Source organism: Malaclemys terrapin, unplaced genomic scaffold, assembly GCF_027887155.1.
Source record: "Malaclemys terrapin pileata isolate rMalTer1 unplaced genomic scaffold, rMalTer1.hap1 H_1, whole genome shotgun sequence".
Lineage (NCBI taxonomy): Eukaryota > Metazoa > Chordata > Testudines > Emydidae > Malaclemys > Malaclemys terrapin.
The window spans coordinates 985,258-1,047,500 of NW_026530195.1; the positions used below are offsets into that span (position 1 = coordinate 985,258).

The window sequence follows — 62,243 nt, forward strand, 5'->3', positions numbered from 1 at the left end:
CCATTCGCCTGCCCTCCGGCCCGGCGCTCCAAGCGGGGAAATGAGGTCGGGGTGCGGGGGCGCCCATCTTTCCTGGGCCCCCCAGTTGGTCCATTTCCCCATTGGCCCAGTGGCTAATCCGCTCTGGAGGGGCAGGTGCAGGTGCCACTGCCTCCAACCCTCAGCCCCACTGCCCTGCCCCCGGCCCCCATCCCACCCCCAGCCCTACTGAGCCTCCAGCCCTCAGCCCCATTACCCTGCCCTTATCCCAGCCATCAACCCCACTGAACCTCCAGCCCTCAGCCCCACTGCCCTGCCCCTCAGCCCCCTGACCCTGTCACCTCTCCACTCCATTTCCTAATGCCCTGCTCTGCCCCACAACAGCATCCCTGACCCCAGGCCATTTGCCTTGCCCTGGTTCCCATCCCATCTCCCTGAGATCTCCCATCCATGCCCCCTACACCTCCTGTTCCCCAAGGGCTCCTCAGCCCCAATGGAGCCGGGTCCCCTCTGTTCTTCTGGCAGCTCCATTCACCCCAGAACCTAACTGGGGGGCAGAGGGGAGATGCAGTGAGCGTGGACTCCCTGCACGGGGACGGGGAAGGGTGTCGCTGTGTCCCCTGCCCCACCCAGCAGCAGACACAGCAGGAACAGAGGGGCCTGGCCCCCGGCATCACCTGAGGTGTAAAGTCTCTGACAAGACAGACGTGTTTTCCCAGGGGTTTCTGCACAGCATTCACGTGGGCACAGCCAGGGTGCGCTGGCCCCGGCAGGAACGGTGGAGATGCACAGATGGGCAGACAGACGCGGACCCAAAATGAAAATCCTTCTCACTTCCCACCCGCTCCAAATCCCTCCACCAGGCACTCGGTCCCCGATGGCAGGGCCGGTGCAACCCATTAGGCAACCTAGGTGGTCGCCTAGGGCGCTACAATTTGGGGGGCGGCGACCATGGCAGTATTTCGGCAGCCCTTCCGCTGCCTCTGTTGGAGGGCGGGATTTCGGGGCAGGAAAAGCTGGCGGCGCTCCTGCCCAATGGTCACCCCTGAGCTCAGTCACCAGGGCTCCTGGCCCTTCCCTTTGGGAGGGAACTCCCTCCCTCCCTGGGCTCACAGCCCCCTCTCCCCGCCAGCCCTGGGGCTGCTGGCCCTTCCCCCACGGAGGGGATCCCCCCTGGCTTTCACCCCCCACCCCAGCCCTGGGGCTGCTGGTCCTTCCCCCATGGAGGGGATCCCCCCCTGGCTTTCACCCCCCCACCCCAGCCCTGGGGCTGCTGGCCCTTCCCCCACAGAGGGGATCCCCCTGGCTCAGAGCCTCCCCCCCCGCCAGCCCTGGGGCTGCTGGCCCTTCCCCCACAGAGGGGATCCCCCTGGCTCACAGCTCCCCCCCCCAGCCCTGGGGCTGCTAGCCCTTCCCCCATGGAGGGGATCCCCCTGGCTCACAGCCCCCCCAAGCCCATGGGCTGCCTGCCCTTCCCTCGGGTGGGTCGATCTAGATGGGTTGCTGGTTAGTGATTGTGGGCACAACTGGCTGGGTAGCTGGTGGGGGGCACATGGGATCTGGCCAGCGGGTGCAGCTGTGGACGGCCAGCACGTGAGCTCATCTGGCTGGGGGGTAGACAGAGGAATGGAGGACTGGACAGAGGGAAGGGGGTGAGGACGAGGAAATGTGAGTGAGACAAGCCCTGAGCCGCGTGTCCATTATGGCCAAGGGACAGAAATAACCCGCAAGGAGCCAAGAAGCAGGATGGGGGGTGGGGGAGGTTTCTTGCAAGGAGCTGGCAGACGTTGAGTGACATCTCGGTGTGCGGCCGCCTCAGCCACTTTCCTAAGTCACCTCTCGGTCTCCCTCCCGCTGCCTCAAGTCAGCAAAAATACCTCCCTGCGCAGAATGCCATATGTGTGCCGGTGCCTGCCGTGATGTCAGGGGAGCTGCCCAATGGGAGCACAGGGACGGGGCCCGGGAGTCTTCCCCGTGGGCTCCCTCATAAGGACCAGGGACAGCCCCAGTCCCCACTGAGGGTGTCTCTACCGGGACGGGTTGCGTGGGCTCCCCTGTCGGATACTGGGCGCCGAGGAGGGCCATGGTCTGCTGAGCGGCAGGGGACGCGAGGTGGGAGACGCTCAGAGACCAACTGACCAACCGGGTCTTGTGAGGGGCAGAGACAGGCCGAGCCCAGGGGGGACAGGGCTTACAGCGCTGGTGGAGCAGCCATGGAGAACTCCCACACAAAGACCGTGGAGGAGTGTCTGGCCTACTTTGGCGTGAGCGAGAACTCTGGCCTGACGCCCGAACACGTGAAGAAGAACCTGGACAAATACGGCCCCAACGGTAAGTGCTGGCAGCGCCCTGCATCTGCACACATCTGGCTGGACCGGCTACCGGGGCGGGGAGAGATGAGGCAGAGAGAGGTGGAGCGAGAAAGAGACCGAGAAAGGAAGAAGGATTGAGAATGAGGAACAGAGTTTGCTTGTGTCCAGGGAGGTGGGGGGGAGAGGGGAGGGAGAGAAATGTCTGGGGCTGGAGAGCGAGAAAGAAGGAGGCAAACAGGAGAGAATGGAACAGGTGGCTAAGGGTGCATGGGGTTGGCTGGACACAGAGAGGTAGGGATGGAGCGAGAGACAATGAGCGAGGCTGGCATCAGCCACTGGGCCCTGGGAGGTGTGTAGCAGCATGAGGGGAGCTGGGTGTCAGGGCAAGAATCAACAGGGCTCCCAGAGCCACGTATCGCAGCTCAGGGAGCCGCGTATCAGAGCCCGGGGAGCCACGTATCGGAGCCGGGGGGGGGGGGGGGCACGTATCAGAACCCCAGGAGCCACATATCGGAGCCTGGGGAGCCACATATCGGAGCCTGGGGGGGACCCCACGTATCAGAACCCCAGGAGCCACATATTGGAGCCCGGGGAGCCGCATATCGGAACCCCGGGAGACATGTATCGGAGCCCAGGGAGCTGCGTATCAGAGCCTGGGGAGCCGCGTATCGGACCCCGGGGGGGGCCACATATCAGAACCCCGGGCGCCTGCATATCAGAGCGCGGGGGTGGGAGGGCTACGTATCAGAGCCCAGGGAGCCGTGTATCACAGCCCAGGGAGCTGCGTATCAGAGCATTGGGGGGGCCACATATCAGAACCCCAGAAGCCACGTATCGGAGCCCGGGGAGCCGCATATCGGAACCCCGGGAGACACGTATTGGAGCCCAGGGGGCCGCGGATCGGAACCCCGGGAGCCACGTAAGAGAGCCTGGGGAGCCGTGTATCAGAATCTGGGTCAGAGCCTATCACAGAGAAGCCAAAGATGCAGACACAGGCAAGGCCCGGCTGTCCTGGGGACAAGGCAGCTGCTCCTTGGCTAAGAATAACCCGCTTGTAATTCCCTCTGGAATGGATCGGACACCAGAGATACTGCGTGGGGCGGAGGGCATCCTTCACTCTGCGCCTCCTGTCCTGGCACAGGGTTAAGGGGAGCCCCTAATGCTGGCGGGGCAGGAAAGTCCAGTGCTGGGCCAGCATGTGTGGAAGTGATGGGTGGCTCAGACTGCAACTGAGGATGGGCATGATCCCAACCGCACCGTGGTGCCCCTCCTAGCCCCATATCCTCCGGCTTCCTGCCACCCCCAGCCCCACTGGGCTTGGTGCAGGTCCCAGAGCAGCAGGCCAAGGAGCTCGGGTTCACTCAGCCCAGCTTGGGTCACTGCAGGAGAGTGTGTGAGTGAGTACTTGTGTGTGAACAACTGTTTGTCTGCATCTATGTGTGTGAGGGTGTGTGGGCGTGTATGGGTGTTCCTGTATGTATGAAGGTGAGTTCACTCACATGTGGGTGTGTTTACATGTGTGTGTGCAGATGTGTTCATGTGTGTGAGGGCATGTTTACATGTCGGAGGGCGTGTTTACACCAGTGGGCATGTGGGTACCCCATTCTCTGCATGTCTGTGCAGCCCCAGCTAGGGAAATATAGGGCCCTGGTATCTCATTTCAGCTGGACCCATCCCTCTCCCATTTCACCCCATTAATTTTTGGGGGCCCTGCCCCCCCCTTTCCGCCTCCTGTCAGACCAGCGTGTGTCTCAGTGTCTTGTGGGCACACACACACACACACACACACACACACACACTCTCCCCTTAGCCTGCTAAAGGTGCCAGGGCTCGAGGCCCCATGCCCTGTGCAACCCTGGGCTGGGATGTTGTGCTCTAGGCCAATGAATCCGTCTGCCCCTGTTTGTGTGCCATGTCCCCTCCTTTGGGGCTCGTTCCTGTCTCCCCCGTGTGCAGCATGCGCCCTGCCCCGGGGGTTCCCGCTCACGGTGCTAACCAGCCTCTCCTCTCTTCCTTCACTCCTGCGGCGGCGGCGGCTCCATGGGCAGAGCTCCCGGCAGAGGAAGGTGAGTCCCAGCCACTGGTGCCCCCAAAACCGCAAAGTGCCAGAGCCCACGGCAGCCACCGCCGGCCACATCCTCAGGCCAGCCCCAACCTCTCTCTAACCCAAACCCCGGGGCCAACGCCCCCCCCATAACTCCCCCCGGCCCCTCCATCACCCCATAACCTGACCCCTGTGGCCAGCCCTCTGTCCATAACCCATTGCTCCCAGGGCCCACGGCTCCTCTGATAGCCCAGTGCCTCCATTGCTCTATAACTTTACCCCTGTGGCCAGCGCCCTCAACCCACTGCCCCCAAGGCCCTCCCTTGCCCCACAACCTGACTCCCCAGCTCCGACCCCCATTCTCCATTCCGGCTCCAGCCCCTGGGACTCGCAGGGCTGCCCGTTTTGGTTGCACAGATTCCTGGAGCTTTCATCACCTGAGAGAATCTTTAATTCCTGGTGACTCCAGGACAGTCCTGGAGGGCTGGCACCCTAGTGACTTGGTGTCCCTGCCTCTGACCCCCTGTGCCCCCACACCCAAGGAAAATAGGGGTGGGATCCCTGGGGGGGGTGTATCCCTGCTGCTCCCTGACCCTGCCCCACTCCCCAGGCAAGTCCATCTGGGAGCTGGTGGTGGAGCAGTTTGAGGACCTGCTGGTGCGAATCCTGCTGCTGGCAGCCTGCATCTCCTTCGTGAGTGATGGGGGGGTGGGGGCTGGGGTCCCAGGGTGTGGGAGGGGCTGCATCTCTTTTGTGAGTGCCGGGGGGCTGGGGTCCCAGGGTGTGAGAGGGGCTGCATCTCCTTTGTGAGTGGGGGGGGGCTGGGGTCCCAGGGTGTGGGAGGGGCTGCATCTCCTTTGTGAGTGAGGGGGGGCTGGGGTCCCAGGGTGTGGGAGGGGCTGCATCTCCTTTGTGAGTGAGGGGGGGCTGGGGTCCCAGGGTGTGGGAGGGGCTGCATCTCCTTCATGAGTGGGGGGCACTGGGGGGGGTCCCAGAGAGCTGGGAAGTCCCAGGTGGCTGGGCAGAGGCTACATCATTGTCATGAGTAGTGGGGGGCACTGGGGGGGGTCCCAGAGCGCTGCAGCTCCATGAGTGACTGGGGGGTCCCAGAGGGCTGGGGGAGGGGCAGTGCTGGAAAGGGAGCTCTCTATGTATAACATGGGAACCGAGGAGTAAATTTTAGTGAGAGAGGCTGGTATGTCCTAGGAAACCCATGAGGGTAAAGATTGGGAGCCAGGACTCCTGGGTTCTATCCCTGGCTCTGGGAGGGGAGTGGGGTCTAGTGGTCAGAGCAGGGGGGGGGGGGGCTGGGAGTCAGGATTCCTGGATTCTATTCCTGACCCTGCCACAGGCTCTCTGTGCCTCAGTTTCCCCCTTTTGAATGGGGCGGGGTGAAGTCTGGATCACTCCTGTGTGCAAAGCACTGGGAGGTGCCGGGGGACACGTGTCCCTGGGGAAGGGCCAGGGGTACGGTCCCACCCCGCTCTGTCCAGACCCCACGCTGTGTCTCTGGCAGGGGCGCTGTGGGCCCAGGGCTCCTCAGGCCAGGAGGGGAGCAGGCATTGGGAGGCGTCTTGCATCGTCCTTCACCATGACCTTTCTGTGTGGAGACCTGGCCCAGGCCCGCCTGGAATTCAGTCTTGAAGGATTCAGTATCGGCTCCCGAAAAGGCAGCATCTCAAGTGTCGGCAGCTGGGCCAGGGCTGCGGGTGGAAGGAGGGAGCCAGGGCTAGGGGGTGGGAAGAGGGAAGAGGGAGGCCCAGGGCTGCGTCTAGCAGGTGTTAAAGGATGGGAGACCCTGCCTGGGTAGGCAGTGGAGGGAGGAGGAACCCCTCTCCTCACTGATTCTCCCCCCATGTGGCTCCATCAGCCCTCCTCCCATGTCCCCTTGATCTTGATATGTACTGGGCGAGGGGAGGGGGGGAACAGCGACAGCTGGGCCCCCCTGTCCCCTTGCGTGAGTGCAAGAGGCCTGTAAACTGATCTCAATCTCACTGGGCCTTGGATGAAACCTGAGTGGGCACAGTTGGGCCCAGCCTGGGCAAGGCTGCAGCATCCCTGTTGTATAACTGTGTGTGTGTGTGTGTGTCGGGGGGGAGCTGGTGTCTGTGCAAAAGTGGGAGACACTGGGGGGGGGGGTTCTGTGTGAGTGTGTGCACACACCCGTGGCTTCATTGCTGCGGGGGTGAGTCAGAGAGCTGGCCCCGGTGTCTGGGGAGGTGTGCATTGCGCTGCGCATGTATGCATGCCTGCGGGTGTGTCTCTGCAGGAGTGCTTTGCTCAGTAGCAGGGCAGGCTCCATGCACCAGCTTGCTAAGCAGGTCCTTGGGGTGGCCACTCCGGAGAGGGGCGGCACGTCCAGCTGTTCGGCGGCAATTCGGCGGACGGTCCCTCACTCCAGCTCGGCGCGAAGGACCTCCCACCGAATTGCCACCGCAGATCGCGCTCACAGCTTTTTTTTTTTTTTTTTTTTTCCGCTTGGGGCGGCAAAAACCCTGGAGCCGGCCCTGCTCAGTAGGGGTGGGGTGCATTGCTGTAGGTGCAGGGTGTGTCTGTGCACCTAGCTGTGCGGGGTGTGTGGTTGAAATCCAGTCATCCCCAGAGTCAGAGCAGCAGGAGGTGACACCCCAGCACCTCAAGAGCCCTGGGGCAGTAAACCTGCAGCTAACCAAGCTGATTGTGACCAGGTAGAGGGGATGGGCCAGAAATGGAAGCTATTTTGGGATAAGATAGATTGATGAGTGTGTATGGAGACAGATAGATAGATAGATAGATAGATAGATAGATAGATAGATAGATAGAGGGAGGGAGGGGTAACCACTCTGACTTTTTGCCTATCACTTATAATCACTTAAAATCCATCTTTTGTAATCAATAAACTTACTCTAATGTTTTTCCTTACCAGTGAGTTTGACTGAAGTGCTCAGTAAACCTGCCCAGGTCACAAAGGCTAGTGTATGCCCACTTTCCATCGAGGAAGTGGGGAAACAATTAATAAACTTGCATTGCTCAAGAAAAGGTCTTGAGCGGTGCAAGACGGTATATTCCAGTGGTACAAGGCTGGGAGTTGAGGGTTTTGGCTGGTGCCTTGCTCCGTGTGATTCGTGAATGGCTCTGGGAGCATCCATGCAATCTAGCTGGGTGTGGGGCTCCACATGTGGTTGTACTGAGTGGAAACAGCATTAGGAGGGGTTTGCTGCTTGTCACCAGTGAGGCATTGTGAGAGACAACCCAGCTTAGTGAGTTAAGGGGACCCAGCCATCCCACAGTGCCACGTTGCACCCCAGGGATCTCGTCATATACCCTATCTATCTATCTATCTATCTATCTATCTATCTATCTATCTATCTATCTATCTATCTATCTATCATATAAGAATGGCCATACTGGGTCAGACCAAAGGTCCATTTAGCCCGATATCCTGTCTTTCAACAGTGGCCAGTGCCAGGTGCCCCACAGGGAATGAACAGAACAGGCAATGATCAAGTGATCCATTCCCTGTTGCCCATTCCTAGCTTCTGGCAAAGAGAGGCTAGGGACACCATCCCTGCACCTCCTGGCTAATAGCCATTAATGGACCTATCCTCCATGAGTTTATGTAGTTCTTTTTTGAACCCTGTTATGGTCTTGGCCTTCACAACATCCTCTGGCAAAGAGTCCCACAGACTGACTGTGTGTTGCAGGGCGGCTGGACCCAGAGGCAAAGCAAAAAAAAAAAAAAAATAGGGCAGCCATGCCGCCCTAAGATTGGAGGGAAGCCACCCCTTAGAATCTGCCGCCCCAAGCACGAGCTTGCTCAGCTGGTGCCTGGAGCCGGCCCTGTGTGTTGCATGAAGAAATATTTTCTTTTGTTTGTTTTAAACCTGTTGCCTATTAATTTCATTGGGTGACCCCTAGTTCTTGTGTTATGAGAAGGAGTAAATAACACTTCCTTATCTACTTTCTCCACACCAGTCATGATTTTATAGACCTCAATCGTATCTCCCCTCAGTCATCTCTTTTCCAAGCTGAAAAGTCCCAATATTATTAATCTTTCTTCATATGGAAGCTGTTCCATGCCCCTCATAATTTTTGTTGCCCTTTTCTGAACCTTTTCCAATTCCAATATATCTTTTTTGAGATGGGGTGACCACATCTGCATGCAGTATTCAAGATCTGGGCGTACCATGGATTTATATAGAGGCAATATAATATTTTCTGTCTTATCATCTATCCCTTTCTTAATGATTCCCAACATTCTGTTCACTTTTTTGACTGCTGCTGCACATTGAGTGGATGTTTTCAGAGAACTATCCACTATGATTCCAAGATCTCTTTCTTGAGTGGTAACAGCTAATTTAGACCCCATCATTTTATATGTATAGTTGGGATTACATTTTCCAACGTGCATTACTTTGCATTTATCAACTCTGAATTTCATATGCCATTTTAAGTATCAGGGGGTAGCCATGTTAGTCTGTATCTACAAAAACAACAAGGAGTCTGGTGGCACCTTAAAGACTAACAGATTTATTTGGGCATAAGCTTTCGTGAGTAAAAACCTCACTTCTTCGGATGCATAGAGTGAAAGACTTTCACTCTATGCATCCGAAGAAGTGAGGTTTTTACTCACGAAAGCTTATGCCCAAATAAATCTGTTAGTCTTTAAGGTGCCACCAGACTCCTTGTTGTTTTTATATGCCATTTTGTTGCCCAGTCACCCAGTTTTGTGAGATCCTTTTGTAGCTCTTCGCAGTCTGCTTGGGACTTAACTATCTTGAGTAGTTTTATATCATCTGCAAATTTTGCCACCTCATTGTTTACCCCTTTTTCCAGATCATTTATTAATATGTTAAATAGGATTGGTCCCAGTACAGACCCCTGGGGGACACCACTATTTACCTCTCTCCATTCTGAGAACTGACCATTTATGCCTTCCCTTTGTTTCCTATCTTTTAACCAGTTACCAGTCCATGAGAGGACCTTCCCTCTTATCCCATGACAGCTCACTTTGCTTAAAAGCCTTTGGTTAGGGACCTTGTCAAAGGCTTTCTGAAAATCTAAGTACACGATATCCACTGGATCTCCCTTGTCCACATGCTTGTTGACCCCCTCAAAGAATTCTAGTAGATTGGTGAGGCATAATTTCCCTTTACAAAAACCATGTTGACTTTTCCCCAACAAATTATGTTCATCTATGTGTCTGACAATTTTGTTCTTTACTTCAGTTTCAACCAGTTTGCCCAGTACTGAAGACAGACTTACCGGCCTGTGATTGCTGGGGTTTCCTCTGGAGCCCTTTTTAAAAATTGGCGTCACATTAGCTATCCTCCAGTCATCTGATACAGAAGCTGATTTAAATCATAGGTTACAAACCACAGTTAGTAGTTCTGCAATTTCTCATTTGAGTTCCTTCAGAACTCTTGGGTGATACCATCTGCTCCTGGTGACTTATTACTGTTTAGTTTATCCATTTGTTCCAAAACCTCCTCTAATGACATCTCACTCTGGGACAGTTCCTCAGATCTGTCACCTAAAAAGAATGGCTCAGTTTTAGGAATCTCATTCAGATCCTCAATCGTGAAGACCGATGCAAAGAATTCATTTAGTTTCTCTGCAATGTCCTTATCGTCCTTGAGTGCTCCTTTAGCATCTCGATTGTCCCGTGGCCCCACTGGTTGTTTAGCAGGCTTCCTGCTTCTGATGTACTTAAAAATGTTTTTGCTTTTACTGTTTGAATCTTTGACTAGCTGTTCTTCAAATTCTTTTTTGGCCTTCCTAACTATATTTTTAACTTCACTTGCCAGAGTTTATGCTCCTTTCTATTTTCCTCACTAGGATTTAACTTCCACTTTTTAAAGGATGCCTTTTTGTCTCTCACTGCTTCTTTTACTTTGTTGTTTAGCTACGGTGGCTCTTTTTTGGGTTCTCTTGCTATGTTTTTTAATTTGGGGTATACATTTAAATTGAGCCTCTATTGTGGTGTCTTTAAAAAGTTTCCATGCAGCTTGCAGGGATTTCACTTTTGGCACTGGACCTTTTAATTTCTATTTAATTAACTTCCTCATTTTTGTGTAGTCCCCCTTTCTGAAATTAAATGCTACAGTGTTGGGCCACTGTGGTGTTTTCCCTGCCACCGGGATGTTAAATTTAATTATATGATGGTCACTATTACCAGGTGGTCCAGCTATATTCACCTCTTGGACCAGATCCTGTGCTCCACTTAGGACTAAATCAAGAATTGCCTCTCCTCCTGTGGGTTCCAGGACCAGCTGCTCTAAGAAGTAGTCATTTAAGGTGTCAAGAAGCTTTATCTCTGCATCCTGTCCTGAGGTGATATGTACCCAGTATGGGGGTAGTTGAAATCCTCCATTATTATTGAGGTTTTTATTTTTATAGCCTCTCTAATATCCCTGAGCATTTCAAAGTCACTATCACCATCCGGGTCAGGTAGTATATTCCTACTGCTATCTAGCTATATATCTATCCATCCATCCCCATACACTCCCGGATCCTGGGCAGGGTCTGTGTAGCACTTGGCTTAAGGAAGTGGTTCTCAAACTTTTGTACTGGTGACCCCTTTCACATCACAAGCCTCTGAGTGTGATCCCCCCTAATAAATTAAAAACCACTTTTTTATATATTTAACACCATTATAAATGCTGGAGGCAAAGCGGGGTTTGGGGTGGAAGCTGACAGCTCATGACCCCCCCATGTAATAACCTCGTGACCCCCTGAGGGGTCCCAACCCCCAGTTTGAAAACCCCTGGCTTAAGGGGGACTCCTGATCTCAGTTGAGGTCTGTGCAGCACCTGGGGCAAGATTCCATTGTAATAGAAATACCCAAGAGAGTAATGAGTTTTGGGAGCTAGGTAGCTACCTGAGGGAGTATGAGGCAGGGTGTTGTGCACTGTGTGTGCGAATGGGAAGGACTATAACGCTCCGAGTGCCAGGGCCGGCTCCAGGGTTTTGGCCGCCCCAAGCAGCCAAAAAAAAAAAAGCTGTGATCGCAATCTGCGGTGGCAATTCGGCAGGAGGTCCTTTGCTCTGAGCAGGAGTGAGGGACCGTCCGCCGAATTGCCGCTGAACAGTAGACGTGCCGCCCCTCTCTGAAGTGGCCGCCCCAAGCACCTGCTTGGTAAGCTGGTGCCTGGAGCCGGCCCTGCCGAGTGCATGGGCTGGGGTGTAGTGTTCATGGTGTGTGTGTGTGTGTGTGTGGAGTTCTGTGTGGGATGTATGTGAGAGAGAGACATGTAGTTCTGGGGGAGTGGAGGGGCTATAGTGCTCTGGCAGTGTGTCTAAGAAGCTGTAGCGCTCTGGGCATCTGTGGGAGGTGTGCGAGTGTGTAGCTAGGTGGGGGAAGGAGAGGGGTGTAGCACTATGTGTGTGTGGTGTGAGAGACAGAGAAGGTGTAGAACTGTGTGTGTGTCTGGGGGAGGTGTAAAGTTGTGGAGGGGTGTAGCACTTTTGCTATGTGGTGTGAAGGGTGTAGCACTCTGGCTGTGTGTCTAAGTGGGTGTAGCTCTCTGTGGGGGGAGGGCGTAGCTCTGTGGAGGAGAGGGGAGGGGTGCAGCACTGTGTGAGTGTGTAATTGTGTGTGTGCGTGTGGAAGAGTATAATGCAGGGGGGTGATGTATCTCTCTGGCCATGTGGGTGAGAAGGGTGTAGCTCTGTGGAGGTGGAGGGGAAGTAAGAAGTGTAGCTCTCTGGTCATGTGGGTGGGAGGGGTGTAGAACTCTGGGGGCGGGGGAGGGTGATGGTGAAGCTCTGGTGCTATGGCTGTGGGTGGAAGGGGTGTAGCATTCAAGGGTGTGTGGTGTGTGTGTGGGAGGGTGTAGCTCTGTGGAGGCGGGGAGGGGGAGGGCTGTAACTCCCTGGCCATGTAGGTCAGAGGGGTGTAGCACTCTGTATGTGGCTAGGATGGTGTAGTTCTGTGGAGGAGGGGAAGGGAGAGCTGTAACTCCCTGGCCATGTGGATGGGAAAGGTGTAGCACTCTGGGTTTGTGTAGCTCTGTGGAGGAGGGGAAGGAAGGGGTGTAGCTCTCCAGCCATGGGATGGGAAGGGTGACTTGTGCTGTGCTGTAGGTCACACAGGCATGACCCTGCTGTGGCTCTGCCCCTCATAGGTGCTGGCCTGGTTTGAGGAAGGCGAGGAGACAGTCACTGCATTCGTGGAGCCATTCGTCATTCTCCTGATCCTCATCGCCAATGCCATTGTAGGAGTCTGGCAGGTAACCAGGGGCCAGCGACCACCCCCTCTGTGTGCTAAGCAGGGTCAGGCCAGATCAGTACCTGGATGGGAGACTGCTGAAGTGACCCAGGAGATAGAGCAGGCGACTTAGAAGGGGTCACTGACATCAGTGTCTCATCCCAGAAGGGGGCTGCATCTTGGCACCGGCCATGGGCCCCTGTGTAAACAGCCCCAGTGCCCCACCCCAGAGGTGGCCGCACCTCAACACCAAGCGACGGATCGCTGTATAAACAGCCCCCTGCATCCCAACCCATATGTCAGTGCTGGTTGAGGGGGTCTCAGTACACCCAGATCCTGGGGGGTTGTGGGCAGGTGGGCATGACTGTTTGTGCTGCCCTGGCAGGAGAGGAACGCTGAAAATGCCATCGAGGCCCTGAAGGAGTATGAACCCGAGATGGGCAAGGTGTACCGTGCAGACAGGAAATCTGTGCAGAGAATCAAGGCCCGGGACATGGTCCCTGGCGACATTGCCGAGGTGGCTGGTGAGTGTGTCCATGAGCACATGGGGTTCACATGGGGTTCAAGGTGCCGAAGGCACCATGGGGTAAAGGGCAGGGGGCATCCTCAGGGCAACAGTTAAACACACCCTGTGCACTGAAGGTTGAAGGGTCAGGGGTGACGTCCGAATCATGCTGTTGCCATGATTACCCACAATGCCCTTGGAGGATCCCCAACGCTCCTCACCCTTCCCCTCTGCGAGGGTGTCAGGGGCTGTGGGGGCTGGCTAAGCAGGGCCTCCCAGCAGCTCTCAGCCTTGTTTACTGCCTGGCCCCGGCCTGCCCTGACCCCAGCTCATGGGGCAGACACAGCCTCATTCTCCCTGTGCTGGGAGGCGGGTGTTTGGGAACAGACAGTCCCTGGCCCCGGCTGAAAGCGGAGCCCCGTGGAATCCCCTTTGCACTGCACTTGTTCAGTGACAGGTGTTCCGGGGCCTGGGCTGCAGCCAACGCTCCTATCATGCCACTGCCCCCCCAGCCTGGGGGGAGAGACCCTGTATCCCCCGCACCAACCCCGTCTCCGCCCCTCCCTGCAGGCTGGGGGGGATGACCTTATATCCCCCTTCCTAGTGCCCCCCAGCTGTGCCAGCCAGCCAGCAGGGAGCTCTGACCTCGCCATCTCCTTGAGAGCCCCCTGGGCAAAGGGGGGGGGGGCTGAGGCGCCGGGCGCTCCTTCTATGGGCAGTGCCAAGCGGCCGGGGCGGCAGGAATGTGATGAGCCAGGTTTACGAGGACAGGGGCGGCAGGACATAGAGGGCACCGGGGAGGGGGAGGAGGGAGACACTTACTGAGCTGACAGGAAGGGTCCCAGCGCAGGGGGGCAGCTAGGGTTACACTGCCGGGGGGGCTGATCCCCGGCTGAAATAGAGGGGCTGGTGCCCCAGCTAGGGGTGGACAGGGAGAGAAGATCCAGCATTTCCTCTCCCTGTATAACCTCCTCCACACCCCTGGCTGTCTGGCTCCCTCCCGCTGTGCATTCTCCTGGTGTTGTGTGTTGCTGACACCCAGGGGCTGTGTCCCCCCGGCTGCTGCTCCAATACTCTCAACCCAAAGTCACACAACCCCCTCACCCTTTTGCCCTGAGCGTCCCCTGCAGCCCTGTTGAAAGGGGGTGGGGTGCAGGGTCTGCCCCCCAGACTCTGGTAGTGGGGACACCCCTTCCCCCTTGTCCATCCATCACAGTGTGTCCTGTGTCTCTCCCTGCAGTGGGTGACAAGGTGCCAGCTGACATCCGGCTCCTCTCCATCAAATCCACCACCCTGCGTGTGGACCAGTCCATCCTGACAGGTACAGGGCCTGGCGGGAGCAGGAGGGGGGGCAGAACCAGCCTGGAGAGCTGGGCTGAGGGGAAAAGAACTGGGGTGGGGGCTGGTCTAGAGTGGGAAAGACCTGGGCTGGGGGCCTAAGGGCGGCAAAACTGGGCTGGGAGGGATAGAACTGCGGGGCAGCCAAAAGAAATTCAAGCTTGTGATTGTGAGTCTGTAGCCCTGGGGTGTAACTGTAGTCACTGTAGCTGGTCTATGTGGGTCTGGGGGGGGTGTCTGGGAGGTGTTTGTGTATGTGTCACTGTGTGTGGGTAGGGGTGTCTTTCTGGGTGACTTTGCCTCTCTGACTGTGTCTGTGTGTCGGTCGGTGGGTGAGTGGGTCGTGCGGGGGTGGAGGGCATCTCTAAGTTCCTGTTCTGCTCCCTGTGTGGCCGTGTGTCTGGGCCTGTTTGCGTCTGTGGGTGCCCATCTGTCCATGTGGTGGGGATGTCTGGGTGTCTGTCTGGCAGGACTCCCGGTGCCCTCGTCCCATGTGCTCAGCCCTCTCTGCTCCTCCTGCAGGTGAGTCTGTCTCTGTTATCAAGCACACGGACCCTATCCCAGACCCTCGCGCTGTCAACCAGGACAAGAAGAACATGCTCTTCTCGGTGAGTGTTGCACAAGGGCCTGAATATCACTCCCCCCATGCTGAGGGCTGCCCCTCTGGCCTCCCAGCCAGAGAGTTGCCCCCCAGGTCACCTTCTGTCATGGACTCCCAGGCCCTGTGCTCTCTTGGCTCCATATGGTCCCTGGGAGGACCCCCCTTCAGTGTGACAGCCCTTCTCGGGGTCCCCTCTGTCTCAGGGGTTAAGCCCTGGGCTCCGACGCCTCCTGGAGCTGTACCTTTCTCAGCCTTCAGCACGACTGTCTCTGCCATGGACCCCCTCAGGGAGTCCCCTCGCTCTGGACCCCCGGGGCCTCCACTCCCAGAGGGAGCGATGCCCCCCACTCTGTAGCCTACAGCGACTCTCAGCCAGCGTCACACAGGAGGTTTATTGAGCGTCTGAACCTACCCCAGGCAGTTCTCAGGGCCCTCGGGCCTGGCCAGTCTCAGCCCCGGCCAGCTGGGTCTGTCCCCATCCAGGTGGACTCTGGCTGTTCTCTCTCCCCCAAGTCCAGCAGCCCCCTCCTTCCAGCTGAGCCTCCTAGATCACCTCCCCCCTCGGCCCCTCCTCATCCTTTGTGTTCGGTCCTGGGCAAACAGGTCACATGGGACCCCCTCTCTTCCATCCTTTGTTCCCCTCTGGCTGGAACCGGCTGGTCAGGTCACCGGGATCCTCTCTTCGCAGCCCATTGTCCTCCCAGTGGCCTGAACTGGCTGACTTCCAAGCTAGGGGGCCGGGAGGGTTCACGGTCACCAGTTGCTAGGGTACCCAAGCTCCAGGCCATTGTCTGGGGTCCAGGCCGCTAGGCGAGGTCACACCTGGTCTTCTGCAACAACAAACCCCCTCACCCACCCCCCTGTTACACACGCAGCATGCAGGGAAACTGAGGCACTCAGTGTTCATGAAAACCATTAAGAAAATCCCCTGCTTCGTGTTATCCCCACCCCACACCCCAGCTGGAGTCACCCCCACCCTGCACCCAGCCAGAGAGCTACCTCCCGGGTCACCCCCCCCCTGCACCCAGCCAGAGAGCTACCCCCCGGGTCACCCCCCCCCCTGCACCCAGCCAGAGAGCTACCCCCCGGGTTATCGCCACCCTGCACCCAGCCAGAGAGCTACCCCCCAGGTCATCCCCCCCCCCGCACCCAGCCAGAGAGCTACCCCCCGGGTTATCCCCACCCTGCACCCAGCCAGAGAGCTACCCCTGGGTTATCCCCACCCTGCACCCAGCCAGAGAGCTACCCCTGGGTTATCCCCACCCTGCACCCAGCCAGAGAGCTACCCCCAGGGTCACTCCCACCCTGCACCCCCACAACCAAAAGCTACAGCCCAGGGTCACCCCCAGACTAGAGACCTGCCCCTGGGGGGTCACCAGTGCCCCCAAGCCTGCAGGACAGACAGAGCCTTGCCCCGGTCCCCTGTCCTGGGCTCCACAGGGTCTCCATGCACACTCGTTGTTGGTGCCTCTGCTTCTCCTCCCCTGCCAAAACCCCTCGCTGCCTCCCCTGCAGGGCACCAACGTGGCAGCTGGCAAGGCTGTGGGCATTGTCATTGCCACGGGGGTGAGCACCGAGATCGGGAAGATCCGGGATCAGATGGCGGCCACGGAGCAGGAGAAGACGCCGCTGCAGCAGAAGCTGGATGAGTTCGGGGAGCAGCTCTCCAAGGTCATCTCGCTCATCTGCGTGGCCGTCTGGCTTATCAATATTGGCCACTTCAACGACCCAGTCCACGGCGGCTCCTGGATCCGCGGTGCCATCTACTACTTCAAGATCGCCGTGGCCCTGGCCGTGGCCGCCATTCCTGAAGGTCAGTCTGTGCGGCGGGCTGCGGGGCTGGTGTCTGCCTGCCCTTCGGAGCCATTCCAGGGGCCCTGTGTCCGAGCTCCTTCTGAGTCCCAGCAGCCCTTGCTGCAGCCCTCTGGAGGTGAACAGATTCCAGCTGTTCCCAGCCGTGCTCCTTCCCGGTCCAGAGCAGGCGCTGGCAGTCACTCCATGGTAACATGCTGGGCGTTAACCTCTGCTCCCCTCCCCTGCAGGTCTCCCCGCCGTCATCACCACCTGCCTGGCCCTGGGCACCCGCCGCATGGCCAAGAAGAACGCCATTGTCCGGAGCCTGCCGTCTGTGGAGACGCTGGGCTGCACCTCAGTCATCTGCTCTGACAAGACCGGCACCCTCACCACCAACCAAATGTCTGTGTGCAAGGTAAGGGGCGCCCCCCTCCCTGGACAGCCCCCCCCCATGTGTTCCCACCCCACAGCCCCTTGGACCGCCCGCCCTGACCTGTCTCTCTCTGTCTCTTGGCAGATGTTTGTCGTTGAGAAGGTGGAGGGAGATGTCTGTTCCCTGAATGAGTTCAGCATTACTGGTTCCACCTACGCCCCTGAGGGAGAAGTGTGAGTGACCCCCGATATCCTCCTGACATCCCACGTACCCTGACACTCCCAACCTCAGCATCCCTCATGGTCCCTGCCATCCCCAACATCTCCGGACCCCCAGCATTTCCCTGACCCCAACATTCACCATGGCCCTTGACATCCCCAACCCCAGCACCCTCTGTCCCCTGACATACCCCTAACCCCAGCATGCCCCGTGACCCCTATGTGACACACCCCAGGGTACAATCTGAACCACTAAACTGCTGTGTCCCCTTAACTCTCCAGCCCACGGTGCCTCTTACACGGCCTTGCCAATGACAAGCAGCCTCTCTAGGCTCTGCGCGCACACAGCCATGAGCATGTACAGTCACTCCCAGCAAAGTTACATGAAGGGGCTCCCAACCACTCCTGAACTATGACCTGCAAATTCTTAGCCCCAGCCTTGCACCCCAGAAATGTGCATCTTACACTGCTCAGAACTCCCACCCTGAACAGTGTACGCTCGTGAATAGTTCATCATTCCATCAAAGGGAATGATCGCGCACCAGCCTTTGTTAACCTGACTAGAGATTCCCCAAACACTTCAACTGGTTTAGATAAAACAATAAAACCAGTTTATTAACCAGAAAATGAGAGAGTTAAGTGATTATAAGTGTTAAGGCACAAAGGTCAGAATAGGTTACAGAAGAATTTTACCCAGGCTAATAGTTTTAAACCAAAAAGGTTTCTCTCACCCAAAACTTTCAGCAGTCCGTGCTAACTGGAAAGCCTCCCAACCAGGACCCCCCCCCCCCCCCGCCAGTTCTCCTATTGTCTTTCAAGCGATCTTACTGCCGTGAGTGGAGGTGGGGGAGGAGTGGTAATTTGTGTGTTCTCTATTCTTATACCCCAACCCCTTGTGCTGGAAAAATCCTTGCTGAGTCATGGGGTTAGGCAGTTCCATTGCATACGTAGTCTGCAAACTGTCCTTCATATGAATTGTAAATTCTTTTGCCTATACCTTCCCCCCTTCTTTTGAATGCCTGATTAAACAGGTAATGGCTCTCTAGCACTTGTGCTCATTCCTTTTGGTTTTTTTCTGGGGAGCTAGTCTATGAGTGTTCTCCAGAATTATATCATATTTTAGCCACACACATATAGTAAAATCTCATCATTTTACATGCAGTGCTTCTACATACATTTTAACGGGACAATGATGTTCAGTATATTATGAGTTTTTAAATTATACCTCACAAGATATACTTTGTACAAAATATATCATAACCATATAAAAGTGTTAAACGTGGGGGTACAGGTTGTCACACCCTGACACTCCCAGCCCCAGCATCCCCCATGACCCCGACATCCCTAACTCCAGCATCTCCCATGACCCTGACCCCCAGTATCCTCAGCCACCGTGCAACCCCCACACTCCCAGCATCCCCATGACTCCACTCTGCCTCTGACCACCCCTCTGTGAAAACTTGTCATCATCCTTCTGTTGCTGCCAGTTGGTGTCCCCTCTCTCCCTCATCTCTGTGCACCCCTCTCTCCCCATTTCTGTGTGTCCCTGCCTCCCCTCCCCATCTCTGTGCACCCCCCTTTCTTCCCCACATCTCATCTCCCCCTCACTCCCCTTCCCTGTGTCTCTGCAGACTGAAGAGTGACAAGCATGTGAAGGCTGGGCAGTACGATGGGCTGGTTGAACTGGCCACTATCTGTGCCCTCTGCAATGACTCCTCCCTGGATTACAATGAGGTGAACGCCCCGCATCCTACCTGGACCACCCTGCACCTCCCAGATCACCTTGCATCCTCCCATTCCCTGCCCTGCCTGAGTCACCCTGAACCCCCCAGGTCTCCCTGCACCCCCCCCATTTCCCACTGCACCTGGCTCACCCTGAACCCCCCATTCTCCACCCCACATGGGTCACCCTGCATCCCCCAGGTCATCCTGCACCCCCCCATTTCCCACTCCAACTGGGTTACCCTGCACCCCACATGCCCTGCCTGGGTCCCCCTGCACCCCCCATTCCTGACCTGCCTTGGTCCCCCTGCACCCCCCAGGTCCCCCTGCACGCCGCATACCCCACCCCGCTGAATCATCCTGCACCCCCCAGGTCATCCTGCACCCCAAATTCCCTATCCTGCCTGGATCACCTTGGATTCCCCTCTCCTGGGTCACCCTCACCCCCATCCTTCTCACTCCTACCTGGGCCCAGGGCTAGATTTAGGGATAGGCAGTCCAGGCGACACCCTGGGGTGTCAGGCTTGTGGGGCGCTGGGCTCAGAGTGCTGTTTTTGTCGTTAGTAACAAGAAATGATGGAAGTCCTATTACTAAGGAATTAGCGGATTTACCGGAAGATAAGCAATGGAAATGTGAGGAAAGTGGTGGACAGTCATCCAGTTTTCCTGGCAGCATAAAGGCGAGTGAAGATAAAGAAGAATGTGGTTTACATGAAAAGGAGAGAAACGATAAAGAAGAATCAGCCTCCCACGATGAAACAGCAGTGAGAAAAATTGCACACCACAACTCGATACATCGGATCTTGCTTTATGGCCAGCGATCCTAAACTTTGCCAATATGGATCATACAATTTTGAATGGGGCCAGGGAAAATTGAGGATATGATATTTCCAGTAAATGAGCAGAAACGACACTTCTCAAAGTCATGCTGCGATAGAGTGCTCGAGAATGGTGAGAAACTGAATCGGCGTTGGCTAGTTTAGAATCATAGAATCATAGAATATCAGAGTTGGAAGGGACCTCAAGAGGTCATCTAGTCCAACCCCCTGCTCAAAGCAGGACCAATTCCCAGCTAAATCATCCCAGCCAGGGCTTTGTCAAGCCGGGCCTTAAAAACCTCCAAGGAAGGAGACTCCACCACCTCCCTAGGTAACGCATTCCAGTGTTTCACCACCCTCCTAGTGAAATAGTTTTTCCTGATATCCAACCTGGACCTCCCCCACTGCAACTTGAGACCATTGCTCCTTGTTCTGTCATCTGCCACCACTGAGAACAGCCGAGCTCCATCCTCTTTGGAACCCCCCTTCAGGTAGTTGAAGGCTGCTATCAAATCCCCCCTCATTCTTCTCTTCTGGAGACTAAACAATCCCAGTTCTCTCAGCCTCTCCTCATAAGTCATGTGCTCCAGACCCCTAATCATTTTTGTTGCCCTCCGCTGGACTCTTTCCAATTTTTCCACATCCTTCTTGTAGTGTGGGGACCAAAACTGGACACAGTATTCCAGATGAGGCCTCACCAATGTCGAATAAAGGGGAACGATCACGTTCCTCGATCTGCTGGCAATGCCCCTACTTATACAGCCCAAAATGCCGTTAGCCTTCTTGGCAACAAGAGCACACTGTTGACTCATATCCAGCTTCTCGTCCACTGTGACCCCTAGGTCCTTTTCAGCAGAACTGCTACCTAGCCATTCGGTCCCTAGTCTGTAGCAGTGCATGGGATTCTTCCGTCCTAAGTGCAGGACTCTGCACTTGTCCTTGTTGAACCTCATCAGGTTTTTTTCTGCCCAATCCTCTAATTTGTCTAGGTCCCTCTGTATCCGATCCCTACCCTCTAGTGTATCTACCACGCCTCCTAGTTTAGTGTCATCTGCAAACTTGCTGAGAGTGCAGTCCACACCATCCTCCAGATCATTAATAAAGATATTAAACAAAACCGGCCCCAGGACCGACCCTTGGGGCACTCCACTTGAAACCGGCTGCCAACTAGACATGGAGCCATTGATCACTACCCGTTGAGCCCGACGATCTAGCCAGCTTTCTATCCACCTTACAGTCCATTCATCCAGCCCATACTTCTTTAACTTGGTGGCAAGAATACTGTGGGAGACAGTATCAAAAGCTTTGCTAAAGTCAAGAAATAACACATCCACTGCTTTCCCCTCATCCACAGAGCCAGTTATCTCATCATAGAAGGCAATTAGGTTAGTCAGGCACGACTTCCCCTTCGTGAATCCATGCTGACTGTTCCTGATCACTTTCCTCTCCTCTAAATGTTTCATAATTGATTCCTTGAGGACCTGCTCCATGATTTTTCCAGGGACTGAGGTGAGGCTGACTGGCCTGTAGTTCCCCGGATCCTCCTTCTTCCCTTTTTTAAAGATGGGCACTACATTAGCCTTTTTCCAGTCATCTGGGACCTCCCCCGATCGCCATGAGTTTTCAAAAATAATGGCTAATGGCTCTGCAATCTCACCCGCCAACTCCTTTAGCACCCTCGGATGCAGCGCATCCGGCCCCATGGACTTGTGCACGTCCAGTTTTTCTAAATAGTCCCGAACCACTTCTTTCTTCACAGAGGGTTGGCCACCTTCTCCCCATGCTGTACTGCCCAGTGCAGCAATCTGGGAGCTGACCTTGTGCGTGAAGACAGAGGCAAAAAAATCATTGAGTACATTAGCTTTTTCCACATCCTCGGTCAAAGCAACTGACAAAGTGTTCTGGTTTTGTTGCAAAACATTTGACAAGAATGCCAACTTGTTGCTTGCATTTTCTGGGTACAGTTACTGGCATAACTTAGCTGATGTTCTGAAGCAACACAACATGAAAAGTCTCTCAGCCATTTTACAGCCTACTCCAAATGGATGGAGGTCGAGTCCAGGCTCAAGCTAAATAACTGCACAGGTGCAGAAAACCAGCGCATTAGTAATGTAGCAACGCAGCATTGGAGGAACGTGCTCGAGCGTCTGATCTCAATTACCCTCTTTCTCATAGGCATAGACTGACTGTTATATGGGGGGGGGGGGGGGGGGGGGGGCGGCAAACCACACACTGAAGCCAGTTCCCTTGGCTCACTGGCTTGGGGGACAGGACGGCTTAAAAGGGGAGCGCCAGCTGCTGCGTTGCTGCTCCCTGCTGGGGCTGCTGCTGCTGCTGCTGTCCTGGGGACGCTACATGCCAAGCTCCTGCTTCCCACCCCCCACCGCCCATTCCCCTATCCCCTTCTCTTCCCCGTCCCCTCCCACTTCCACTACACACTGTCCCCATATCCCTCCCTTTCTCTTCCCCTGCCACATCCCACCCCCTTCCGCACTGTCTCTTTCCTCCACCCCACCTCTTGCCCTGCCCCTGCCCCCACAGGCACTCACGCTTGTACAGGAAACAGGCAGGCATTAGGACCCAGGAGGCAGCATGCAGCTGCCAAGGCAGAGACCTGGAGAACAGCTGCTCCATGTGCAGAGGGTGGGAGGGGGAGGCACAGTATGGGAAGGACAGAGCCCCTCGTGCTCGCAGAAATGGGGGCGTGAAATGACACATGACCCCATGTAACTCTTCCCCCCTCACCTCTTTTGGGGGGGGGACGGGGGACAATGCCCTCCCTACTCCCCCACCCCCCAACTACACCGCTGCTCTTCCTTACAAAGAATAATTTATCTTTCCGGGGCTGCTCGCATAAGTTGTTCATTGAACATAACGGTAATTTCCTCGGTTTGGTAGAGCTCCTTGGGAAATATGACGATGTCATGCCTGAGCACCTACGATGAGTAGTTTGAAAAGAAGCAATGGACCATTACTGTAGCAAAACAATTCAAAATGAATTGATTAACTTGATGGGAAGGAAGGTGCTTCATACCATATTGATCTAGCTCAACAAAGCGAAGTTCTATGCTGTAATAAGGGGCTGCACTCCCGCCAGTCACAGTCAGATTTGCTGACAACGAGGACGGTTGTATCCACGTGAAGGAACACTGCATCTGTTTCCGGTCTGTGGCTGACTCTCCTGGAAAAAGGCCTAACAGAACTATTTATGAATGTTTTGAATGAGAATAAAATAAGATGAGATTGCACCCTCAGCAAGGTCGCAGATGACACTAAGCTGGAGGGAGAGGTAGATATGCAGGAGGGTCGGGATAAGGCCCAGAGTGACCTAGACAAATTGGAGGATTGGGCCAAAATAAATCTGATGACAGACAAGTGCAGGGTCCTGCACTTAGGATGGAAGAATCCCAGGCACTGCTACAGGCTGTGGACCAACTGGCTAAGCAGCAGTTCTGCAGAAAAGGACCTGGGGGTTACAGTGGACGAGAAGCTGGATAGGAATCAACAGTGTGCCCTTGTTGCCAAGAAAGCTAATGGCATATTGGGCTGCATTAGTAGGAGCATTATGAACAGATCGAGGGAAGTGATTATTCCCCTCTATTCAGCACTGGTCAGGCCACATCTGGAGTATTGCATCCAGTTTTGGGCCTCCCACTACAGAAAGGATGTGGACAAATTGGAAAGAGTCCAGTGGAGGGCAACAAAAATTATTAGGGGGCTGGGGCACATGACTTATAGGGAGAGGCTGAGGGAACTGGGCTTATTTAGTTTGCAGAAGAGAAGAGTGAGGGGGGATTTGATAGCAGCCTTCAACTACCTGAAGGAGGGTTCCAAAGAGGATGGAGCTCAGCTGTTCTCAGTGGTAGCAGATGACAGAAAAAGGAGTAATGGTCTCAAGTTGCAGTGGGGGAGGTTTAGGTTGGATATTAGGAAAAAACTATTTCACTAGGAGGGTGGTGAAGCACTGGAATGGGTTACCTAGGGAGGTGGTGGAATCTCCATCCTTAGAGGTTTTTAAGGCCTGGCTTGACAAAGCCCTGGCTGGGATGATTTAGTTGGGGATTGATCCTGCTTTGAGCAGGGGGTTGGACTAGATGATGTCCTGAGGTCCCTTCCAACCCTGATATTCTGTGATTCTATGAAAGCTTCAGGACTGCTGTGGCCACACCTACGCCAATGGCATGAACATCAAGGGAAGAAACAATGGTTTTCAGGCAAGGTTCCTTGCACTGAATCCAAGGGCTTTCTTCATGCCTTGTGGCTGCCATTCCCTCAACCTGGTTATGTCAGATGCAGCGTCGTCATCTTTAGATTCAGTATCTCTCTTTGGAGTATTGCAGAGGATATACGTCTGGTTTTCAGCATCAACTATCAGGCGGAAGATCCTCACGGACAGTTTTACGAATCTAACTGTGAAGCCATTAAGTGACACTCGCTGGGAGAGTCACATTGACAGTGTGAGGCAGTGGGGTACCAAGTGACTGAGGTTTACAATGACTGACGGAATTGGCACAGTCGAGTAAAGCCAAGACTGGAATGCAGCATGAGTGCAATGGTCTCAATTGTAGTTTGGCCCAATATCCTGTTCCAAGCAAGCGTTGTAAGCACGGCATTAGAAACTCAATCGATGGACATTGCAATCGCTACTTTGATGAGAAGCTGCCTTGATTTTGCTGTGGCCAAAAGAGACCAAGGATTTGAAGATGTCATCACTGCTGCCAAAGAAATGGCAGAAAACTTAGGAGTTGAGCCTGTCTTAAAGGAAACTCGTATTCACTGGAAGAAGAGACAGTTTGGTTACGAGGGTAGAGATTAGGTGATGGGATCCTCAGAAGAAAAATTCAAGAGGGAGGTTTTTTGCTCACTCATTGACACTGCTCGAGTGTCCAATGAAGAAAGGTTTGGACAAGTGAAGCACCACGAAAAGATCTGGGGGGTGGGGGGGGGTGGTATGACCTTAATAACCTGCTGGCGGACAGGAAAACACTCTTGAACAATTGTACAGACCTTCACTGGACACTGACACATGGGGAATATCGGACGTCAATGACAAAGACTTCTATGTCAAATTGGACAACATCCATAACATTTTACCACTTGGGACGCGCTCTCCAATCCAACTTCTCCAATTCATTCATGATGCAGAGCTAAAAGACTCTTTTCCTAATGTGTGGATAGCTTTGAGGAGTCTGCTCACGCTGCCGGTCACAGTCGTGAGTGCTGAGTGCACCTTTTCAAAACTCAGGCTCATTAAAACACATCTTGGATCAATGACGGCCAACGAGAGATTGACATCGCTTGCTGTTTTATCACTTGAAAATACCATTGGCCAGTCTTTGGATCTCTCTGACGCTGTGCTTCAGTTTGCAAGGGCAAAGGCGAGAAAAGCGACCTTTTGAACCAAAGAACTAGGGTTAACATTCTAACCCTGTCAACTACTGTAACACTATTTAATATATGTCCACCCAATGTCAGTGCACAGTTCAATTTCTTGATGTTAGTACATTTCAGTTATTCTTAAAATTAAAAAGTTTCTATAAGTTTAGAGGAAACAATTTTTTTATTTGCCTATATATTGCCTGAATAAATACAGATTTTACAGATCCTAGTGTGCAAATTTATCGTCTTATATGACGGGGATAAATCATGCATACACATTGTGCTTCAAAGTTGTGAAATGGGCTACAAATGCAATAAAATATAAGGTATTCAGAAGTTTAACAAATGTGGGGGGGCTGAAGATGCTCCTATCCTGGGGTAACATTTAGTCTAGTGCCATCCCTACCTGAGCCACCTGCATCCCCCATCTTGCTGCCCACCTGCCAGTATTACCCAGATCCTGCATGCCCACCCTGCTGCCTGGACACACCCGTCCCTGACCTGCTGCATGTACTTCCAGGCCAAGGGTGCCTATGAGAAGGTGGGGGAAGCCACCGAGACGGCGCTGACCTGCCTGGTGGAGAAGATGAATGTTTTCAACACAGATGTGCGGAGCCTGTCCAAGGTGGAGCGTGCCAATGCCTGCAACTCTGTAAGTGTTCATCCACTAGGACCTTTGCCCCAGATACCACCCCACTGCCCCCTCCAGGACCCCTCAATGCCCCCTCCCCATCATGCCAATGCCTGCATCTCTGAGCATTTGCCCCCCTACTACCCATGCCCCCCCACTCTGCCCCCCTACCTGGCCCAGCAGGAGACCTGTTGTGCTGGGCTCCCCAGAGGGACACACTCTCCTGGTCTGGTCTCATTTTCCCTGTGGTCCCTGAGTCAGGGGGGAGGAGCTGCCCTGGGCTCCATGTCCAGTGCTTTTTGGGGGTCACTGCTCCCCCATTAGCCCCTGTTCTGCCCCCCCAGGTGATTAAGCAGCTGATGAAGAAGGAGTTCACCCTGGAGTTCTCCCGCGACAGGAAGTCCATGTCCGTATACTGCTCCCCCGCCAAGGCCTCCCGCGCAGCTGTCAGCAACAAGATGTTCATCAAGGTCAGTGCCAGGCTCCCATACCCTGGGTATCCCTCAGCTGCCTCCTCTCATTCCCACGGTAACCAGGGTACCAGGGTAACCCCAGCTGCCTCCTTTCATTCCCATGGTAACCAGGGTACCCCGGCTATCTCCCCAGACACCTCCTCTCATTCCCATGTTAACCAGGGTGCTCAGTGTCACAGAGCTATGGTGGGTTGGATGCTCCGTCTTTTATCCAAACCCTTTGGGAATGCCCCTATTATTTACAAGGCCTAGGCCTAGCTTGTCATCGGGGGAGCCACATGGCCCCACAATTCTGAGAAGGGGCCTCTGGGCACCAGCCTCCCTGTGTCTCTCGGTGAGCTCCTGCCAGTCAGGGAGCCACAGCCAGTGGAGAACTGAGTTGTCCAGTGCAGCTTGTTCACAAAGCTCCATCTGTCTGGGCCTGTCCTGTTCTCACTCTGTCCCCGCCGGGCTCTGTCATAGATTCATAGATTCTAGGACTGGAAGGGACCTCGAGAGGTCATCGAGTCCAGTCCCCTGCCCTCATGGCAGGAACAAATACTGTCTAGACCATCCCTGATGGACATTTATCTAACCTACTCTTAAATATCTCCAGAGATGGAGATTCCACAACCTCCCTAGGCAATTTATTCCAGTGTTTAACCACCCTGACAGTTAGAAACTTTTTCCTAATGTCCAACCTAAACTTCCCTTGCTGCAGTTTAAGCCCATTGCTTCTTGTTCTATCCTTAGAGGCTAAGGTGAACAAGTTCTCCCTCCTCCTTATGACACCCTTTTAGATACCTGAAAACTGCTATCATGTCCCCCCTCAGTCTTCTCTTTTCCAAACTAAACAAACCCAATTCTTTCAGCCTTCCTTCATAGGTCATGTTCTCAAGACCTTTAATGATTCTTGTTGCTCTTCTCTGGACCCTCTCCAATTTCTCCACATCTTTCTTGAAATGCAGTGCCCAGAACTGGACAGAATACTCCAGTTGAGGCCTAACCAGCGCAGAGTAGAGCAGAAGAATGACTTCTTGTGTCTTGCTCACAACACACCTGTTAATACATCTGTCACAGAGTATGGGGGACTCAGGGCCCTGCACCCCCGGCTTCCTGCAATTCACCATGACTCTCTGCCAGCCAGTAAAGCAAAAGGTTTATTTAGACGACAGGAATACAGTCCAAGACAGGTCTTGCAGGCACAGACAACAGGACCCCTCTCAGTTAGGACCATCTTTGGGGTCCCAGGGCACCCCAGCCCCTTGGGAGGTCAGAGCCCCGTCTGCCTCCCAGCCATATCACCAGCCAGCTCCTGAAAAACTCTCCCTTCAGCGACCCCTCCCACAGCCTTTGTTCAGTTCCCCGGCAAAGGTGTCACCTGGCCTCTAACCCCTTCCTGGGTGCTCATGTTACATGCTCAGGTATTCTCCAGTCGGTCAGTCTCCCATCCCCCAATGAAGACTATCCTAGCCACACTCCCCTGTCAGCAGTCAAAGACCACAGTAAGGACAGTCCCAGTTCGTCACATCTCTCCTCCCTTCGAGACCGAACTGAGTGGGGTCACTTTAGCCAGTGACCCGGGGAAGTTCGAACCTACCCCCGTTCCCGTGGATGCCCCAGCATCCCTCCCATTCCTTGGTGAGAATTACACCAGGCCCCTCCAGTTTTACGCCTCCCCTTAGGTCGGGGTTGCTCCATGGCACTCGTAGTTCGCATGTGGGAAGGTTTATGCGGCCTGTGTCCTTTTCCCACCCCAATACCCCTGGGGTTCCAACTGGGCTGGGGTCTTCTCCCAGCGTTCCAGTGTGGAGGTCGGTGATTTGGGCTCTCTTGGTTCAGAGCCCCCCTTTGAACCTGGGACACCCTCTGGAAAGGCTCCTCTATGCTGGGCAAGGGTCCTAAAGCTGTTTTCCCCTTGTCCCGGGCCTTCCTCTCCCTCTGACAGGGGTCACAGGATCCGCAGTACTGTCGGACAGTAACAAAGCCCCCAGGCCAGTAAAAGCTCCGCAGCAGCCTCTGCTGGGTACGCCAGGTTCCCTGGTGCCCTGAGAGAGGAATGTCATGGGCCCGGCACAGCAGCTGGCGGCGATACTTCTGGGGTACCACCAGCTGCCTCCTGATCCCCCCTGACTCCATTTTCCCTGGGGGAGCCCATTCTCGGTACAGGTACCCCTTCTCCCACAGGAACCTTTTCCGGCCACCTCGTCCCATGGTCTGTACCGCATTGAGGTCGGCCAGGTCCCTTATCTTCCGCAAGGAGGGATCTCTCTGCAACTCGGCCTGGAACTCAGCAGCTGGGACAGGGATGGCCACCTGCTCTTTCTCGCCCGCTGGGTCTGAAGCTGCAGCCTCCCTGAGCCATGTCCCTGGGTGTTCCCTCCCCACCAGGTTAGGGTCCTGTGCCTCAGGCAAGGCACCCTCCCCAAGGCCAGGGCACAGTGCCCCTTGCTGGCTCTGACTGCGGGTCACAACCAGGGCACCCTGGGGGTTGCTTAGCCAGTCCTCCAGGTCCCGTCCCCCCCCCCAATCAACACCTCAGTGAGCAAATGGTGGTGTACCCCCACATCCCTGGGGCCCTCCTTGGCCCCCCACTTCAGGTGTACCCTCACCACAGGCACCTTGAATGGGGGTCCCACCCACCCCCATCAGGGTCAGGTAGGTGTTGGGCACCACCCAGTCTGGGGCCACCACCTCAGGCTGGGCCAGTGTCACCTCTGCACCTGTATCCCAGTATCCATTGACCTTCCTCCCATCCACCTCCAGGGGAACAAGGTACTCTCTCCGCAGGGACAGCCCCGCGCCTACAGTATAAACCAAAAACCCTGAGTCTGGAGCATCCAGCCCCCCAGAGGAGCTGTCCTGGAGCTCTCCTCCCTCCTTAGCAGGTGGTATGCTGCCAGCCCCCCTGGCCGGGGAATGCTGCCCCTCGTCCGGCTGGGTCTCTACCCAGTCAACCCTCTGTGGGTTCGGTCTGCTCAGTCTGTCCCTGAGCCTGAAGCACTGGGCCCGTATGTGGCCCCTTTGGCCACAGTGATAGCAGCCCATGTCCCATGGGTCCCCTTGAGCGGGTTGGATGGACCTGACGCTGGATGTTCCCCTTTGGTGGGCGTTCTCCATATTTCCCTGCTGGGAGGTCCCATGGTGACTCTCTCTCTGCGTTGTGGCGGGCCTGTTCCTTTGGGACTCCTCCCTGTTATCCCCTGCCCGACTGTTCACAAACTGGTCGGCCAACTGGCCTGCGGGGTCTCTGGCTTTTGGTCCATCAACCATCGCCTCAGGTCGGATGGGCACTGCTCATACACGTGCTCCAGTACGAATAGGTCAAGCAGGTCCTCTATAGTTTGGGCCCCAGCTGTCCACTTGCGGGCATACCCCTGCGCCCGGTTGGCTAGTTGCAGGTATGAGACCTCACGGGTTTTACGCTGACTCCGGAACCTTTTCCGGTACATCTCAGGGCTCAGCCCAAACTCGCGGAGCAGGGCCTTTCTGAACAGTTCGTAGTCCCCTGTCTCCGCCCCTTTCAGTCGGCTGTACACCTCCCTGGCTGTGGGGTCCAGTGAGGGGATGAGAAACTGGAGCCTGTCTGCAGGGTCAACCTGGAGCAGCTCGCAGGTATTCTCAAAGGCCGTCAGGAAGGTCTCCATGTCCTCCCCCTCCTTACGCGGGGCCAGGAAGCACTTATCAAAGCTCTTTGCAGTCTTGGGTCCCCCCTCGCTCACCGCAGCCGGGGTGTAAGAGGGCTGGACTCACCCCTGCGGCGCCTCCTGCTGGTTGTCCAGGGAATTAGCTCTCCAGCCTCTGGAGCGCCCTCTGCAGGCCGGTGATCCACCTGTCCTCTTCCTCAGGCTCCCATGTCCCTCCCAGGACCCCGGTGCCCCTTGCTCTGGGTGCTGCCCCCTGGCAGTACCCACACGCTCGGTCTCCCCTCCCAGGGGAACTCCCACCCACTATCCCCATCTTGCCTCAGCACTAGGCCACTGCCAGTCACCAACTAGCCCCCGCTCCCTGGGGCAGACTGCAGTATAGGCCACTCATCACTGGCAAGGAGGGTTTGGACCTGCTGCCTTGGCCTAGCCCTGGGCTGCCCTCTGCAACCCCCAGTACCCCTTGGCCTTCCACTAGGCCTCAGCCTGGGGCTATCCAGGCTGGAGCTCCCCAACTCCTCAGCCTTTCCCCAGCCCTGCTCCACTATAGGTGCCCTGTCTAGCTCCCTGCAGCCAGGCCCTTCTCCTTCTGAAGAGAGAGAGAGAGACTGTTAAGCTCCTGGCTCCCAGCCTTCTTATACAGGCCAGCTGGGGCCTGATTGGGGCGTGGCCCAGCTGTGGCTACTTCCCCAATCAGCCCAGTAGCTTTTCCCTTTGCCCCATTCCTCTGCCAGGGCTGTTTTAAACCCCTCTGCAGGAGCGGGGTAACCACCCCGCTACATGGGGGCTCGCTGCTCCTCAGCCTGGCCAGTTCCAGCTCATGCTGACGTTGGTCCTGCTCATGCTGACATTTTTCTCCTTTTCTTCCCACTCCTGCTTCAGTTCTTGCTGCCTTAACTTGAGCTCTTTCAGTCTCATCTCCCTGTCATATTCCAGTCGCATCCGCTTGTGACAATGCGGTTCTGGCGGAACCCAACTGAGAGTGCCAATGCAGGACAAATTGCTCAAACAGTTACAGCCCAAGGCTGGGTTTTTCTCCACCTCTAAGGCAAACCAAACCAGCCAGACTAAGAGGACTTCGGTCTCACCCCGCTGGCTAACCGCAAGTCTCACAAGCAATCTCCTTAGACACTCCAGTTTCCCAGTATTACCACCAGTGCCACTCATTATGGGGACAAATGGTTATGAAAACCAATACCCCAGTAAAAGAAAAAGGTTCTCCTGATCCCAAAGGACCAAGCCCCAGACCCAGGTCAATATACAAATCAGATCTTACCCACAAATCACGCTGTTGCCAATCCTTTAGAATCTAAAATCTAAAGGTTTATTCATAAAAGGAAAAAGATAGAGATGAGAGTTAGAATTGGTTAAATGGAATCAATTACATACAGTAATGGCAAAGTTCTTGGTTCAGGCTTGCAGCAGCGATAGAATAAACTGCAGGTTCAAATCAAGTCTCTGGAATACATCCCCCGCTGGGATGGGTCCTCAGTCCTTTGTTCAAAGCTTCAGCTTGTAGCAAAGTTCCTCCAGAGGTATGAAGCAGGATTGAAGACAAGATGGAGATGAGGCATCAGCCTTATATAGTCTTTTCCAGGTGTAAGAACATCTCTTTGTTCTTACTGTGGAAAATTACAGCAAAATGGAGTCTGGAGTCACATGGGCAAGTTCCTACATACTTTGCTGAGTCTCAAGGCGTATTTGCCTTCTCTCCATGGCTCAGTTGTGTAGCTGATGGTCCTTAATGGGCCATCAAGCAGGCTAGACAGAGCTAACACCAGTTTGTCTGGAATGTCATCCAGCAGCATAGCATAAGTTTGAAATACAGACAGTATAGAGCCAATATTCATAACTTCAACTACAAAATTGATACACACATATAGACAGCATAATCATAACCAGTAAACCATAACCTTGTCTTAGACACCCCATTTGACCCCCTTTATACAAGATTTGCGTGCCACTACAGGACCTTGGTTGCAACAATGATCTATATGGTCCCAGATTATATCAATAACGTCACACCGCTCCCAGGACGGGGAGCTCCGCCGGGACGATCCGCTGCTGGCCGCCGGGGTCAGGGTGCCCTCGGTATTCGCTGGGCTTCCCCCAACCCCTCCCCTAGGTATAGGTAGGCAGGGTCTTGGGATGTCCTCGGCAGCAGTCTGACCCCTCCCAGCCATGTCAGGCCCCGGGGCCCACGCTGCATCCGCCGGGCGGCTGGCCTCAGGGACAGGGCTCGGTTCATCCAAGCGATCCCTCTCCTCCAGGTGGGCAATTAGCTGTTCTTTGGTGGACCTCCCAATGTGCAGCCCCCTCTGCCTGCACAGCTCCACCAGGTCGCTCTTAAGGCGTTTAGCATACATCCTCCTGCTGGCCACACGCTGGCCTGTGCTCTCCGCTTTTCACCATTCCAGGGGGACCCCAAGTGTGCCAGCCCTTCTTCAGGTCACCACCTCTCTGCCAGGGTCGAGCTTCAGACTCCTCTGCCCCTGGGACCGCTCGCTGCAATCCCCAGGGGAACCCTGTTACTGCAAACGTCCTTCTCTCTCCCAGGGTCGAGCGGCAAGCTCCTCCGCCCCTGAGACTGCTCGCTGCAGTCCTCAGGGGGACCCCGTTACTCCAACAGTCCTTCTCGCTGGTCACACATTCCTAGGGGTTAATCGCTCCCTGAAACCGTCCCTCTCTGAGCCTTCAGCACGCCTGGTCCTCGTTATCCCCCCTCTGTTTTACTGCTCCCCAGTCACTTACTGCAAGAAGCGCCATTCACGGGGTGCAGTAGATCCCACTTTTGCCACCAGTTGTCACGGAGTATGGGGGACTCAGGGCCCTGCACCCCCGGCTTCCTGCGATTCACCATGACTCTCAGCCAGCCAGTAAAGCAGAAGGTTTATTTAGACGACAGGAATACAGTCCAAGACAGGTCTTGCAGGCACAGACAACAAGACCCCTCTCAGTTAGGTCCATCTTGGGGTCCCAGGGCACCCCAGCCCCTTGGGAGGTCAGAGCCCCGTCTGCCTCCCAGCCATATCACCAGCCAGCTCCTGAAAAACTCTTCCTTCAGCGACCCCTCCCACAGCCTTTGTTCAGTTTCCCGGGCAAAGGTGTCACCTGGCCTCTAACCCCTTCCTGGGTTCTCATGTTACATGCTCAGGTATTCTCCAGTCGGTCAGTCTCCCATCCCCCAATGCAGACTATCCTAGCCACACTCCCCTGTCAGCATTCAAAGACCACAGTAAGAACAGTCCCAGTTCGTCACAACATCCCAGAATCATGTTTGCTTTTCTTGCAACAGCATCACACTGTTGACTCATATTTAGCTTGTGGTCCACTATAATCCCTAGATCCCTTTCTGCCGTACTCCTTCCTAGACAGTCTCTTCCCATTCTGTATGTGTGAAACTGATTGTTCCTTCCTAAGTGGAGCACTTTGCATTTGTCTTTGTTAAACTTCATCCTGTTTACCTCAGACCATTTCTCCAATTTGTCCAGATCATTTTGAATTATGACCCTGTCCTCCAAAGCAGTTGCAATCCCTCCCAGTTTGGTATCATCCGCAAACTTAATAAGCGTACTTTCTATGCCAATATCTAAGTCGTTAATGAAGATATTGAACAGAGCCGGTCCCAAAACAGACCCCTGCGATACCCCACTTATTATACCTTTCCAGCAGGATTGGGAACCATTAATAACAACTCTCTGAGTACGGTAATCCAGCCAGTTATGCACCCACCTTATAGTAGCCCCATCTAAATTGTATTTGCCTAGTTTATCGATAAGAATATCATGCGAGACCGTATCAAATGCCTTACTAAAGTCTAGGTATACCACATCCACAGCTTCTCTCTTATCCACAAGACTCATTATCCTATCAAAGAAAGCTATCAGATTGGTTTGACACAATTTGTTCTTTACAAATCCATGCTGGCTATTCCCTATCACCTTACCACCTTCCAAGTGTTTGCAGATGATTTCCTTAATTACTTGCTCCATTATCTTCCCTGGCACAGAAGTTAAACTAACTGGTCTGTAGTTTCCTGGGTTGTTTTTATTTCCCTTTTTATAGATGGGCACTATATTTGCCCTTTTCCAGTCTTCTGGAATCTCTCCCGTCTCCCATGATTTTCCAAAGATAATAGCTAGAGGCTCAGATACCTCCTCTATTAGCTCCTTGAGTATTCTAGGATGCATTTCATCAGGCCCTGGTGACTTGCAGGCATCTAACTTTTCTAAGTGATTTTTAACTTGTTCTTTTTTTATTTTATCTGCTAAACCTACCCCCTTCCCATTAGCATTCACTATGTTAGGCATTCCTTCAGACTTCTCGGTGAAGACCGAAACAAAGAAGTCATTAAGCATCTCTGCCATTTCCAAGTTTCCTGTTACTGTTTCTCCCTCTTCACTGAGCAGTGGGCCTACCCTGTCTTTGGTCTTCCTCTTGCTTCTAATGTATTGATAAAAAGTCTTCTTGTTTCCCTTTATTCCTGTAGCTAGTTTGAGCTCATTTTGTGCCTTTGCCTTTCTAATCTTGCCCTTGCATTCCTGTGTTGTTTGCCTATATTCATCCTTTGTAATCTTGTCACGGAGTGTGGGGGACTCAGGGCCCTGCACCCCCAGCTTCCTGTGATTCACCATGACTCTCAGCCAGACAGTAAAGCAGAAGGTTTATTTAGGCGACAGGAATACAGTCCAAGACAGGTCTTGCAGGCACAGACAACAGGACCCCCCCCTCAGTTAGGTCCATCTTGGGGTCCCAGGGCGCCCCAGCTCCCTTGGGAGGTCAGAGCCCTGTCTGCCTCCCAGCCACATCACCAGCCAGCTCCTGAAACTCTGCCTTCAGCCACCCCTCCCACAGCCTTTGTTCAGTTTCCCGGGCAAAGGTGTCACCTGGCCTCTAACCCCTTCCTGGGTTCTCACGTTACATGCTCAGGTATTCTCCATTGGTCAGTCTCCCATCCCCCAATGCAGACTACCCTAGTCACACTCCCCTGTCAGCATTCAAAGACCACAGTAAGAACAGTCCCAGTTCGTCACAAATCTGTCCTAGTTTCCATTTTTTATATGACTCCTTTTTATTTTTTAGATCATGCAAGATCTCGTGGTTAAGCCAAGGTGGTCTTTTGCCACATTTTCTATCTTTCCTAACCAGCGGAATAGCTTGCTTTTGGGCCCTTAATAGTGTCCCTTTGAAAAACTGCCAACTCTCCTCAGTTGTTTTTCCCCTCAGTCTTGATTCACATGGGACCTTACCTATCAGCTCTCTGAGCTTACCGAAATCCGGCTTCCTGAAATCCATTGTCTCTAATTTGCTGTACTCCCTTCTACCCTTCCTTAGAATTGCAAACTCTATGATTTCATGATCACTTTCACCCAAGCTGCCTTCTACTTTCAAATTCTCAATGAGTTCCTCCCTATTTGTTAAAATCAAGTCTAGAACAGCTTCCCCCCCCGCCCCAGTAGCTTTTTCAACCTTCTGAAATAAAAAGTTGTCTGCAATGCAGTCCAAGAATTTGTTGGATAGTCTGTGCCCCGCTGTGTTATTTTCCCAACATATATCCGGATAGTTGAAGTCCCCCATCACCACCAAATCTTGGGCTTTGGATGATTTTGTTAGTTGTTTAAAAAAAGCCTCATCCACCTCTTCCACCTGGTTAGGTGGCCTATAGTAGACTCCTAGCATGACATCTCCCTTGTTTTTTCCCCCTTTTAGCCTAACCCAGAGACTTTCAACACTTCCGTCTCCTATGTCCATCTCCACCTCAGTCCAAGTGTGTACATTTTTAATATATAAGGCAACACCTCCTCCCTTTTCCCCCGTCTATCCTTCCTGAGCAAGCTGTACCCATCCACACCAACATTCCAATCATGTGTATTATCCCACCAAGTTTCAGTGATGCCAACAATGTCATAGTTGTATTTATTTATTAGCACTTCCAGTTCTTCCTGCTTATTCCCCATACTTCTCGCATTTGTATATAGGCATCTAAGATACTGGTTCAATCTTGCCTCCCAGTTTTGCTCTGACCCTCCTTTCTCTCTGCCATTATAGCCCACACTCCCTCTTGTTTCCGAGTAATACAGCCGTGTTAGTCTGTATCCGCAAAAAGAAGAACAGGAGTACTTGTGGCACCTTAGAGACTAACAAATTTATTAGAGCATAAGCTTTCGTGGACTACAGCCCACTTCTTCGGATGCATATATGAATCCGAAGAAGTGGGCTGTAGTCCACGAAAGCTTATGCTCTAATAAATTTGTTAGTCTCTAAGGTGCCACAAGTACTCCTGTTCTTCCTCTTGTTTCCGACGCATCTCCCAGGTCTCCATGTTCTCCACTTACCTGTGGGCTTTGCTCACCTGTCCCCATTGAACCTAGTTTAAAGCCCTCCTCACTAGGTCTCTCACTCTGTCCATCTGTCTCTCGCTCTGTCCGGCCGTCTCTTGCTCTGTCTGTCCATCTCTCACTCTGTCCCCGCTGCGCTCCATCTGTCTGCCTCTCTTTATGTCCGTCCGTCCCTTGCTCTGTCCGTCCTTCCGTCCATCCATCTCTCTCTCTCTCTCTCTCTCTCTCCTGTTCTTGCTCCCAAAGGGTGCCCCTGAGGGGGTTATCGACCGCTGTAACTATGTCCGAGTGGGCACCACCCGTGTCCCACTCACACCCCTGGTGAAAGACAAGATCTTGACTGTCATCAAGGAGTGGGGGACGGGGCGGGACACACTGCGCTGCCTGGCCCTGGCCACACGTGACACCCCCCCCAGGAGAGAGGACATGGTGCTGGAGGACTCCACCAAGTTTGTCGAGTATGAGGTCAGGTTCAGGCCTCCCCCCAGGGTCTGATGGGGCAGTGGTTGGGGGGGGGTCAGTGCTGGTTGGGACAGTGGTTGGGGGGGTCAGGTGGGGCTTGGTTGGGGGAGGGTTTGGGGAGATGGAAGCAGGGGTTGGTTGGGGGCTGGGAGTGGGGAGACTGGGGGGTTGTTTGGGGAGTAGTTCGGGGAATGGGGGAGGGGTGGTTGGGGCGTGGTTGGTGGATGGGGCAGGGGTGGTTGGTGGATGGGGGTTGGTTGGGGAGTGATTGGGGGATGGGGCAGTGGTTGGTTGGGGTGTGGTGAGGGGATTGGGTATGGTTGGGGATGGGATGGGGATGGTTGGGGGATGGGAGTTGGTTGGGGATGGGGCAGTGGTTGGTTGGGGTGTGGTGGGGGATTGGGTCTGGTTGGGGGTTGGTTGGGGATGGGTTGGGGGATGGGGCAGTGGTTGGTTGGGGTGTGGTGGGGGGACTGGGGCTGGTTGGGGCATGGGGGGTGGTTGGGGGATGGGGGGTGGTTGGGGATGGGTTGGGGGGATGGGGCAGTGATTGGTTGGGGTGTGGTGGGGGGATTGGGGCATGGTTGGGGGATGGGGGTTGGTTGGGGATGGGTTGGGGGATGGGGCAGTGGTTGGTTGGGGTGTGGTGGGGGGATTGGGGCTGATTAGGAATGGGATGGGGCTGGTTGGGGCATGGTTGGGGGATGAGGGGTGGTTGGGGATGGGTTGGGGGATGGGGCAGTGATTCGTTGGGGTGTGGTGGGGGGATTGGGGCTGATTGGGGGTTGGTTGGGGATGGGTTGGGGGATGGGGCAGTGGTTGGTTGGGGTGTGGTGGGGGGATTGGGGCTGATTAGGGATGGGATGGGGCTGGTTGGGGCATGGTTGGGGGATGGGGGTTGCTTGGGGCGTGGTTGGAAGGTTGCTATGGGCCCAGCATGTGCTAATGGCTCCCCCCCAAAGGTGGACCTGACCTTTGTGGGCTGCGTGGGGATGCTGGACCCACCCCGGAAGGAGGTGATGGGCTCCATCCAGCTGTGCCGTGACGCCGGCATCCGTGTCATCATGATCACGGGGGACAACAAGGGCACGGCCATTGCCATCTGCCGCCGCATCGGGATCTTCACCGAGGACGAGGAGGTGACGGGCAGGGCCTACACAGGCCGCGAGTTCGACGACCTGCCCCCCGCCGAGCAGCGGGAGGCCTGTAAGCGGGCCTGCTGCTTCGCCCGTGTCGAGCCCGCCCACAAGTCCAAGATTGTGGAGTTCCTGCAGTCCTTTGATGAGATCACAGCCATGGTGAGGGGGGACTCCAGGGGGGTGAGGACAGGATCACTGGGGTGGGGGCAGACAGCGGGGGAAGGGAAGAGGGTCCCTGCCATGGCAGGGGGAGAGAGGCTGTGCTAAGGGACTGTGTGCTTGGGGATCAGCGGGGTTTGGGGATCCCACACTCAGTGGCTTACCCCACACTCACACACAGACAGGCGACGGGGTGAATGACGCCCCTGCACTGAAGAAGGCTGAGATTGGCATCGCCATGGGCTCTGGCACAGCCGTGGCCAAGACGGCCTCCGAGATGGTCCTGGCTGACGACAACTTCTCCACCATCGTGTCCGCCGTGGAGGAGGGCAGGGCCATCTACAACAACATGAAGCAGTTCATTCGCTACCTCATTTCCTCCAATGTGGGCGAGGTCGTCTGGTGAGTGCCCTGTCCCCCGATTGCGACCATCCTGTCCCATCAACCCACCACCAGCCACGCCAGCCTTCCCCTCCCCTCCCCTCCCCTCCCCTCTCCCAGCCACGCCAGCCTTCCCTTCCCCTCCCCTCCCCCAGCCACGCCAACCTCCCCTTCCCCAGCCACACCAGCCTTCTTTTCCCCTCCCTTCCCCCAGCCACGCCAGCCTTCCTCTCCCCCAGCCACGCCAGCCTGGGCCCCCCCAGCCACACCAGTCTTCCCCTTCCCTCCCCTCTCCCCAGCCATGCCAGCCCTTCCCCTCCCCTCCCTTCTCCTCTCCCAGACACACCACCCTTCCCCTCCCCTCCTCAAGCCACGCCAGCCGTCCCCTCCCCCAGCCACACCAGCCTTCTTTTCCCCTCCCTTCCCCTCCCCCAGCCATGCCAGGCTTCCCCTCCCCTCTCCCCAGCCATGCCAGCCCTTCCCCTCCCTTCTCCTCTCCCAGACACACCACCCTTCCCCTCCCCTCCTCAAGCCACGCCAGCCATCCCTTCCCCCAGTCACACCAGCCTTCTTTTCCTCTCCCTTCCCCTCCCCCAGCCACTCCAGCTACACCAGCCTGGGCCCTCCCCTCCCCCCCAGCCACGCCAGCCTTCCTCTCCCCTCCCCCCAGCCATGCCAGTTTTCCCCTCCCCGCCCCCAGCGATGCCAGCCTGATCCCTCCCCTCACCCCAGCCACGTCAGCCTTGTCCCCCCCTCCCTCAGCCACTCCAGCCTTGCCCTCCCCTCCCCTCCCCTCCCCCAGTCATGCCAGCCTTCCCCTCCCCCAGCCATGCCAGCCTTTCCAGACAGAGCCTGCCCCAAGGGGCTCCCCACAGTCTGGCGGGGCTCTGGGCTGAGCAGAACGGACTGGGCTGTAACCTGCACCCCTCTGCGCTACCCTAAGGGCTCTCTGTGCCGTGGCCAGCTAACTAACACACCCGACTGCACGCCAGCGCTATGGGGCTGTCCCTGCCACGCTGGGCGATGGGCACCGTCCCGGCAGCATGGGCACGTCTCTGCCAGGGTCTGGCTCAGCGGGACTCACTGGGCAGAGCTCACGGGGAAAGCAGGAGGCTGCAGCCCAGAGGTTCAGTCCAAGGAGGTAGTGAGGCCGCGTGGCCAAGCCTGGCGGGAGAGGGAGACCCCAGAGGTTTGACACACTGAAGGGGGGCCCCCCTAGAGACTGCTGCAAAGCTGGGGGCGTCGCACTGATCCTGGGGATTGGGGACACCTTGCCCCCTCCCGCCCCGAACACACCAGCCCTGCCCCCTCTTCTGTCTCTCACTCCCCCTCTCTCCCCACAGTATCTTTCTCACAGCCGCCCTGGGCCTTCCAGAAGCCTTGATCCCCGTGCAGCTGCTGTGGGTGAATCTGGTGACTGACGGGCTCCCGGCCACTGCCCTGGGCTTCAACCCCCCAGACCTGGACATCATGGACAAGCCGCCCCGCAGCCCCAAGGAGCCCCTCATCAGTGGCTGGCTCTTCTTTCGCTACATGGCCATTGGCGGTAAAGTCCTCCCACCCTCTCCTGCAAAGCCCCAGCCCCTTCTGCTGTGCACTCACGCCTCCCCTCTGCTCTGCCCACAGGCTACGTCGGAGCTGCTACAGTGGGTGCCGCTGCCTGGTGGTTCATGTATGCAGAGGATGGTCCTGGCGTCACCTATCACCAGCTGGTGAGAGCTGGGGGCCCTGTGCTGTGTGTGTGTGGGGCGGGCTCATCTGGACACTCTCCCCAGCCGTCAGTGCTGGCCCCAGCGCAGAGCTGGGGGCCCTGTGCTGTGTGTGTGTGGGGCGGGCTCATCTGGACACTCTCCCCAGCCGTCAGTGCTGGCCCCAGCGCAGAGCTGGGGGCCCTGTGCTGTGTGTGTGTGGGGAGGGCTCATCTGGACGCTCTCCCCAGCTGTCAGTGCTGGCCCCAGTGCCCCAGCGCAGAGCTGGGGGCCCTGTGCTGTGTGTGTGGGGGGAGGGCTCATCTGGACGCTCTCCCCAGCCGTCAGTGCTGGCCCCAGCGCAGAGCTGGGGGCCCTGTGCTGTGTGTGTGGGGGGCGGGCTCATCTGGACGCTCTCCCCAGATGTCAGTGCTGGCCCCAGCGCAGAGCTGGGGGCCCTGTGCTGTGTGTGTGTGGGGAGGGCTCATCTGGACGCTCTCCCCAGATGTCAGTGCTGGCCCCAGCGCAGAGCTGGGGGCCCTGTGCTGTGTGTGTGTGGGGCGGGCTCAGCTGGACGCTCTCCCCAGCCGTCAGTGCTGGCCCCAGCGCAGAGCTGGGGGCCCTGTGCTGTGTGTGTGTGGGGCGGGCTCAGCTGGACGCTCTCCCCAGCTGTCAGTGCTGGCCCCAGTGCCCCAGCGCAGAGCTGGGGGGGGGGCATGTTCTTGGCGGGGGGATTCTGTGTCCCTTGCTAGAAGCTGTGTGGGGGAGGAGTTTGGCTGGAGCACTGTGCTGTCTGCATTTTGACCCCCCCCCCTTCCCCTCCCAGTCCCATTTCATGCAGTGCACAGAGGAAAACGTGGACTTTGAGGGGCTGGATTGTGAAGTGTTTGAGTCACCTGTGCCCATGACCATGGCCCTGTCTGTGCTGGTCACCATCGAGATGTGCAACGCCCTCAACAGGCAAGGACCCCTCCCCGCCCCCTCCCCCCTCCCCCCGCCCCCCGCCCAGCCCCCCCTCACTCTCTGCCTCTCTCTCTGCACAGCCTGTCTGAGAACCAGTCCCTGTTGCGCATGCCGCCCTGGGTGAACATGTGGCTGCTGAGCTCCATCTGCCTGTCCATGTCCCTGCACTTTGTCATCCTCTACGTCGACCCTCTGCCCGTAAGTGTGGCCCTGCCGAGGTGGCTGTGCAGCGCCGTGCGCAGGCGGGGGGAGGGGGCAGCGTTACTCTCACCCACTAGTGGTAGAAGGTCCCATCTGCTCTCTCCCCACCCCAAGCACTGCTCCCCAGGGCTGTGGCATTCCCCTTCTCCAGGCTCGTGTGCCCCTGCCTTGTTCTCCCCATGATCTCCTCCCCCCTTTGCTCTCCCCCCCAGATGATCTTCAAACTGACACCCCTGGACCTGACCCACTGGCTCGTGGTGCTGAAGATCTCGTTCCCCGTCATCCTCCTGGATGAGGTGCTGAAATTTATCGCCCGGGACTACCTGGAAGGTAAGGATGCATCCCTGCCATGGGGCAGGCCTGGGTAGCGTGGCCCAGCGGCAGCCCCACAGGAGGCTCCCAGCAGGATTCACCAGCTGGAGCCGGGACGTGAATTTGTGCAGATGCCAGTCCCGCCTGATGGGGCTCAGTGACCTGCCCCCCGAGCTCCAGCTGGCACCAGGGTGCCACCCCCTTCTCTGTCCTCCATCCCATCCATACTACTAACCACGAACCATCAGCATCACCTGCCATGTAACAGACCCATCAGGGCAGCTCAAACGGGCCCAGAACAGCCCCAGCACCACAGAGCTGGCTGCTTACTGCCCTGGGGACTAGAGCAGGGGGGCTGGGAGCTAGGATGCTTGGGGTCTATCCCAGCTCTGGGAGTGGAGTGGCATGCAGTGGTTAGAGCGGGAGGTGGCGCTGGGAGCCAGGAGACCTGGGTTCTCTCCCGGCTCTGGGAGGGGAGTGGGTTGCAGTGGTTAGAGCAGGGGGGCTGGGAGCCAGGACTCCTGGGTTCTCTCCCGGCTCTGGGAGGGGAGTGGGGTCTAGTGGTTAGAGCGGGAGGTGGTGCTGGGAGCCAGGACACCTGGGTTCTCTCCCGGCTCTGGGAGGGGAGTGGGTTGCAGTGGTTAGAGCAGGGGGGCTGGGAGCCCGGACTCCTGGGTTCTATCCAAGATCTGGGAGGGGAGTGGGGTCTAGTGGTTAGAACGGCAGGCTAGACGTCAGGACTCCTGAGTTCTATCCTGGCTTTGGGAGGGAAGTGGGGCCTGGTGGGTTAGAGCAGGGGGGGGCTGGGAGCCAGGACTCTTGGTTTCTATCCCAGCTCTGGGAGGGGAGTGGGGTACAGTGGTTAGAGCAGCAGGACCAGAGTCAGGACTCCTGTTGTTTTTTACCCCATCTGTCCCTGCCACCTGTTATAATCTGTGCCCTTTATCTTCTGGGAGTATCTGTTTCCAGTCTCCCCAAGGGGCTGGGCCAGACTGCTGCTGAGCTCTGCTCCCCATGCTCTGTGCTGCTCTGGTGTGGGTTTGAGCCCCATGCCCTCGATGGGTTTCACCTTCCATCCATCCCATGTGCAGGTCTGGACTAACCCTCTCTCCCGCACAACCTCCTTCTCTGCGCTCTGTTAACACTGGTTTCTTTTATCCTTTCCCCTTGTAGCATAATCTCCTTTCCCTCCATCTCCTTGATCCTGTCTCTCAGGTATCCCACAATCCTTTGCTGCATGCCTTGCCTGCCCCATGTCTATCTGTCCCCAAGGTGCTGCAGAGTGTGTGTGTGGGGGGCGGGGTGAGGGGGGTGCATGTGAAATCTCACTGCTTTACCAGCTACTCCTGGCTGGGTCCCAATGCAGTTTGGCAGTTGGGGTCTGGGGCCGGGTGGTGTTGCCCATTTGAGCCTTAGCGCTGCTCTCTGGCTAGGCTGGGTACCCCCATTGCCTTCTCTGCCCCCCGCTGTGCCTCTCCATTCCCTTCCATTCGCCCCCTGGCTGTGGGGACCCAACGGGGTGTCACACATGCTGCTGCTGCGCTAGGGGGCTCTTCCCCCATGGCCCATCATCCTCCAGCTACCAGTAAAGGGGCCAGTTGCTGTTGCTCTTATTTCCACCGGCTGCTGCTCTTAGGGTGACCAGATCGCAAGAGTAAAATATTAGGACACATGGGGAGGGGGGCAGCCACAGGCTCACAGCCCCCACTGGAGCCATGGGGGAGGGGGGGCGCATAGCCCTAGGAAGCTGTGAGGGGGGCATATGGCCCCTGCTGCAGCCCCTGCCACAAGCCGTGGGTCAGGAATTAGGGTTACCATACGTCCTCTTTTTCCCGGACATGTCCGGCTTTTCGGCAGTCAAACCCCCGTCCGGGGGGAATTGCCAAAAAGCGGAACATGTCCGGGAAAATGGCGGCTCTGTTTAAGAGCCGGGCTGCCTGAACGCTACCGGCTTGGGGCTGCCCCGTGCCTGGAGACCCTGCGCCGCCGGAGCCCGGGAGGGGAAGTGCCCGGCTAGGGGCGCAGGGTCTGGAGGCACGGGGCTGCCCGAAGCCGGTAGCTCTGGGGCAGCCCGGTTCTTAAATAGAGCCGCGGGGACTGGAGCCTCCAGCCGCCGGGGCTGTGTGTAACTGACCCAGTGTCAGTTACACAGAGCCTCAGCCGCTGGAGGCTCTGTTTAAGAACTGGGCTGCCCGAGAGCTACCGGCTTCGGGCAGCCCCCTTGCCTCCGGACCCTGCGCCCCCAGCCGGGCACTTCCCCTCCCGGGCTCCGGCGGCGCAGGGTCCGGAGGCACGGGGGCTGCCCAAAGCCGGTAGCGCTGGGGCAGCCCGGCTCTTAAACAGAGCCTCCAGCTGCGGGGGCTCTGCTCCTCTTCGGCTCTGCGTAACTTATACAGTGTAAGTTACGCAGAGCCGCCGGAGCCCCGGAGGGGAAGTGCCCGGCTGGGGGCACAGGGTCCGGAGGCATAGGGGCTGCCCAAAGCCCGAGCGCTACCGGCTTCACGGTTTGCTGGGCAGCCTCCAGACCCTGCGCCCCCGGCTGGGCGCTTCCCCTCCCGGGCACCAGCTGCGCTGGGGAAGCGCCGGCTGGGGGCGCAGGGTCTGGGGGCTGCCCGGGAAACCGTGATGCTGGTAGCACTGGGGCAGCCCTTTCCCCCTGGCTGGGAGTGGGAGGGAGGAGGGGGCGGAGTTAGGGTGGGGGAAGGGGCGGAGTTGGGGCGGGGCTAGGGGTGGGGAAATGGGCGGGGCCATGGCCCGTGGAGGGTCCTCTTTTTTTATTTATGAGATATGGTAACCCTATCAGGAATGCATGGTCCCGGCTCCAGCCCCTGCTGCAAGGGCGGGGCTCAGGGCTGGGGCAGGGGGTTGGGGTGTGGGAGGGGGTTCAGGGTGCTGATTCTAGGAGGGAGTTTAGGTGCAGGAGGGAGCTCAAGGCAGGGGGTTGGGGTGCAGGAGGGGGGTTGGGGTGCTGACTCCAGGAGGGAGTTTGGGTGCTGGAGGGAGCTCAGGGCTGGGGCAGGGGGTTGGGGTGTGGGAGGGGGTACAGGGTACGGGCACCCAGCAGCACTGACCTCAGGCAGCTCTGGGGAAGCGGTGATATCTCTCTTTGGGTCCTAGGCGGAGGCACAACCAGGCAGCTCTGCACGCTGCCTCCGCCCACAGGCGCCACTCCACAGCTCCCATTGGCCATGGTTCCTGGCCAATGGGAGCTGTGGAGACGGTGCTCATGGTGGGTGCAGGACACAGAGCCCCCCGGCTGTCCCTGTGCCTAGGAGCCAGAGGAAGATTTCACCGCTTCTGGGGAGCTGCGTGGAGCCAGGTAGGGAGCCTGCCAGCTCCGCACCAACCGGAGGCCTGGCAACCCTACAGTACAGGGACATCGATCGGGATGTGGGACAAAGAGTTAAATATCAGGACGTCTGGTCACCCTAGCTGCTCTGCGGGGCGAGGGTAGGGCCTGGAGACAGCAGCTCCTGGCACTGCTGAGATCCCTGCCAAGCAGCTGCTGGTTAACTAGGGAAGTGGATGTGGTTTCTCCCACTTAGTGTCTCCCTGGGCGTTAGCACCAGTCAGCCCCTGTCCTGTCCCAGAGAGAGACCGCTCTGCTCGAGTGCTGCCTGGGGGCGTGGGCAGCGAGCCACGAGAGGGTGATGCTGAGGGCCAGACTGCAGGTCATTCTGGACCTTTTCGACTGGTGGGGCAAGGGCTGGAGACCAGACCTTGGAGGCCATCCTGCCATTGGGGCACAAACCCTGCCACCTGGGGTTGGGCACTGGCCCGGCCCTGAGGACCTCCCACCCCCGCCTTGTCTCATGTGTCCCATCTCTCCCCACAGTGGGTTTAGAAGACCCGAAGAGGAGGAAGAAGTGACACCTCTGGCCACTAGAGAAACTGCATCTTCACTCCAACAGTGAAGAACCCCTCGGTGCCCCCTCACCTCCCCATGAGCCTCGGCCACCACCTCTTATTTAACAGCTGCTCCCCTCCACCAAAGGCTGCAAGCAGCCCTCCCTCTCCCCCCCAGCCGGGTGGGGTGGACATCATGGGGGTTTGCCTGCTGCGTTTGGAGAATGGGGGGAAGCTCCCCCTTGCAAACTGCCTGCCCTCCTCCTGGCCTTCTAGCTACTTTGCTTCTGTACATTTTGAGCTGCTAGTCTTTCCTAGCGGCCCCTGCCCGTCCCGCCTTCCCCCCATTTCCTTGCTGGGCACCCAGCCCATTCGCTGTGTTACCAGCTCACACCTAGTGACCTCTTCACTCACCGGGTGGGTTTTTTTTTAATGCAAAAAATAACTGAACAGACGGAAACATTTTGTCAGGCCAATGTGCAGCTCCCAGAGGAGGAAATGAAGAGACTGTTCTAGCTGCTTATTTATTGACATTAAAAGATAAACTCCTTAACGCTGCCTGCGCTCCAGACTCTTCCTTCGCCTCCTGGGGCCACAATTGCTGCTCTTTGAAAAGTACCACAATTGGAGGAGCGGTCCGGAAAAGGCCAAGATGTGTCCCCTGCTGGCCCTGGGTGGTATTACAGCCACTCCCCCCCCCCACTAGGGGATGTGGAAAAGGTCAATGGCTGCAGTGGGGTTTTGCTTCTGCCAGAGAGCTCCAAAGTCCAGCAACTGTTGGAATATGGGCTGGAATTTTCTTTTGATGCTCATTCTGTAACCCCACTGACTGCACCTGAGGTTGGTGCATGAGGCCCCCCCCCCCCCCCACACACACACATTGCTCCATTGGAGTCACAAGGCGCTAACTGGACAGATCAGCACAGTGTAGCCTGGGATCTTGATGAATATTGGGGTGCTTTGCTGGATTGTCATGACTGCCTTTTAAATCCTGGTTATGTTTCCAGAGAAAAGCAAGCAAGAACTTTTAATGGAACTAACGCTGGAAAAGAGAGAGCTGGTGAAACCAAAACATAGCGCTGTGCATGTGTGTATGTGTGAGGGGGTGTAGGTCTGTGCGAGAGGACGGGTGTGTGCATGTGCATGTGCGGGTGCAGGTGTGGGTGGGTGTATGTGTGTGAGGGTGTGGGGGATGTAGGTATGTGTGGAGGTGGGAGGGGGTGGAGGTGTGTGTGTGGGGGGGTATGTGTGTGAGGAGGAGTAGGTGTGTGTGTGGGGGCGGGTGTGTGCGGGTGCAGAGGTGTGTGTGTGGGGATGTATGCGTGTGAGGGTGGGGGTGCATATATGCGTGTGGGAGGTGTATGTGTGTGGAGAGTGTATGTGTGTGGGGGTGGGGGGGATGTAGGTGTGTGTGGAGGTAGGAGGGGTGGAGGTGTGTGTGTGGGGTGTGTGTGGGGGGGTGTAGGTGGGAGTGTGTGCATGTGCGGGTGTGTGGGTGTATGGGTGGGAGGGTGTAGGTATGTGTGTGTGGGGGTGTGCATGTGCGGGTGTGTGTGGGGTGTATGTGTGTGGGGGGGTGGAGGTGTGGGGGTGTGCATGTGCGGGTGTGTGGGTGTATGTGTGTGAGGGTGGGAGGGTGGAGGTTAGTGTGTGGGGGGGTGGAGGCGGGAGTGTGTGCATGTGCAGGTGCGGGTGTGAGAGAGCGAAAACCCTGCTGGGGAATGAAATGCGGGGGGCAGGACATTATTGAAGGGGTGCAGGGCTTGGTGAGCTGCTTGGGGCTCAGGCGCCTTCTCTGCTGCAGAAACACGACCCGATGCTCGGCGGGGGGTGGGTCCTTGAAGCATGGGTCAGTTATAGGATCATCTCCTAAATTGTTTTGGGAAGGGCTCTTAGCGTGGCCTTCCGTGAGAACCAGCCCTCAGACAGGCAGTGCAAGCCCTATTGCCCCCCCCCCCAGCAAAACGGGCCAGCGCTGGCCAAGACGCTGCTGCTTCCTAGTTCCTGTTTCTCTGCTGCCCCAATGGCCTTTTTGGCGCCACCATCGAGTGCCAGGGGTGCCAATCGAGCTCACAGCACACAGGGCCCATGCTGTGATTATGAAAACAGGTGCCCACAGTCCCCCGTGGCACACAATTAGCGCAGGTGAAAGGCAGGGGCAGGGCGAGCCCCCAACCAGAGCAGATGCAGCTGAGCAGCTGCTGGTGCAGAGGGTGATAAGAAGGGGAGGGTTGGGGTTACTGCTTGGGACCCTATTACAGCATATACTCGGGCAAATGACTGCTAGGTCCTGGGCTGCATCCCATAAGGCAGCAGGCTGGCAGCAGAGGGTGCCATGACAGGCTGCGCCCTGAACGGGCAGTGCCACCCTTAGGCAAAGGTTGGAGGAGCAGGAGACACCCGTGCTTCCAGTAGGAGGTGCTGACCACACAGTGAGAGACACTAGAATAACCTCTTCCCCACTGGGGGCAGTGACCACTGGTGGCCTGGATAAAGTGGCACTTGCAGAGCTGGAAGAGATCGGGGGCGGGGGCAAGGGCTGGGCTAGCAGGGGGCTACAGGTTGGATTTGCTGGGCACTAGAAGAGGTCGGGGGGACAAGGGCAGGGCTAGCAGGGGGCTGCGGGTCGGGTTTGCTGGGCACTGAAAGAGGTCAACGGGGGCAAGGGCTGAGCTAGTGGGGGCTGCAGGTCAGGTTTGCCGGGCACTGGAAGAGGTCGGGGGGACAAGGGCAGGGCTAACAGAGGGCTGCGGGTCGGATTTGCTGGGCACTAGAAGAGGTCGGGGGGGCAAGGGCTGGGCTAGCAGGGGGCTGCAGGTCGGGTTTGCAGGGCACTGGAAGAGGTCGGGGGGGGCAAGGGCAGGGCTAGCAGGGGCTGCAGGTTGGATTTGCTGGGCACTAGAAGAGGTCGGGGGGACAAGGGCAGAGCTAGCAGGGGGCTGCGGGTCGGGTTTGCTGGGCACTGAAAGAGGTCAACGGGGGCAAGGGCTGAGCTAGTGGGGGCTGCAGGTCAGGTTTGCCGGGCACTGGAAGAGGTCGGGGGGACAAGGGCAGGGCTAACAGAGGGCTGCGGGTCGGATTTGCTGGGCACTAGAAGAGGTCGGGGGGGCAAGGGCTGGGCTAGCAGGGGGCTGCAGGTCGGGTTTGCAGGGCACTGGAAGAGGTCGGGGGGGGGCAAGGGCAGGGCTAGCAGGGGCTGCAGGTCGGATTTGCTGGGCACTAGAAGAGGTCGGGGGGGGCAAGGGCTGGGCTAGCAGGGGGCTGCGGGTCGGGTTTGCCAGGCACTGGAAGAGGTCAACGGGGGCAAGGGCTGGGCTAGCAGGGGCTGTGGGTTGGATTTGCCAGGCACTGGAAGAGGTCGGGGGGGGGGCAAGGGCTGGGCTAGCAGGGGGCTACAGGTTGGATTTGCTGGGCACTAGAAGAGGTCGGGGGGACAAGGGCAGGGCTAGCAGGGGGCTGCGGGTCGGGTTTGCCGGGCACTGAAAGAGGTCAACGGGGGCAAGGGCTGAGCTAGTGGGGGCTGCAGGTCAGGTTTGCCGGGCACTGGAAGAGGTCGGGGGGACAAGGGCAGGGCTAACAGAGGGCTGCGGGTCGGATTTGCTGGGCACTAGAAGAGGTCGGGGGGGCAAGGGCTGGGCTAGCAGGGGGCTGCAGGTCGGGTTTGCAGGGCACTGGAAGAGGTCGGGGGGGGCAAGGGCTGGGCTAGCAGGGGGCTACAGGTCGGATTTGCTGGGCACTAGAAGAGATCGGGGGGGGGCAAGGGCTGGGCTAGCAGGGGGCTGCGGGTCGGGTTTGCCAGGCACTGGAAGAGGTCAACGGGGGCAAGGGCTGGGCTAGCAGGGGCTGTGGGTTGGATTTGCCAGGCACTGGAAGAGGTCGGGGGGGGGGCAAGGGCTGGGCTAGCAGGGGCTGCGTGTCATGTTTGCCGGGCACTGGAAGAGGTCAACGGGGGCAAGGGCTGGGCTAGCAGGGGCTGTGGGTTGGATTTGCCGGGCACTAGCAGGGCTGGTCGTGGGAGGAAGGACCAGAAAGTGCACTGCCTTCACACAGAGCCCAAATGAGACCTGGAGGAAGCAGAGGCAGGAAAGAGAAGTGGATCTATCCACCAAATTCCTTGTCACCGCGCCCCTCAGGGAAATCTCGGCCAGAGCAAACGCAGAAGCCGTCCAGCGCTACCTCCTCCAGCCCTGCAGCTACCCCCGCAAGGCACTGACGGCCCAAGGGCCCCCCTTTGGGTCACAACTGGTCAAGGCATTGTGCTCTCTATATGGCAGCCACGCTAAGGGTGACAGCCTACCACCCACGAGGCACTGGCATCTGCCAGCAGGACCGGGGATCCTATCAGAGCCACGGCACCTGCCAGAGCTGATCATCTGGCTAACAACCCAGTGCATGCCCCCACTGAGCACCTCCCAGTGGCACTGGGCTCACATGGGGCGATCACCACTGGAAGCACCTGGACTGCGGTCCTGGCCCCCAGGCAGGGCCCAAGCAGTGGGAGGCCCAGGGAGGAGGCACTGAAGCCTGACCCTGGGGTGGTGGTGAGGAGAACAGAGCAATGAGGCAGGAGCAACCCAACATTCTCACAGGTCAAATGAGAGGGGGCACCCCCGACTTGAACGAAACAGGTGTGCTGAGCGTGGCCTAGCCATGCCCCTTTCCTCGTTAGTTTGGTGGTGAGTATCCTCGCCTGTGATGCGGGAGACTGGGGTTCGATTCCCCGACAGGGAGAGCGATACCTTTGGCGGGGAGGGATAGCTCAGTGGTTTGAGCATTGGCCTGCTAAATCCAGGGTTCTAAGTTCAATCCTTGAGGGGGCCATTTAGGGAACTGGGGTAAAAATCTGTCTGGGGATTGGTCCTGCTTTGAGCAGGGGGTTGGACCGGATACCTCCTGAGGTCCCTTTCAACCCTGATATTCTATGATTCATGGGGCATGCCTGCTACCTGGGGACAGGTGTGTTTCCCCAGCCTTGCGTCTTTGCCCATACCTGATTGGCTGGAGGCAGGGGGAGGGTGCCACTCCAAACAAGGACACAAGCTTAACTATGGCCCACCAGGAGGGCTTGAGCAGATTGGGGCGGCAGGAGGAGGATGGGGGACAAGCCCAGGAAGATTTGGTGAAGGGAGGGTGTGACGAACTGGGACTGTTCTTGCTGGGGTGTGTGAATGCTGACAGGGGAGTGTGACTAGGATGGTCTGCATCGGGGGATGGGAGTCTGCCCGAGGGAACATACCTGAGCTTGTAACATGAGAACCCAGGAAGGGGTTGGAGGCCAGGTGACTCCGGGGCCCGGGAAACTGAACAAAGGCTGTGGGAGGGGTCGCTGAAGGCAGAGTGGAGAGATGGCTGGGAGGCAGAGATGGCTCTGACCTCCCAAGGGGGGCTGGGCTGGGATGCCCTGGGACCCCAAGATGGACCTAACGGAGGGGGTCCCTGTTGTCTGTGCCTGCAAGACCTGTCTTGGACTGTATTCCTGTCATCCAAATAAACCTTCTGCTTTACTGGCTGGCTGAGAGTCATGGCGAATTGCAGGAAGCCGGGGGTGCAGGGCCCTGAGTCCCCCAATACTCCGTGACAACTGGTGGCAGAGGTGGGATCTACTGCACCCCGGGGACGGCGCTTCCTGCAGTAAGTGACTGGGGAGCAGTAAAACGAAGGGGGATTGACGGGGACCAGGCGTGCTGAAGAGTGAGAGAGAGACGGTTATTACCCCTGGGAGTGTGTGACCAGCGAGAAGGACTTTTGCAGTAACAGGGTCCCCCGGGGGGATCGCAGCGAGTGGTCCCAGGGGCGGAGGAGTCTGCAGCTCGACCCTGGCAGAGAGGTGGTGACCTCGAGAAGGGCTGGCATACTAGGGGGCCCCCTGGGAACTGTGGGGAGCTGTGAGCACACAGGCCGGTGAGTGGCCAGCAGGAAGATGTATGCCAAGCGGCTTAAGAGCGACCTGGTGGAGCTGTGCAAGCAGAGGGGGCTGTGCATTGGGAGGCTCACCAAAGAACAGCTCATTGCCCGGCTGGAGGCGGAAGATCGCGCGAATGAACTGATCCCTGTGTCTCAGGGAAGCAGCCTGGCAAATGCAGCGCAGGCACCAGTGTCTGTCCCAGCTGGGAGTGGTCAGCCGGTTGCTGAGGGCTTCCCGAGACCCCTCCTTCCTATGCCTAGAGGAAGGGTGGGGAGGAGCCCAGCAAATACCGAAGGCGCCGTGGCCCCCCCGGCCAGCAGGGGACCCTCCCGGCGAAGCTTGCCGGCCAGCAGAGGATCCTCCCGGCGACGTTCGGCATCCGTGGAGCGGAGTTGGCTGGAATGGGAGAAAGAGCTAAAACTGAGAGAGCTGGAGGATCGGGAACAACAGAGACAGCATGAAGAGAGACAGCATCAGCGTGAAGAGAGACAGCGTCAGCATGAACGGGAGGAGAATGAGAGACAGAGACAGGAGAATGAGAGACAGCGTCAGCATGACCTGGAACTGGCGAGATTGAAGGGCAGCGAACCCCCGGCTGCGGTGAGTGAGGGGGGACCCAGGACTGCACGGAGCTTTGATAAGTGCATCCTGGCCCCACGCAAGGAGGGGGAGGACATGGATGACTTCCTGGAGGCCTTTGAGACGGCCTGCGAGCTGCACCGGGTTGATCCCGCGGACAGACTCCGGGTCCTTACCCCCTTACTGGACCCCAAAGCCGTGGCATTGTACCGCCAACTGGAAGAGGCAGAAAAAGGGGACTACGAACTATTCAAAAAGGCCCTGCTACGTGAGTTTGGGCTGACTCCTGAGATGTACCGGGAAAGGTTCCGGAGTCAGGATAAAACCCCTGAGATCTCATATCTGCAACTAGCCGTCCGCATGGAAGGATATGCCAGCAAGTGGGCTGATGGGGCCCAGACGAAGGAGGACCTGGTCAAACTGCTGGTACTGGAGCAACTGTATGAGCGGTGCCCATCTGACCTGAGGCTGTGGTTGGTGGACAGAAAGCCAGAGAACCTGCGACATGCAGGCCGGCTGGCCGATGAGTTTGTAAAGAGCCGGTCAGGAAATAGAAGGGAGGAGTCCCAAAGGAACAGTCCCACCACAACGCAGAGAGAGAGTCACCATGGGACATCCCCGTGGGAAAATACAGAAAAACCCCATCAGAGGGGAACATCCGGCGTCAGGACCATCCGACCCACCCGGGGGGACCCATGGGACATGGGCTGCTACCACTGTGGCCAAAAAGGCCACATACGGGCCCAGTGCCCCAGGCTCAGGGACAGACTGAGCAGACCGAACCCGCACAGGGTTAACTTGGTAGAGGCCCAGACGGACGAGGGGCAGGGTTCTCACGCAAGAGGGGCTGGCAGCTTATCAACTGCTCAAGAGAGAGAAGGGCCCCAGGCCAGCTCCTCTAGGGGGCTGGATACCCCAGACTCAGGGTTTTTGGTTTATACGGTGGGCGCGGGGCTGTCCCTCCGGAGAGGGTACCTTGTTCCCCTGGAGGTGGATGGGAGGAAGGTCAATGGATACTGGGATACGGGCGCAGAGGTGACGCTGGCCCGGCCTGAGGTGGTGGCCCCAGATCAGGTGGTGCCCAACACCTACCTGACCCTGACGGGGGTGAGCGGAACACCAGTCAAAGTGCCCGTGGCAAGGGTACACCTGAAGTGGGGGGCCAAGGAGGGCCCCAAGGATGTGGGGGTACACCCGTATTTGCCCACTGAGGTATTGATGGGGGGGGACCTGGAGAACTGGCCAAGCAACCCCCAAAAGGCACTGGTTGTGACCCGCAGTCAGAGCCGGCGAGGGGCACTGCGCCCTGGCCTTGGGGGGGGTGCCTTGCCTGAGGCGCAGGACCCTAACCTGGTGGGGAGGGAGCGCCCAGGGACACGGCTCAGGGAGGCTGCAGCTTCAGACCCAGCGGGCGAGAAAGAGCAGGTGGCCAGCCCTGTCCCAGCTGCTGAGTTCCAGGCCGAGTTGCAGAGAGATCCCTCCTTGCGGAAGATAAGGGACCTGGCCGACCTCAATGCGGTACAGACCATGGGACGAGGTGGCCGGAAAAGGTTCCTGTGGGAGAAGGGGTTCCTGTATCGAGAATGGGCTCCCCCAGGGAAAATGGAGTCAGGGGGGATCAGGAGGCAGCTGGTGGTACCCCAGAAGTATCGCCGCCAGCTGCTGTGCCGGGCCCATGACATTCCCCTCTCAGGGCACCAGGGAACCTGGCGTACCCAGCAGAGGCTGCTACGGAGCTTTTACTGGCCTGGGGTCTTTGTTACTGTCCGACAGTACTGCGGATCCTGTGACTCCTGTCAGAGGGGGAGGAAGGCCTGGGACAAGGGGAAAACAGCTTTAGGACCCTTGCCCAGCATAAAGGATCCTTTCCGGAGGGTGGCCAAGGTTAAAAGGGCGGCTCTAAACCAAGAGAGCCCAAAGCACAGACCTCCAGACTGGAGCGCTGGGAGAAGACCACAGCCCAGTTGGAACCCCAGAGGTATGGGGGTGGAAAAAGGGCACAGGCCGCATAAACCTTCCCACATGCGAACTGCGAGTGCCATCAAGCACCCCCGACCTAAGGGGGGGCGTGAAACTGGAGGGGCCTGGTGTAATTCCCACCAAGGAATGGGAGGGATGCGGGGGCATCCATGGGAACGGGGGTAGGTTCGAACTTCCCCAGGTCACTGGCTAAAGTGACCCTGCTCAGTTCGGTCTCGAAGGGGGGAGAGATGTGACGAACTGGGACTGTTCTTGCTGGGGTGTGTGAATGCTGACAGGGGAGTGTGACTAGGATGGTCTGCATCGGGGGATGGGAGTCTGCCTGAGGGAACATACCTGAGCTTGTAACATGAGAACCCAGGAAGGGGTTGGAGGCCAGGTGACTCCGGGGCCCGGGAAACTGAACAAAGGCTGTGGGAGGGGTCGCTGAAGGCAGAGTGCTGGAAGCAGGCTGGAGAGATGGCTGGGAGGCAGAGATGGCTCTGACCTCCCAAGGGGGGCTGGGCTGGGATGCCCTGGGACCCCAAGATGGACCTAACGGAGGGGGGCCCTGTTGTCTGTGCCTGCAAGACCTGTCTTGGACTGTATTCCTATCATCCAAATAAACCTTCTGCCCCCCCAGTCCTGCCCCCAGCCCTTCCATGCAGCTGCGTCTCCTGTCTGGAGTCTGTACAGCCCTGCCGGAGGCCACACACCAGAGCACCCCACATTCTGCTCCTTTCACCTTTCTGCTCCTCTGGCGCAGCTGCACCGCCCCCAGGCCAGGCCCCATGTTCTGCTCCTTTTGCTGCTGCGGTTCCGGAGAGCCCTGTAGTTCAGAAGTCTGTATCTGGCGCAGCAGCAGGTCAGAGCCCCCCAGCCCCCATCAGGTAACTTGGGATGGGGAGGGGACAGGGAGAGCGCAGGGGCCCTGGGGGGGTCACGTGGGGGCATAATGTGGGGCGGGCAGGTGCCCCCCTTTTAGCTGGTGCCCCGTGTCCCTCCCATGAGTCACCTATGCTCAGCGTACAGGTAAGAAATAAATTCTACATACACCACTGACGTTTTGATAAAAAAAACTGCTCTGTTTCTTTAGAAGTAAATTGTAATCGATTTTTCCATAAAAATGTGATTTTTTTTCCAAAATATTTGTCTGACCTTTTCGATCAAAAATAGATTTTTTTTTGGCTAAAATCTTTATTACCTTTTTGTTTGATTTTTTTTCCAAAGAAAAATCAATTATTTTTAGGAATAAATTGTAGTCAATATCTTGATTCAAATGTAATGTTTTCTTGCCAAAATATTTGTTTTACATTTTAGATCAACAATAGAATTTTTTTGTAAAAAAAAAATATATATATTTTTATTTTTTTCCACATAAAAAAAAACATTTTTTTCAGAATAAAATTGTAGTTCATTTTTTTTGAAAAATTATTTTTTCAAATTTGTTTCAACCAATTGAAAATACATATTTTCACCTACAAATTTTATTTGATTTTTTCCCAATTAAAAATCAATTTTTCACAAATAAGTTGTAATTGATTTTTCAAAGATAAATTTATTTTTTTGCCAATATATTTATTTGTCATTGTCAATCAAAAATTGATTTTTTGGAAAATATTTTATTATTTTTTAATTTTTCCAAAAAAAAAAAAAAATTCAGGAATAAATTGTAAGCGATTTTTTGATGAAAAACTCATTTTCCCAAAATATATTCTTGACATTTTCAATGAAAAAAATAGATGGTTTTTGGCTAAATATTTTGTAATTTTTTTCCATTGAAAAAAATCAATTTTTTTTCAAGAATAAATTGTAGTCCACATTTCATTGAAAATTTCTTTCTTTCTTGCCAAAATATATTTTGACATTTTCGAACAAAAAGATTATTTTTTGTTAAAAGTTTTCCAAATAAAAATTATTTTTTGGCAGAAAATACGTTGTAATGAATTTCTTGATTGGGAAAAGGATTTTGGTTTTTTTTTTGGCCAAAATATTGTTTGTCTTTTTGATAAAAAAATAGATTTATTGGGCTAAAAATTTTATTAATATTTTGTTTGATTTTTCACAAGTCAAATCCATTTTTTTCAGAAATAAATTGTTGATTTTTCAATGGATTTTTTTAGTTTTTCCCCCCCCGTGTTCAATTAAAAAAGTAGTTATCTTTGGCTTCAATTTTTACAAATAAAAGTACATTTTTTTCAGAAATAGATTTTTCAATGAATTTGCCAAAATAATTGTAGTCGTAGGGCGGTTGTAGTGATAGTAGTAGTAGTAATAGTAGTGAGGAGTTTTACTACTAGTAGTAATTGTTGTTGTAGTGGGGGTGTAGTAATAGTAATAGGAATAGTAGTGGGGGTTGTAGTAGTAGGTGGGGGTTCTGGTAGTAGTAGTAGGGGTAGTAGAACCGGGGGGGGGGCTCCCAGAACCAGCTACACCCCAATTGCTACTACAACTTCCCCAAATACTACTACAATCCCTCTACTACTATCCCCTATTTATACTACCCCCCCAACAGCTACTACAATCCTCCCACCTCTACTACAACCCATCCAACTACTACTATGACCCCCCAAATATAATAAAAAACCCAACTACTTCTACAACACCCCAAGTACTACTACATCAATCCAACTTCTAGTAACCCCCCACTACTACTACTATCCCCAACGACTACTACCCACAACTGCTAGTACAACCATTCCACTTCTACTACAACCCCCCCAACTACTACAATTCTCAAACTACTACTATGAGCCTCCAACTACTACTAACCCCCAACTTCTAGTGCAACCCCCCACTACTACTACAACCCCTCAACTACTACCCCCAAGTGGTATTACAATCCCCCACTACTACTATAGCCCCCCAACTACTACTACAGCCCCCAAATACTATTACAACCCCTCTACTACTACTTCAACCCCCACTACTACAACCCCCAACTACTACTACAACCCTCTAAGTACTATTACAAACCTCCAACTATTACTGCAACCATTCAACTACTACTATTACCCCCCAACTGCTATTAAAACCCTCCCACTTCTACTACAACCCCCCAAATATTACTAACCCTCTGCTACTACTACAACCCCCCAAAAATTACTACGACCCCCACAACTACAATTACAACCACCAACTCATATTACAACACCCCAGCTCCTAACACAACCCCCCAACTACTACTACATCCCTACTACTAAAATGCCCACTACTAAGAGAATCCCCCCACTACAACTCCAACCTACCCAACTACTACTATAACCCCACCCCCTCTACTACTATAACCTGACCCCCATTTTACTACTACAACCTCCCCAATGCTACTACAAGCCCCCACTACTACTACAACCACCCACTACTACAAACCCACAATACTTCTACAACCTCCACGTCTACAACTACACCCCCAATTACTACTACAACCCCCAACTTCTACTACAGCCCCACTACTACTACTACAACCACCCCAATACTACTACAGCCCCCCAATACTAGTACAACCACACACACACACAGAGCAACATAGAAACTCCTCCCAACACACACATACACACCAAGACACAAACAACCCCCAACACACACACATATCCCAACATCCACCCACTCCCAATACACACACACACATTCCCAGCACACATACGCACCCCAAAACACACACAAACACACCCCAACTCTCTCACACACACACCCTCACACTCCAACACAAATGCACACCTACACAAACACACCACAACACACACTCAACCAACAAACATACACAAACACACCCCAGCACACACACAGAACAACACACACACACCAACACACACACACACTCCCCACAAGACACACACACCACAACACACACCCCAGATACACATCCATGCCCCAACACACACACACACCCCAACACACACAGCCAAACACAACCAACACCCCCCAAAACACCCCCCAAAACACACACATACCCCAATACACACACACACATCCAAACCAACACACACCCCCACACCATACACACACACACCCAACCCCCCACACCCCAACACATTCACACCCAACACCATGAACACACACCCCACAGCACGCAAGCAACACACACATTGCAAACACTCTCAACACCCCCCCAACACACACAAAATCCCCACATACACGCATCCAAAGCACACCCCCCAATGCACACACATCCCATCTCACACTCAATCAACACAGAGAGAACCCAAACACACACACACCAAATAGACACAGACACACATATCCCCAACACCCCCCAAAGCGCGCACACACACCAACACACCCAACACACACACACATATCCTGAGAAATACAAACATACCACAAAACACAAACAGCCCAACACACCCACCCACACCCCAAAACACAACCGGTGGCCAGTCAGAGTAATGCACATAGTATGTTCCCCTTGGAGCAGCAATGACACCTGGTGAGCAGATTAGGTAATACAAAGATTGTGGTTCAGTTGGACGGCAGTGACAACTCGCGGCCAGTCGGGGTAATGCACAGAGTCTGTCTCCGAAGGAGCAACAGTGACAGCCAGGAGCCAGTGAGGGTAAAGCAAAGAGCATGTTTCCCCTGGAGCAGTCATGCCACCCAGTGGCCAGTTGGGGTAAGGCACAGAGTCTGTCTCCCAAGGAGCAGACGTGACACCCGCTGTCCAATCAGGCTAAAGCACACAGCACGTTTGACTTGGTGCAGCAGTGACACTTGGTGGCCAAATTAGGTATTAGAAAGATTGTGTTTCATGTGAAGAAGCAGTGACACCCAGTGGCTAGTCAGGGTAATGCACAGTCTGTCTCCCAAGGAACAGCAGTGACACCCAGTGGCCAGTCAGGTTAATGCAAAGAGTGTGTTTCCCTTGGAGTCAAGTATCAGGGGGCAGCCGTGTTAGTCTGTATCTACAAAAACAACAAGGAGTCTGGTGGCACCTTAAAGACTAACAGATTTATTTGGGCATAAGCTTTCGTGAGTAAAAACCTCACTTCGAAGAAGTGAGGTTTTTACTCACGAAAGCTTATGCCCAAATAAATCTGTTAGTCTTTAAGGTGCCACCAGACTCCTTGTTGTTTCCCTTGGAGCAGCACTGACACCCAGTGGCCAGGCTTGTTATCCCAACAGGAGTTGCTGACATGCTTCAACCCAGACACACTGCTTCAGTTAGTATAAACAAACAAATGTATTAACTACAAAGATAGATTTTAAGTGATTATAATTCAAAGCACAAGAAGTCAGATTTGGTCAAATGAAATAAAAGCAAAACGCATTCTAAGTTGATCTTAACACTTTCAATGCCCTTACAAACTTAGATGCTTCTCACCATAGGCTGGCTGGTTGCTCTTCAGCCAGGCTCTCCCCTTCAATCAGTGCTTCAGACACTTGGTGGTGATGTCTCTAGATGGAGGTGGAAGAGAGAGAGAGAGAGAGCATGGCAAACGTCTCTCCCTTTTATCACGTTCTTTCTTCCCTCTTGGCTTTGCCCCCCCCTTCAGAAGCAGGTGACTACCTCATCAAGGGAAGAGAGGTGACTCACTCGAGAGTCCAACAGATCCTTTGTTGCTGCCTAGGCCAGTCCCCTTTGTTCCTGTGAGGCTGGGCTGGGTTTGTCCCATACATGCCCTGATGAGGTGTGAATGTCCCTCTGTTACTGGAGCATTTTGCCTAGGCTTGTTTTATGCCGTGAGGACACATTTTCAGCCTCATAACTATATACATGAAATTACAACCTATAACATTACTATAACATGACTATACCAACAATGCTCAGTGCATCATGAGCCTTCTGAAGACACCAGACATGCCAAATTTGTACTAGATAACAACCAAACATATTATAAGGATCAACATGAGGCTGCAGGGTGTTCCCTCGAGGTACAGAACGTCACAGTATGTCTCCCTTGGAGCAGCAGTGACACCTTGTGGCCAGTCAGAGTAATGCACAGAGTGTGTACCCCTTGGAGCAGCAGTGACACCCAGTGGCCAATTGGGGTACTGCAAAGAGCATGTTTCCCTTTTAGCAGCTGTGACATCCAGGGGCCAGTCAAGGTAATATACAGAGTCTGCCTCCCAAGCAGCAGCAGTAACACAAAGATTTTGTTACACTTCGAGCAGCAGTGACACCCAGTGGCATATTGGGGTAATGCACAGTGCATGTTTCGCTTTCAGCAACAGTGACACCCAGTGGCCAGTCAGGGTAATGCACAGAGTGTGTCTGCCTTGGAGCAGAAGTGATACCTTGTGCCCAGTAAGGGTAATGCACAATGTGTGTTCCTGCCAGTCGGGGTAATGCACAGAGCATGTTTCCCTTGGTGCAGCAGTGACACTCAGTGGCCAGTTGGGGTAATGTTCAGAGTGTGTTTCCTATGCAGTAGCAGTGACACTTGGTAGCCAGCAGGAGTGGCACCTGTCTCTTCCCATTTGGTGGGAGGACTGAGGTGGGCTACACAAAAAAATTGGGGGGGTTGCACCCCTCCCCCTCATCACCTGGCACCACCCCTCAAGGGGGGCATGCATCTGCTCCTTCTCAGTTAAAGGCCAGGCTCATCTCCTCTCTTTGCATTGCAAAATAATGCAAAGTAATGCACACTGAAAAACATAATCCCAACTAAATATATAAAATGATGAGGTCTAAATTAGCTGTTACCACTCAAGAAAGAGATCTTGGAATCATTGTGGATAGTTCTCTGAAAACATCCACTCAGTGTGTAGCAGCAGTCCCCAGTCAAAAAAGCAAACAGAATGTTGGGAATCATTAAGAAAGGGATAGATAATAAGACAGAAAATATCATACTGCATCTATATAAATACCTGGTACGCCCACATCTTGAATACTGCTTGCAGATGTGGTTGCCCCATCTCAAAAAAGATATATTGGAATTGGAAAAGGTTCAGAAAAGGGCAACAAAAATATGGAACAGCTTCCATATGAGGAGAGATTAATAAGATTGGGACTTTTCACCTTGGAAAAGAGACAACTAAGGCGGGGGATATGATTGAGGTCTATAAAATTATGACTTGTGTGGAGAAAGTACACAGGGAAGTGTTATTTACTCCTTCTCATAACACAGGAACTAGGGGTCACAAAATGAAATTAATAGACAGCAGGTTTAAAACAAACAAAAGGAAGGGTATTTTCACACAACGCACAGTCAACCTGTGGAACTCCTTGCCAAAGGATGTTGTGAATGCCAACACAATAACATGATTAAAAAAGAACTAGATACATTCATGGAGGATAGGTCCATCAATGGCTATTAGCCAGGATGGGCAGTGATGGTGTCCCTAGCCTCTGTTTGCCAGAAGCTGGGAATGGGCGACAGGTGATGGATCACTTGATGATTACCTGTTCTGGTCATTCTTTCTGGGGCACCTGGCACTGGCCGCTCTTGGAAGACAGGATACTGGGCTAAATGGAACTTTGGTCTGACCCAGTATGGCCGTTCTTATGGTCTTATATCCTCTCCCATGGTCAGGGTTTACAGTAATATAGCCATTATTAAAATAAAATAGTAAACAGGATTTACTCCAAGTCCATCTAAATAATTTAAATCTGTCCAAAAATTAGCATTAACTCCAAAATCCTCTTAAATATCCCATGAGAAACCTAAACCTAAATCAAAATGTGAAGCAGCAAACAATGTTTAATTTAAAATCCAAACATTAAGAAAAACTATTTTAAAACATTTCTAATTCCATAAATTAATAATTCCCACATTTTATCAAAAGTGTGCTGCAGCAGGATGATAAAATAACATAAAATAAATAAGCTCTACTATTAAAACCATCTATAAAGCCTTAAAGCAATTCGAATACTGGCCAAATCTGTGTAAAAATATGCAGAATTATGTCAAAATCGGTATTGCATGTCAGACATTCCAATCCAGCATACGTAAATTAAAAGCTCCACTTCAACTAAAACAGACGAAACCAATAAACCAAAACAGTCACCCTTAAACAAACCTACACATAAGCGAAATTAAACCTGTACCAACACTGGAACAAACTATGTAATGTTCTAATTCTAACATTGTTTCACGCAGGAAGGAAAGTGTTTTGTAGCTCCAGTAACCATGCTGCCACTACAGCATTTCTTTCACTAAATACGATTTTTACCAAATATAATTTGCCCTTAAAATTGTCTAACAGAAATTCTAATTGTATCTTTGCAATAATATCCCACTTATGGAAGTACATTGTCAGAGCAGCAGCACAGTCCTCGATTCCTAAGCCAAGTGAATAAGTGATCTTCTTCTGCTAGGTTTCAGAGTAGCAGCCGTGTTAGTCTGTATGCAAAAAGAAGAACAGGAGTACTTG

At 55.1% G+C, this 62,243-nt stretch overlaps 1 protein-coding gene across 2 annotated transcripts; it reads left to right on the forward strand.

Annotated features, from left to right (window-relative positions):
* The first annotated feature begins 1,987 nt into the window (after window positions 1-1,987).
* Window positions 1,988-46,048, forward strand: LOC128829658 (sarcoplasmic/endoplasmic reticulum calcium ATPase 1). 2 transcript variants are annotated; one of them, XM_054015131.1, is made up of 23 exons: window positions 1,989-2,310; window positions 4,340-4,357; window positions 4,946-5,028; window positions 12,441-12,545; window positions 12,909-13,047; window positions 14,269-14,349; window positions 14,889-14,974; window positions 16,483-16,780; window positions 17,010-17,176; window positions 17,279-17,367; window positions 18,984-19,086; window positions 25,792-25,923; window positions 26,247-26,372; window positions 36,586-36,804; window positions 37,764-38,099; window positions 38,281-38,501; window positions 39,824-40,026; window positions 40,107-40,192; window positions 40,995-41,128; window positions 41,212-41,329; window positions 41,545-41,662; window positions 42,818-42,859; window positions 45,480-46,048. In XM_054015131.1, the coding sequence occupies exons 1-22, from the start codon at window positions 2,193-2,195 to the stop codon at window positions 42,820-42,822; spliced, it is 2,985 nt and encodes a 994-aa protein (XP_053871106.1). In that variant the 5' UTR covers window positions 1,989-2,192; the 3' UTR covers window positions 42,823-42,859; window positions 45,480-46,048. The 2 variants fall into 2 exon arrangements, with proteins under 2 accessions (XP_053871105.1, XP_053871106.1); XM_054015130.1 differs by lacking the exon at window positions 42,818-42,859 and having other exon boundaries at window positions 1,988-2,310.
* Window positions 46,049-62,243: the final 16,195 nt, after the last annotated feature.

Bases quoted from the DNA above. Each gene is read 5' to 3' on its own strand.
- LOC128829658 (XM_054015130.1), top strand. From the start codon at position 2,193: ATGGAGAACTCCCACACAAAGACCGTGGAGGAGTGTCTGGCCTACTTT. The intron at 14,350-14,888 runs GTACAGGGCCTG...CTCCTCCTGCAG, and splicing joins GGACCAGTCCATCCTGACAG to GTGAGTCTGTCTCTGTTATC. The intron at 17,368-18,983 runs GTGAGTGACCCC...GTGTCTCTGCAG, and splicing joins TACGCCCCTGAGGGAGAAGT to ACTGAAGAGTGACAAGCATG.